Source organism: Spea bombifrons, chromosome 1 (genome assembly GCF_027358695.1).
Source record: "Spea bombifrons isolate aSpeBom1 chromosome 1, aSpeBom1.2.pri, whole genome shotgun sequence".
Lineage (NCBI taxonomy): Eukaryota > Metazoa > Chordata > Amphibia > Anura > Pelobatidae > Spea > Spea bombifrons.
The window spans coordinates 20,290,779-20,362,162 of NC_071087.1; the positions used below are offsets into that span (position 1 = coordinate 20,290,779).

General features: G+C 40.7%; 6 protein-coding genes across 7 annotated transcripts; 2 read left to right on the top strand and 4 right to left on the bottom strand.

Annotated features, from left to right (window-relative positions):
- The first annotated feature begins 2,103 nt into the window (after nucleotides 1–2,103).
- Nucleotides 2,104–18,366, top strand: KLB (klotho beta). The gene is made up of 5 exons (XM_053458368.1): nucleotides 2,104–3,053; nucleotides 10,899–11,409; nucleotides 12,122–12,390; nucleotides 14,031–15,174; nucleotides 17,490–18,366. Exons 1-5 carry the CDS (start codon nucleotides 2,325–2,327, stop codon nucleotides 17,894–17,896), a joined length of 3,060 nt encoding a protein of 1,019 aa, XP_053314343.1. The 5' UTR covers nucleotides 2,104–2,324; the 3' UTR covers nucleotides 17,897–18,366.
- An 8,096-nt stretch (nucleotides 18,367–26,462) lies between these two features.
- RPL9 (ribosomal protein L9) lies at nucleotides 26,463–31,340 on the bottom strand. 2 transcript variants are annotated; one of them, XM_053458377.1, is made up of 7 exons: nucleotides 30,371–30,417; nucleotides 30,175–30,290; nucleotides 29,631–29,726; nucleotides 28,909–29,041; nucleotides 27,351–27,431; nucleotides 26,910–27,019; nucleotides 26,463–26,522 (listed from the first exon to the last, which is right to left on the bottom strand). In XM_053458377.1, the coding sequence occupies exons 1-6, from the start codon at nucleotides 30,414–30,416 to the stop codon at nucleotides 26,913–26,915; spliced, it is 579 nt and encodes a 192-aa protein (XP_053314352.1). In that variant the 5' UTR covers nucleotide 30,417; the 3' UTR covers nucleotides 26,463–26,522; nucleotides 26,910–26,912. The 2 variants fall into 2 exon arrangements, with proteins under 2 accessions (XP_053314352.1, XP_053314353.1); XM_053458378.1 differs by lacking the exon at nucleotides 26,463–26,522 and adding an exon at nucleotides 31,317–31,340 and having other exon boundaries at nucleotides 26,911–27,019.
- A 1,588-nt stretch (nucleotides 31,341–32,928) lies between these two features.
- Nucleotides 32,929–40,324, top strand: LIAS (lipoic acid synthetase). The gene is made up of 11 exons (XM_053458374.1): nucleotides 32,929–33,050; nucleotides 33,836–34,002; nucleotides 34,744–34,837; nucleotides 35,581–35,661; nucleotides 37,009–37,165; nucleotides 37,596–37,653; nucleotides 38,407–38,535; nucleotides 38,756–38,901; nucleotides 39,023–39,093; nucleotides 39,467–39,578; nucleotides 40,193–40,324. Exons 1-11 carry the CDS (start codon nucleotides 33,000–33,002, stop codon nucleotides 40,243–40,245), a joined length of 1,119 nt encoding a protein of 372 aa, XP_053314349.1. The 5' UTR covers nucleotides 32,929–32,999; the 3' UTR covers nucleotides 40,246–40,324.
- Nucleotides 40,325–41,933: 1,609 nt separating this feature from the next.
- On the bottom strand, nucleotides 41,934–51,441 carry UGDH (UDP-glucose 6-dehydrogenase). Its single transcript, XM_053458373.1, has 12 exons — nucleotides 51,263–51,441; nucleotides 48,763–48,930; nucleotides 47,280–47,381; nucleotides 46,990–47,190; nucleotides 46,419–46,616; nucleotides 45,763–45,910; nucleotides 45,358–45,452; nucleotides 45,131–45,261; nucleotides 44,534–44,667; nucleotides 43,648–43,739; nucleotides 43,297–43,407; nucleotides 41,934–42,449 (listed from the first exon to the last, which is right to left on the bottom strand). Exons 2-12 carry the CDS (start codon nucleotides 48,922–48,924, stop codon nucleotides 42,339–42,341), a joined length of 1,485 nt encoding a protein of 494 aa, XP_053314348.1. The 5' UTR covers nucleotides 48,925–48,930; nucleotides 51,263–51,441; the 3' UTR covers nucleotides 41,934–42,338.
- Nucleotides 51,442–52,814: 1,373 nt separating this feature from the next.
- Nucleotides 52,815–53,617, bottom strand: LOC128477890 (cyclin-dependent kinase 5 activator 1-like). The gene has a single exon (XM_053458107.1). It carries the CDS (start codon nucleotides 53,615–53,617, stop codon nucleotides 52,844–52,846), a length of 774 nt encoding a protein of 257 aa, XP_053314082.1. The 3' UTR covers nucleotides 52,815–52,843.
- Nucleotides 53,618–57,350: 3,733 nt separating this feature from the next.
- On the bottom strand, nucleotides 57,351–70,303 carry SMIM14 (small integral membrane protein 14). Its single transcript, XM_053458379.1, has 5 exons — nucleotides 70,176–70,303; nucleotides 63,626–63,723; nucleotides 62,274–62,322; nucleotides 59,481–59,629; nucleotides 57,351–58,443 (listed from the first exon to the last, which is right to left on the bottom strand). The coding sequence occupies exons 2-5, from the start codon at nucleotides 63,698–63,700 to the stop codon at nucleotides 58,405–58,407; spliced, it is 312 nt and encodes a 103-aa protein (XP_053314354.1). The 5' UTR covers nucleotides 63,701–63,723; nucleotides 70,176–70,303; the 3' UTR covers nucleotides 57,351–58,404.
- Nucleotides 70,304–71,384: the final 1,081 nt, after the last annotated feature.

Sequence of the window (71,384 nt, forward strand, 5' to 3'; positions counted from 1 at the left end):
TCTGCTGATTGGACGGTTTCCAGACTGCATTTCACGTCCACATTTATACGTAATCCACTTGTGCTTTATATACATTTGTTTTGGTTTCTTTTTGTATTCTCATACAAATCCCATACATGTTTACATTTTCTTCCTGGTGTAAAGACTCAAACCTCAATATTCCCTCACTGTATCTACCACTTCTGCTGGGAGGCTCTCCCACTTATCCACCAGTACTGACAATAAAGTAAAAAAAATATAAAATACATAAAGATGAGTAGAACAAATATATGCCCTATTTATTGTTTACAAACAACTAAACGACAATGAACTTTATTTTATTGTTTTAAACAAAAGGTTATCGATTAATAGATATATAATAAATGATTGTATAGAACAGAGGTTCATTTAGTCAATCACATTTTACTGGGATAGATAAATCCTTTCAACTCCAAAAGTTAATACCTTTTTTTCTGTCCTTCCCATCCACTCTTTAATTGTGAAGTATGGATATTATTATTATTTTTATTATTATTATTTTGGTACAAAACAATGAGGGGTTAATGATACATCATGTGGGGTGGAAGAATGTGTGACGAAGTTAAACTTGGGAGCTCTGGCTGGTATGGCAGGGCTGTTTCCAGTTTTTTAAGGTATGAGTTCATGCCTGTAGATTGTAAGCTTGCGAGGCGAGCCCTCTTAACTGACCAGTTCGGTCAGCACCCAGATTGCATCCACAGGATTTGCCCCAGCACCCAGATTACATCCACAGGATTTGCCCCAGCACCCAAATTACATCCACAGGATTTGCCCCAGCACCCAGATTACATCCACAGGATTTGCCCCAGCACCCAGATTACATCCACAGGATTTGCCCCAGCACCCAGACTGCACACATAAATTGCGCCGTGATTGCGATCCTCTCAGTTGTTGGGAGCTGCTTTGCGCCCCCAGGACGAGGCAGCTGCCCCTTTTGCCCCCCATTAAAGATGATCCTGCCCTTATATTGTAAGAAGCAGTGCATAAATCATAAGCGCTGTATAATAAATAATAATGATATCTTGAAGTGTAAGCTCATAAATGGGTGTATTTATAGTTATCGGTTTAATGATTTGATTATACTTAACCCCACTATAATAAATCTGCGGCTTTTCCACCAAACGAGACGCATTGTGTTGTTTTGTGTGTACGTGATAGTGTGTAACCCATGCATATGGATAATGAGATCTGGCTGGCTCCATACTCTACCTGCCCCTAATGTAAAGGGCCGTCCGCTCACCTTGATTACTGCATCTCCCCACCGCCTAGCTTTATAACAGGCCGGGCATTCGGTGCAAACGAAACGTTTGTATGCTTTCTGCTTTATCACTAATATGATAGTCTCCCTGGGGTGACTTTCTGTATCGTGTACCTTGTGTACTCACACTGATAAAGGTGCCATTTGTGTTATCACAGGTATGCACTGAATCCACATGTGTTGTGACAACCGCTGTGCTAATTTTAGTGATACCTTTAAAAAAAAAAAAGACAAAAGAAGCAAACAAACAATGTGCGCCCAAACATATACATATCTGGAATCTATTCTTTCAGGACTCCAGCTCCTATCATCCTCAGCACTGTAGTGATTGCAATATTAAGGGAACTTAAGTTAATGGAGATGTGTGTGATGTATTTTATTGTTAACCAGATATATCCATCAAAGTAAAGCAGATCCTATGGATTGCCATAATAATTGACCCCTTGTGTGCCTGAAGGGTTAATACATAGGATGTAATTCTGTATCGTACATGTTGCCAGCGATCTGTATTTCTATGGAATGATGGTGTATCTGTTTTGACGATCAGAAACGCTGCCAGCTCTGGTCTTAGAATTGAAAGGGTTAACGAGGAATGCCAAAGGCACGTCCTCTGATTGATACATTACTGGGGTTCTTTAACCCTATAGGTGACAAAGTGTGCGGGTGTATGGAGGCAGCTCAGACTCGCCACCGCCGGCACAAGGACGCACCACCCCCTCCTCTCTCGGCGACCCTTCCTGGGCGCACAGTTCAGGCTAATCATTGACAGGACCTTTACAATCCAGTCGTGTAGAGGAGCTGCGATAAGACAGTCCAGCACCGGGAGCAGGAGACAGCACACCGGGAGCAGGAGACAGCACACCGGGACAGCTCAACAGCACACCGGGGTCAGATCAACAGCACACCGGGGTCAGCTCAACAGCACACCTGGAAAAGGAGACAGCACACCGGGGTCAGATCAACAGCCATTCTCTCTGCAGCCTCAGCCCACTCAATGGATCGGTGGCAGCCCCACACATAGCCGGGAGAGCAGAAGAAGTGGCTCACAATGGGTGGCATGTGGATCTTTGTGGCATTGCTTTTCATAAGACCGGTTGCCGGTAGCCCCGGAGAAGGCAGGATAGTGTGGGAAAGAAGCCGTCTGCTGGATCCTCTGAATGAAAGCCAGCTTTTCACCCACGGGACATTCCCGCAAGACTTTCTGTGGGGTGTGGGAAGTTCATCACTTCAGGCAGAAGATGACAACTCCAATAGAGGACCTTCTATATGGGACCGGTTTATGAGAACTCACCAGACCTGGCTGACAAACAGCAGTCACTACGAGAATCATCCTGGAGACATCTCTACCAGCTTCTCACACAATGATCTACCAGCCCTGGAGTTCCTGGGGGTTCATTTTTACCATTTCTCAATTTCCTGGTCAAGGCTTTTCCCCCACGGAAATCACATCGTCAATGAACACGGGGTTCTCTATTACAACACTCTGATCGACTTATTGCTGAGCAGAAGAGTGCGACCTGTAGTCACCCTCTACCACTGGGACCTGCCGCTGTCCATCCAGGAGAAGTACGGCGGGTGGGCAAACGAGAGCATCTCCTATCTCTTCAATGACTACGCCAAGCTGTGCTTCCAGAGATTCGGTGATCGGGTGAAGTACTGGATCACCATGCACAACCCGTACCTAATAGCCCTGCACGGCTACGGCACCGCGATGCATGCACCGTGGCAGAGAGGGAGCGAGGCGCAGGTCTCTGCAGCAGCACACAACCTCATCAAGGTAAGCAGGATTCACACCGATCTCCCCCTGAGAGATGTTCCCAGTGCGGGGATATAAAAATGCGATGCAATGACAGGCGCCCTCTGGCAATCCATTCTCATGATGGGAGTTGTAGTCCACAGACAAGGTTTGTCTATGCCTGCTCTATCCTAGTAAATACCAGGTTTATTTATGTACCATTTTCCAAAATACTGTATGTGACGCGTTTACAGCCACCGGCTGGTTTTATATGGTGAGAAACATTCCACCTATGGAGACGTATAGAGTAATATGTAACATATTTATACTGCTTTATGGAACATTGTATGAATTCCTGCACTCTGACTGTGCATTCTTACACCTTGGCTGAGTACCATGCCCATCAGGCCAAATTCTATGGAAAAGTTTTCATTTATATATATAATGTACATGTACACATATATATTATTTATACACATAGTAATCAACTTTTGTTTCTGTAAGTCAAAAGTGTTATGTGATGCACTAACAGTTACGTCCTTTTTATCCATTGTGCAGCAATTTATTATTTTTTTGCTCTAAAAAATAATACATTATATATAGAGAGAGAGAGAGAGAGAGATTGGGCAGCTGTATGCAAACATTGGCAAACATGATCTTATCAATGTATCACTATCAGTGGGCGAAAGCTTTAGCCTTGACCTTCGCCCCTTGAATAACACTCTATTAGGGACTTGTTTGTTTCCTGGCTGGTTCTGGCCAGTACTATACAAAATGGTTGGGAAAAGAGAGTGTGGCAAGAGGGGCAATTGCCCCTTGGGCCACTGATTTACAAAGATTTTGGTCCACTATCACAAATTTATTTTTCTCTTTTATTTGCTGAGGGTTGGGGAATCCAGAATAAGAACTTTAAGAAGCATTTAAACCTAGATTGGATCCTTTATGTGCCTCTTTTTTCACAGTCTCAAGACTAGTTAATGTGACTGATGCATTCTCATTTTGTGCGGCTAGATAATTGGGCCATTTAACTGGGCCGGTCCAGCAGACTGAGGGTTGCCCGTCCTCCACTGATAAATGATATAGGGTCTTGAGCATTGGTGAATACTAAGATGCCCATCAGTGGGTCCACGACACCAGAAATGAGATCCAAACAGGGAGTATTTATTATTGATCCCAAAACTGAAATATTGCACATGTATATTTCTGCTAAACAGGGGAGGAAAACCACTGCAAAATCATTTAACAGATTAACAGATTTTCCTGGGAACAAGTTATTGTTAAAAAGAAAATAATTTGTTTACTAAGCTTACATTATGGCTCTAATAATACTATTGAAAGAATATATTTTCGATCCCTCCATACATAGATACATAGAGACTTACATACAGTGAATTACATAGTGTTATATGGTGGCTGTGGTGGCTTATATGGCTGCTCTGATTTGAACATTATGGGCCACTGAGAGAAGGCTTTATGTAGTCCAACCCAAGAATGTCTAGGTTACCAAGGATTTTATGCAGCATTCATATCACGTCTGGATTATATCGTCGCTATAGCCCTTTTTGGTGACTGTATTGGGTCACTTTGTTGGATGTCCCCCTGGCTGGATGATGACCCCTACCCTGTACTGCACACAGAGGGTCTCTCTGGGTCATTGAGACCGAGCCATTCTTTTGTTGAGCACAGGCAGTATGATAAGGAGTGTTTTTCTAGTAGATTGCTCTAAGATAACAGAATGTGGTACCCGTGAGTAACATACTGCTTTCTCAAATCATAATAGCTTTAAAAACTTTTAAACATAAGTGTGACGGGAGCGACCTGCACCCCGACTGGGTACACCCCCCAGACAATGCTTCCTTCTGCCCATGGCCACCAGGAATACAGAACGTCCATCATCAGGTGGAAATAGCGTGAAGCACTGAGACTTACCCCAATAACAAGACAGAACGAGTATTAAGGTAAAACAGGAACTGACTTTACTGAAGAAACAATCAACACCAGCCTCAGAGAACCTTACAGTAGGCTTGCGCTGACTCACAACGCTTAAAAACACAATATGCAAACAAAATGCAAAACACAATATGCAGAATACATTCAAATTAGAATACAACATAAGTGAGCTCTGGCTCTCTCGCTGTATGTTAAACATAAGTGCAGGTGGAGGAACCAGATCTTGCACTGGGAATATGTTATCCGTGACAATAAGATTTTTTGAAAACTCATTTTTTCATGTCACGCTAATGAAACTTTCTTTTTGGAATTTCCCTTAAAATAATAGTCACAGGTATTAGGAAACCAGTTTGGATTGCAAGCTCCCACTTCTCTTGCGGCACCATCCTGTCCTAATGTGTGTTCATGCTGGGAACTTGTATATCGCAAATGTTAATGTTTGATTCATTTCCACCATTCCCCAGTAATAGATCTACGGAGCCTGTTGGTTCTCTGTAAATACATTTAATATAATTAAGTGCAACCACTTAGCCTTAATTACTGCTTCAGGTATCTACCAGCGCTAATGTCTCATCTGCGTCACTCTCCTTTTCACATACACTCTGACTACCTCCGAACCACTACCTGTATACGTCATTCACAATGTAAGATCACAAGCTTAAAGTCAATCATTCTTTGGTAGGAATTATATGGCAGAGTGCCACAAGGCTAGATTGTAAGCTCTACAGGCAGAGTCTTACACTCCGGAGGCACTATTAGAGGCCTTTGTGTTTTATTGCAAACCAAGTTCTCTAAATGTGGAAGTTTATGCATGAGTTTTGATGTGGCAGCCTTGTACACAAACACATATATGACGTGTCTAACGTCTCGTCAGGCGTGTGTCAGGTTTACTACAAGGGATGGCTTTGGAGATCTGTGATTTTGTGGACACAAGTGGAGGCCAAATGTATCCTAGGGTAAAGAGTCATAATTTGTGCCCATTTGTTCTGCCCGGTTTCTAATCATTTTTGGCTCACATGCGGCCCATTTGACACCTATACCCTGTCTGGAAAGCCCTTGTATACTAAATGGGTTGGGACGCCAGTACTGCTATTACGCTGAGATCCCAAATGAAATAGTGCTGTAAAATTAGGACAGTTGGGTAAGTACAGCAAAACTGTTTTAAACAGATATTGATATAAGGTTAGTCATTTACCAGCTTTATCTAAAATCTAATACAAAGGCTGATAAAAGAGAAATATTGCATCACAACTATTACATCACTACCACTGCATTGACACCTCCAGAGGCACAGACTGCTGTTCAAGCCTTGGAAAGTGAGCAAAGCATGGAAATATAGCTATGATACATTTTAGCTTAAACTTGCATTAACCTAAAATTATATATATATATATATATTTATTTATTTTTTAAGTTAATGATAACAAAAATGAAAGGAATTATGACGTTCCATGTTGCTATTGTTACTATGAGTTATAATTCTATTAGTGGTTAATCTTGTTACCAGCTGATGGCTGTGATAGACAGATGATGGGTCTTGACTTCAGGTGCTCCTTCCAGGCAGGGAGTGTGAAAGGCTGTATTGTAGCAGCATGCTGTGCCAGGTTCAACATATGTAAATTGGCCATTTGCCCAGGGGTACAAACCACGTAGGGGGTAGTTCCCCTGAAGACCCTGTGTTTGAAGGTCAGATTGTAGATTCACTTTGATAAAACGCCTCTGTGCGTAGGCATTACTTCACTTTCACTCCACCCCCTGTTTCTAACGAGGGGGGCATTGCGCAATAATTGGACTGCCAGCATTCTGGGAATTCCAGAAATGCGGAAGGAGAAAAACCTTCAATTCTGTTACTAGAGTTTATTTTACTCTCATTTTACTAGCATATTTTCTTTTGCAAGGCTTAGCAATACTCTGAGTATTCCCAAAGCATGCCCCAGTGTTGTCATGTTTTAGCACCTTGGTTCGCAAAGCAATGCTACACCCGGTGTATTGAGATGACTATGACGTCTGTCTACGAAAACTAGGTTCACATAGGTGATACAAAGATTGTTTTTAAGGGGTGGGCCAATAATGTCCTTCATTTTCTTTCTGCATGGAAACCTGCAGTTTTCTTTTGGTGACATCATAGAAGTCTTTGCTTCAGATATTGAAGGATTAGGTTTTGGTAAGAGTGGGTTTATTCTGTAACTTTTCATTTTTACATTCTAATTAGTTCTTTATATATGCATTTTATGTTTTAATTCCTCTTATGCAGTTTTCTGCAGTGTTGCACTTATGGTGGTTACTGTCCTAGGCCTAGGCCAGCCACGTATTGTCTCATCCTCCCTTCATGCATCCTCTGTGATGAAAGCCAGGATATGACATCATATCTCTGCGCCTGACCTCAGAAGGATGTGGCAGGAGAGATATTATGCCGACACATACATGTAATGTAAATGGGCAAGTCGCAAAGCAGATTGGATCTTGGCAACCAGCTCATTGAGCAGGGGTGTACCTAGAGTAATTGGCACCCTTTTGGGGAAGTGAACCAGGAGGCCTGGTTCAGAAGAAAGAAGACATGGAGAGAAGTGGAAGTAGACAGAAGAACAAGAGAAGGCAAGAGAAGAAGCGTGAGATTTGGGGTGTGGCACCCCTCAGATGAGTAGCACCCAGGCATGCACCCCGCCAAACAAATGCGCCACTGCCATTGAGTAATGGTGTGTTGGCTGCAGCCTTGGCAACCTAGACCAGAGCACACGCTGATTCTGAAATATTATAATGATGCCACAAACAACAGTGGACACCCAATGTTGATAAGTCACCGAACAGCAGCAAACCGTCCCTGCATTTTATTTATTTAAAGTACAAGTTGCCAGATATGTTTTATGTGGAACTGGCTGGACACGCACTCACGAGGACGCACAATTGTCTTTCTTCTCAAATCATGTAGATCTGAAGACAGACGCTGTCCTCTTTCAACAGTTTTCTTTGGTCTTTGTCTGTCCTTGCGTGTCTTCTGATAAGTGGCAGGTCTCTCTGTTTATCCGGGGTTAGATATAAAACAATTGTCAAAAGCTGTTTACAAGACTCTTAGATATAAAGTGTTTGCCGTCCTTGTTTGCTGGGCGGCCCTCACACCTATGAGACCCCCCTCTGTGCGCTTTAGATACTTGCCAGCGAGATAGCGGCTATCACTGGACCTTGGGAGAGCACCTGCTGGACTAGTAGGGTTCTCAAGGCTCGAGCACACATTAACAGACTCAGGCAAGCTCTCTATTAGTACAGTTATTGGATGAAATCTGTACATTTATCCGGCTTCCGTTCATTTTTCATGATAGCTGGTTTTATTTTAATTTGATAAAAATTAAAGATGTTGTTTTTGCTCTTTGGAGCATATTAACTATATATTTAAAAAGTAATTAATCAGTAATATGGATGTGATGATTTTTTTTGTAAGCATAGAAATCATTGAGGGGCCATGTATAAAAAGTTACTTGGTTACTGGTTTAAAAGGCTGATCTTATCGCCATAGCAACAACCGTACTGGTCCAGTTAAGGCCACGTTTTATCTCTGCACTAAAACCCTCATATTTTGTTTTCCCCTCCTTCGGTTTTTCCATGGCAGAGAAGACAGAGAGAAGAGATTATAGAAAGGAGAAATGATAGCATAAGAGGCCATAATCAGAGACTTAGATGTAATGTAATGAGGTTTTACTTTATTGAGAGGATGGGAAATAAGTGGAGCAGCCTCCCAGTAGAAGTGGTAGCGGTCAATATGTGCATTGGATAGGTATAAAGCCATCCAGATGAAAGCTATGCCTAAAGATTATTTTTACAGGATCACACATTTAGGTAATCCTGCTAATAATCACACATAGTGTACCCACTAATAACAAACATATAAGGTTTCATTTAATCTTTTTTTTTCACAGAATAAATCAGGTCTTACTAAGGTAAGGTAAGGTCAGCTCAGTTTTCCGTTGTATGGGGGTATTTCGATTTAAATGTTACATAAGCAGCTGTGACACAGTATTCACTACTCCCATTTAGAGAACTAAGTTAAAGGGGTACTTTGAGATCGGTAGCAGCCTGTGGCATGACCAGCATCAGCTCATCATTTGCCCGTTCTCTCCGGTCTCATCGTTCCCCTTATATATACAGGAAAGAAAATCCCCGCTAGATAGCAGTAGGTAATATGTAGGGCTGGAAATCAGGCGACTGCTTTATTAAACAAATGACGCAAACCGTTCATCCCCATCCTCAAACACACGAGATGAAACGAAGTGTGAATCACGAAAGCGGTGGCTACAGGTTAATGGAGTCTTTGGATTAGAATAAATATTCAAATTACCTACAAAGTACTTTAATATGCATTCTTTGTTGGTGGGTCTAGGATAACCAAGACAAGCGACGCATCCAGTGACACATAGATGTATCCAGTAACACAGGCACTAGTACACACAAAGATACACAACAACGAATCTAACTTCCAGAATGAACCTTTATCATTTTTAGGCTAATGAATGAATTCATCTTTACAGTGTACTTGGTGGAAAATGGCAGCTGTGCTGACCGTGTCACATGCTAAAATCACAATGCATTTTATTGATTCCGAATGTCTTCTTTTGTATAAAGTAAACACTTCGCATTGATAAAGAAGAAGTCATTATGTTGTCTAACATTTACTTAACCTTATTAAAGTTTCATTCACTCACACACCCAAATTAAGTTTATTACCTTCCATCTGCCGCGTCGTTATAAATGCATTTTATACTCTATATAACAAATAATGGTAACGCGGAGTGACTAACGGACCAGAAACAGACTTTGAACACCATTAAGTGTATACACTACATGATCTTATTAATGTGTAGATGTTAATCTTATTTTGCATTATTAATAATATATATATTTACATATTTTCTGTTTTAAGTCTAAAAAGGAAATGGTACAATTTTATAATTGGTACAAATTTAAATTAAAGTTTATATGTGTAAATCATTAACCCTATTAACCGTTAAGTCTATGCAATGCATTGTACATCTTAACCATTCTTGGAGAGAGATACAAGCCCAGGGGTTACTGTAAAAGGGCTAAAAGTAGAACAAGGGACATTTTATTGATTGCACCACTTTAACCACTTTGCACAACTCTTAGTAAATAATCACCTTCTTGCTATCTTTATTAACTTATATATAAAATTAGGTTATTTGTGCATTCTGTATTGTAAAGCTTGAATCCATCCCTTACAAGAAGAAAAAATATACATAAATATTCCGCTTTTGATGCCGTTAATCCTTACTATCATTTTAAAACAAATGTACAAAATGTGCATATATATATATATATATATATATATATATATATATATATATATATAATGGATAACCGCATAAAATAATAATCAGAGGCGCTACATCGTCCATTATATCTGGCAAGTGCTGGAGGGTCTTGTGTACTCTACATAATAAAGACAAATTGGTGTTAATATTAATGACATAACGCTGATCAGATAAATGATATAGTGTATATTTAATAGAAGAAAAAAATAACTGAGTCAGTTAATTGAAGGTTTTATGCTTATTACTGAAGCACAGCAGTATCCCTCTAAGCCTTTTCTAATTGGAAGCAGCGATGGAAATGTGGCTTATTAGGCACAAATTAAATATTTTTTTTTCTAAAAGGGAAAGTCCCATGGAAATACACTGCTAGATCTATCTTTCATTTTATGGGCGTTAAATAAAGTACATTTTAGTGAATTCTAAATAGGGTTTGGTGTGTGCGGGTGTGAAAATGTATTTTGGGGAGAACATGCTTCCTGGACAGATTTGGCGCTTGGGTTTAAATGTTCTGGTCTGTGGTTGGTTCATCATTAATGTCAAAATCTCAATCGGGGTAAAACACTAATAATAATAATAAAAAAAAGACCAATAAATTCATATGTTCTTGGTTTTGCAGGCTCACGCTATGGTTTGGCACACATACGACACCCACTTCCGCCAATTCCAAAAGGGCTACCTGTCAGTGACACTGGGCTCCCACTGGATAGAACCAGAGAAGGGAAACATTAACCCTTTAACCGTCAAGATATGCCAGGAATCCATGGAAACCGTACTTGGCCGATTTGCAAAACCAATTTATGGCGATGGAGATTATCCCGAAATCCTAAAGCATAAATACAGCTCCATTTTACCCAATTTTACAGAAGCAGAAAAGACTTACGTAAAAGGCACGGCAGACTTCTTTGCGTTTTCCTTCGGACCCAATAACTTCAAGCGCCCAAACGATGCGGCGAAATTGGGTCGGGTTTTAATTCATTTAAGAGGGGCATTAAACTGGATTAAGATGGAATACGACAACCCCAGAATCTTAATTACAGAAAACGGCTGGTTCTCAAACAGCAACATCAGAACCGAAGACACCACAACAGTATACATCATGAAGAAGTTCATCAACGATGTTCTTCAAGGTGAGCAGAGTTCTGGGGCAAATACCACATTTTTAGTATTAGCGACAAACCTACAGTACATATCGGCAACGGACAGAAAAGGGTATGGCTGCGGGCAGAGATTTACCGGTTTATCATTGACTTCTAGTTATATGTAATCAGGTACTTAAACCTAAACAGTCCTAAAGCATTGTATTTACGCAAATACATCTCTGTACTCATTCACTGCAGTTTAAACACCGTTTATTACAGGTATTACTGCCGTAGACCTCTCTGGTATAACAAAGATAATGGTACTTGACATCCATTCTCCTTTTTGGGGGGGTCGATGCTGCAAACAGCTATTGACAGATAAGGGAGATTGCGTCTTATATAATATAAAGCGAGGTTAGGGGATATTTAACTTCAGCCCCTGTGATTTACTTAAATATGGGACCACCTTAAACAACTTTAATTTTATTCTCCCTTGTAGTACATCATCCACTTCCTTGTCCAAGTGAGATAATATATATATATATATATATATATATATATATATACACTATATAAATACACAAACACTATATATATACTATATATATAGATATATATATATATATATATATATACACACACACACAGAGTGCACCCTTTCCACAAATCAATCGATGCATACATTAAGCGAAACAAAGTATCAACCAATAAATATATGTATATATATAATTCTTTTTATCAATTTGTTTTTTTTTTGCAGCTATTAAATACGACAATATTCAGGTGTTTGGTTATACTGCGTGGTCCCTGGTAGACGGCTTTGAATGGCAAGATGGCTACAAAATAAGACGAGGATTGTTTTATTCTGATTTCAACAGCAAGGATAAAAAGATAATGCCCAAGTCGTCTGCATTTTATTATAAGCAAATTATACGTGATAATGGCTTCCCTCGAACGGAGGCGACGGCTGCAGTAAATGGGCAGTTCCCGTGTAGCTTCTCCTGGGGAGTAACGGATTCCGTGTTAAAGGTAAGACATGTTTTATTTGGTGTGACTACAAGCCGGTTACTGTGTCATTGCCAGCCTCCAAGAATATTTCGTACTATTGCTTAACACAATATGGGGTGAAATGAGCTCATTTGGTAAAGGTGATACCTGGCTAACTGAGGTGCATTAGACTGCAAGCTTTTCAGACAGGTATGTCTTCTTTAGACATATTACACAGTTGAAATCTAATACAATTTTGTTAGCCGCATCACCCGATTAGCTTATTTCCTTTCCATTGAGTTCTCCACAGAGTCAGCTATGCATCATTCAGGGCCAACTCTTAAGGGATAACTCCTGGGGGTTTCTCTTCGTATCTGAATTTCACTTCAATTAAAGCACGATTTACAGTTTAGTAAATGAGCTTCCTTGTGGAGGCCATCAAGAACCCTTCTTTGGTATGGTTTGAGCACCCATTACGCAGACAGCTAGAAAAAAGTTGGATCATATGTGTTTTAGCTGAAAAAAAAGACAACTTGTTGATAATTCTTTCCATGTATTGTTTGGAAGGTTGCAGTTTAGTTTTAGATAAGTAATAACATCCCGTGCCCCTGCCCATGGGGCTTTCTATTGTCATTCTCGTGTCAGACTAACAAGGATGTGGTCACTGGCCCAAGATCAAAAGAAATTGGCTCCAGGAGTAGATGTTTGTTAAGAACGTTTGGAGACCGTATCTTACAAGAGAGCTAATCTTTTACTATGTGTTCATTTCCTTAAAGGTTTCCAAAGAAACAACCCTGCAGAACGGTTACCTAGAGCAAATCGAGCCAAATTAAAATGAATATATGTTGGGGGGTTTTTTTGTCCAGGGTTGTTTTTTTCTTTTCATGCAGAATTAAACTTTTTTTCAGCTAAATGTTTACTTTAACCTTGTATACATTTCAGCATTGACAGGGGCTCAATAAAGATAAGGTGTATACTGGAGACAATACGAAATAAGGATTATGGCCATCAGTTCACTGTTGCAGCTATATTTAAATGCAAGGGCCAATAAAAAATATTTTGATCTATTATAATTAAATTCTGTGTAGCACAAACTACACATTTTAAATGAACGTCACCGGGTTAAAGGGGAAATGTGGTCATCCAAACTTTTTACATTAAATTGGAGTAGAAAAACTATACAGTTCCTTTGCATTTCACATTTCCATTGATATTACCTTTAATGAGAGGCATATGGAAAATGTATAATTCATACAGCTTCATGTACACACATATATATATATATATATATGAAGAACTTTTCTATGATGCTATTAAAGTCTCAAGTAAATCATCAGGGTCATAGAGTCTAGAGCACCATCATAATCGCACTGTGCTGTTTTTCTTACTCGTCTAACCAAGTTGAATTCCATTAAATACAGATAAAGTTACGTTAGAACATGTCTCCTTGACCACAGCCTTTAAAACAATTTAATTACCTAAATCGGCAAGACACTATAATATATGTATATTAGTGGACCCTGAGAGTTTTTCTAGGTATAGCCTTGTAGGACTCTTGCGGACTGTTATTTTCATCAATTACAGTATTCTACAGAAATATCACAATAGAGAAAAAAAGTACAAGCAGGTATATAAATTGTAAAATAATTGAGTTTTTTTCCTTTTTTTCTTGTTTTCCACAGCCCGAACTAATGCCTTCATCCCCCCAGTTTGTTGACCAGCGGCTGTACAAGTGGAATATTACTGGGAATGGGTTTCTGCATCCGGTTGAAGGTGTGATACTCAAGACACGGCCTGCTCAATGCACTGATTTCATCACCGTTAAGAAACAGCTATCCCTGTTGACAAGAATGAAAGTCACCGACTATAGATTTGCCCTGAACTGGTCCTTGATTTTACCCAAAGGAGACTTGTCTGTCATCAACAGGGAGGTCCTCAGATATTATCGATGCATGATCGAGGAAGCATCTAATAATGGAATCAAGGCCATGGTGACACTCTACTACCCAACACATGCATCTTTGAGCCTTCCAGGACCCTTGGCGGAACATGGTGGATGGTTAAACAGAAGTATTATCCAGGCCTTCAGTGACTACGCCGATATGTGCTTCAGGGAACTGGGTGACTTGGTAAAGCAATGGATAACCATCAATGAACCAAATCGGCTGAGCCAATATTACAATAATAGTAGTAATATCACCTATCAGCCAGTGCACAATGTACTCATAGCTCACTCCAAGGCCTGGCATTTGTATGACAAGAAATACAGACCCACTCAACATGGCCAGGTATCCTTAGCTCTACATACAGACTGGGCTGAGCCCGCTAACCCATTCTTAAAATCTCACGCAGAAGCCGCGGAAAGATTCTTGCAGTTTGATATCGCATGGCTCGCCGAACCAATTTTTGGTTCCGGTGAATATCCAACCCAAATGAGGCATTACATTCAAGCAAAGAACAAAAAAGGCCTGTCCAATTCCTACTTGCCACATTTTACTGAAGAAGAGAAAAGGCTAGTTAGAGGCTCAGCTGATTTCTTTGCCCTGAACCATTTTACCACCAGACTGGTTATACATGAGACCAAGAACGGTAGTAGACACGACTATGACCGCGACATCCATTTTCTCTCTGATGCCACGTGTCTCACTTCAGGGAGCGGGTTAGCCGTTGTCCCATCAGGGATACGCAAAATCTTAAACTGGATAAAAGCGAAGTATGGAGATATTCCCATTTATATAACAGCGAATGGGATTGATGACAAGTCATCCAGCAATGATGACCTGAGAATATATTACTTAAAACAATACAGCCAACAGATCTTACTAGGTAAGTCAATCAATCAATCTGGTCCTATCTGTCAGCTGGATATTTGCTTCTGGGATCGTAGAATATTTTAAAGGTACCCTATAGTCATACATTGAGGTAAAATGGCCTTGTTGCATGGGTTCTGGTACTTTTCACTGCATGCAAATACATGCGTGTTTTCATCTTTTTATTCGAGTTGAAAAATTAGACTCCTGTTTTGTCTTCTTCTTTCTGGTCTGCCTATACCGAACCATTTAGCAAACTTAAGTACATTTCTCTATACACGTGCAGTAGCGTATGGGAGTTCCTCTAACGTACCTGCAAGTTGCGCTTGCTTTGAAATCATTGGGAGTGCGCTGAAATCAGGGCGTCCATCTTGGGGCCCAGTGCATGCGTAACCCCCAAGCTTCTCCTACATAAACACAGTAACACTTATACACACACACATTAACATATTTCCACACTATCATACTAACACACAGTAACATACTTACACATACTAACACACGGTAACATACCTACACATACTAACACACACACAGTAAAATACTTACACACACAGTAACATTTTCACACCATCATACTAACACACAGTAACATACTAACACATTCTAACACACACAGTAAAATACTGACATACATAAACACACACTAATATACCTACACAAATAGCTTCATGATTAATGGCTAAGTTAATACAGTGAGTTGAAATTCTCCAACTTACTACAACTATTTAGTAAATAAACCCTAATATCTGAAATCTTCTAAATTTGGGTTCTGGCAAGTTTCCACTTGGATTTTAAATACTATAATTTTGTTACCACTTCTTTCTAGTTTATATAACAATGAAAAACCAATGCCTGCAAGTTTGTGAATGAATGCTACAAAAAGCTTGCAGCAAACATGGAATGACACCGGACGATGTGCTAAATTATATTAAAATAGATAAACTCAGGGCCCGTTTGTATACATCCTCGGGGCATTGGCAGAGGAATAGCTAGACCGTTGCTTTTCATTTTCCAGGGTCTTCTCTGGTCTGGCATCATGTCATAGGATTGGAAGCGATACCCATATTGAAGATGAGCTCAAAACATCAGACACGTAATTACAGACGTGTGAGCTTAACATCTGCGATGGGGAAATAGTTTGAACGCTTGTTAAGGGGTAATAGCCGGGAATTTGTCCAATAACATTATTAGTAAGAGCCAACAATGTTTCATGAAGGACAGATCGTGTCGGACATTCTGTGAAGAGGAGAGATATACTGTAAATGTATTTTGGTGAATGCGATTTATTAAGGTTTTGCTAAGGAATTTGATAGTTCTACATCAAAGTTTACCCAACTTGGTGTAGCTTTCGGGAACTCAGCAGTATCTTCTATCTGAAGAGGAGACCACTGAGGTCCCAACAGCTTATGTAATTTTACATCTTTTTTTCCTTTATGTTGGCCCAGTAAAAGTTTGTCCCTCTTCACAAACATATGTGGAGCGGAATCTAAAACGTTAATCTTTATTTGTATTTTCTATCTCTAATTTTTCATGTACTCCCCTGCTTTTGACTTTAGGCATAGGGGTCCCTTGGGTTTAGGAAGTGATTTGCTAAAATTGCAATCCGCAGATCACACGGCGTAGTAGTCAACCAATAATGTATGTGCCTGGAAGAGATCTGTAACAATAATTAGCTTCTTCTAAGGCTTAGCCAGGTTCCATATCAGAGAACAAAGGCATAATAGAGAGACAAAGCAGGAGCTCCGTATCATGCAGGTGGGGGGGGGGCTGGCACCTTCTGGCTCAGGGGGCAATAAAGCCAACTGCCCCTCGTAACTAACACATACACTCCTCTTGTCTGGAGCAAATCTTGTTCTGGGTTGGCCCTTTCTGAGGAATTAGGGCCAGTGGCTCTGATCTATTAGAACATTTTTATATTTGCTTTTTTGTTTTATTTTCTGAAACCAGGAAAACTTTAATTACTTTGTCTAAAATATCTTACCGTTTACACTGTTTTTAATACAAATCAAGATTAAAAATGCATTGTTTGCATTACATTTTACTTAAAGGCTGTTACCAGATTCTGCAGCACTATCACTGTTAGAGGGGGGAGTGAAAATTCTAACAATACCTGATAATAATATACTCATCTGACAACATAGAATTAGATATTTACATTAACTCATTCAAAAAAAATAATTAGGGAGAAGAGGGCCATACTCTCAGAAGTTTGCAAAAGTGTTGGGGGGGGTAAAATTTAGTGTTCTTAAATTCCAGAGGGTTATAATTCTTGATTTAAATTGTACATTTATTTATTTTAAAAATCTACTTTTTTATTATTCCTTCCAGCCTATCTGCAGGATAAAATCAATGTGAAAGGATACTATGCCTTCAAACTGACCGATAAAACAAGACCCCAATATGGCTTCTACAACTCTGCCCTTTATAACATGAAAGCCAAAGCTTCGGTGGACGTCTACAACGCATTGGTCAACGCCAACGGCTTTCCATTTGATCAGCCACACAACATGTGCAAAACGGACCCTGAAGACAAGCAATGTTCCTTCTGCACGTTTGTACAACAGAAGAAACCCTTAATATTCTTCAGCTTCTGTCTTTTTACAACTTCAGTTCTTTTACTCACGGTTACCCTCGTTCGTAAATACAAAAAAAAGCGGAGAAAACTGCGCCCGACGAAAAACGAACAGACTGTATGTTTCCTGTTTAAAAAGAAAGATGGCTTCAGCCATTGCTGAGCTACTCTGGGCACAAGTGACGACGACTTTAATCTCTGTGAATTCACTCCATTAGTTCTTAAAATATCAAGAACCGATAAACGTCTCTGCTCCCAACTGACAACCCTCCGGGTGCCTTTAGCTAACGCAAGTACCCAAAACCCATAAAATAATTAGTTTTATACTTCATGAATCGTAGCCTAGGGCGCCGTGCCTTATTAAAAAATATGACTTCTCATTTACAGGACTATTTTAAGGATATATCCATGAAAAAGCCCCTAAATAAATCAGACTCCTAAATAGGTCTACCTAGACCTGAGTGTTTCTGTACACATACAGTCTACAAACAACTGGGCCACTTGAATTAGGCCCAAGGTTTGTAGACTGCACGTCTATGATGTCGATGAGGCATGGCTATTATAAGGCTAATACCCTCACACGCAACAGGGGCATTGCTATGGGGCAGCTTAAAGTTGGGGTTGCCCTGAGGTAGAGAGGATTGTTTACAATGTAAAAGGTGCTTGGGGTTTGTACGTTTGAGTAAAATGTCACTGAAGGAAATGCGGGTTCAAGCTCCGTGGCCTGTATGAGCCTAGCAATGCCCCTGCCAATTTACGTTCCACGCTAGCCTTACGTGTATCGGTCACATAATGTTACCACATCAAATGTCCAAATTGTTGATCTTGTAAACATATCTTGTGTAGTTTAATTTATATATACAAAAAGAATCTATTCTATTGTATTATATTATTTAAAAGAGAAAATCTACTTTGTGACAGGCAATCTTGTAAATTGCCTAAATTGTAAATACCTATGTTAATTGTTATTATGTGTTTTGTCTGATATGGATACCAGGGCATGAACTATTGATAGTAACAAACGTAATAGAGATGATTCAGGTCTCTGTTCTAAGCTGTGTGACAACGAGGCAGAATGTTTAACTTCAGAAGATGACTTTTGCCAAGGGGTGAACGGGTTGTCCTCCTGTCCATTTTTCAGGTAGCACCACGTGTAGACGTGGCAGTGTTTGTGAAAATGTACCGGTCACCTTGGTATTAAAGTCTTAATTAAACGTGTGGTATGTCTGTCATTACATCAAGTGAGTGACAACATGTTTTTAACACTTACTTTCCCTTTCGCCGAGCTCTGGTTATTTTCTGTAATCCTTTAAGCCATTGAGAAGAACAATTAAGACCTCCTAGGGTTATGTAGAGTTTCCAGGTGTGGTATGAGAACAAGGACCGACTCTCCATATAGGAGACCTAAGCATTTGCCCAGGGCACTGAGCTGGAGGGTTGAAACACAAGGTCCTCTCCTACATACATCTTTTCCCACTGGGAGCGATTAAACTGATGTCTTTCCTCTCTCTGGGTTTAATAATTTCCTCCATAATTTCATCCTTCCTGTCCCTGTATTTTCATGTTTGGTACCAAGTGTTCCTCTTCCCTTATGGAGGCATTCAATTTATGTGTGGGAACACAAAGTTTTTCACTACTTCTCTGGGTTTTCAATCCAATTCCAATACAAGTGTCCACATCGTCTGAAGATGTCTACAGTCGGTGGTAGCCGAGATGCCACCTTAAATACAAGTAACTCAAAAGACTAGGGATCTGACTGAGTAAACTTCTTAAAATAGTGACATTGAGGAATTTCTACCTTAAATAATGCTTAATAAGAGACAATTGCATCCTATTGCCCTTTGTGTGGATGCATAATCCAAAGAATTTGTGCTTGTTACAATTTTATTTAGAGATTAAATGTAATGAAATCTGACTTTGCTTACAAAATTTCTATTAAACTATTAAAGAGTTCTAATATATATATGGGGGGGGCAGCACAGGAGACCTAGCCTCATTCTGTGTGGCATGATCTCTTGGCAATATATGGACCACCTAAATACCAGCATGACCCCTCTATCACTTTATTTTAACCCCACAACCATTTAACTGACAAAAAATATGTATTTTCCATAAAAGATGCAAAGTACGCAATAAACATTCATGCTGAGAAAGTATGAAGGCCTATTAAGCATCTATGACAGAACCAAAGGACAGCTGCCGGCTTATTTGATAAACTAGACTAGGGCTTCGTAGCTTAAAACAATATCACATATAATTCAGGTTACTGAATTTAAAAAAGGAGGATGGTACAATATATAAGCAGATTCTATAGATAAATCTGATGTATCATCCATGAGAGAGAAGAACTTTGCAGTGGGTCAACAATAGGAGGCCTGGCATAAACTCATGAGAAGTCATAGACACTGCACACTTGGAAATAATAGTGGAGAACCTTTATATAGATCTTTCATCCTGAAAAACAAGAGAATTATTAATGGCCCAAAATATTATGGCAAATAATATCAAATCTTTTACATAACTGGAAGAAGAATGTCACTTACCAAAAAAGGAAATATGTAGCTATTTCAGAATTAAACATTTTTGACAACATCCAAATATAAATAGGAGCTAGAATGGTTGAAAATGTATTCTAATCTTTTTAATTTTGATTTAATCTAATCTATTGTTAATAACATGTATCTGAATTAAATAACAAACACATCAGGTTTATTAGACTAATGCTTTACTTGGGAAGTAGAAAAAGTAATTTGCTTCATCAAGGCCCTAAGGATCAAAGTGACAAGTCACTGTATTCGGCAGAGGTTGTGGTGGAAATAAGAAAGGGCAGCTCATTTGGAGGCAATTCTTCATGATTCGCAGTATGTAAACCTGGAACCTCTAGGGACCAAAATGCACAAATTTAATTTTACAGTTTCCTGGATGAACATTAATCTTACTAATTACATGTATAGGTTATTTTTACCATTGATGTTGCACACTAATCAGGTCTCAGCAGAAAAAAACTAATCTCCTTATTCTTTTGCAAAATTGAGCTATATAAATATAAGAATTTGTTTAATGGCAAATCATGAGGAAGAAATAACAGCATTATAAAATGTCCAAGAATATCAGTGAATTCTCATAGCTTGGAAGTTACATTATAATGTTATTTATATTAGGTGCCTCAAGTAACAATCCTGATTTTCAGGTACTGTCCCACTTTTGCGTGCAGTGGCAGTCAAGAGCCAACTGGGGAGATTTTTTGATTCCCCTGCCCAGCCCAGCAAACTGTAAAATCCAGAGGTCTGTGCTCCCATCGCAGCTCCCATGTGGCCACCTTGACACACTTTACAAGGAGTGTCATCAGCGCACCTGGAAACTTTTGAGCTACGGCTGCCTTGCCGGACGTGGCCAGGACTGCCGACTGACGTCAGGGGCAGTCCCGCTGATGTGAGTGGCCATTCCCGCTGACATCGTGGGAAACACCCCCATTTAAAGGGGAAATGTCCAGGGAGAGGGGCGTGTCATGACCCCGCTCCCTCGACCTGGAGGATTCGGGTGTTGACCCAGGAAACTGGAGGAGCAGTGCTTCACCCGGAGTTCTCCAGGTCAAACCCGGAGAGTTCCCAGGTATAACCATCAGATGGCTTTTTGGGTACGGCGAGCGGTTGGTCCAGCCTTGACTGTGCCCTCTTCCTGGGTTTGTCACACACCTTCCTGGGTCTTGCTGTTCTCTTCCTCATCTCTGGCCATTCCATCCAACACAGGCGTACCAGGCTGGACAGTCAAAATGGTGGTGGTATGTAAATTCTATGGAAGAACTGCTTTTAAGCAGGGTCTCTTCATCTTCAAAGTCGAACTCTACAAAGGAATATGTGAGCCCTTATTCCTTCTCTAAGCCAAAGGCCTGCAGGAGGGCTGGATTTTCTTGGCCCCTCTCTGAAAACTAGGACCATTGCAGTAATTTAGGGAAGGGGCTCCCTGCACGCCTACCCCACAAAAAAAAAAAGTATTCAGGGGATCAAGCCCCACTGTGGCGATTTTCATTGTACAAAAAAAATCGATGTTTTTGAAATAAACATTTTAGATAAAAAAAATGTTTATAGGTTCAGGTGCACATTGCAAAACACAAGATGCAATAAAAGAAATAGGGTGCTATTTAAGGCCCCCCCGCAAACAAAGTTCCTACACCACCTACGTGATCTTTTCCATGATATATATTATAAACCACACAAAATCAAATAAAAAAAACTAAAACCATAAGAACAGTGCAAGAAAAACTTATTGTGCTAAAAACTTTATACAAAGTGTGCTCCATATAGAAGCCATTTAGGCTGGAGTGATACATCCATAATGGGATAAAAAGTGCATGGATGGGTCTGGGATGCACCTACCAGCACTGCTCCACATTAAAGGTTGCGTGCTACACTCACACTCTTAATTTGTGAACGCGAGCCCTGGCTGGACCAAGCACAGGGGGCTCTAAGCGAACCTCGGGGCTCCATGGTATCCCAACCTTTGGCCAGAGGACCAAGCGTTCCCTCTTTCACAGATCTTATACTACAGATGTCTTCAGTGCCTAGCAAAAGTAGTGGCTTTGATTAGGACGACATAAGAAAGGATGAAGAAAGTCACCTATGGCCCAATGCAAACTGTAGGCATGTTTGGTTTGGTCTCAGTTTATGGAAAACGTTGGGAGGGAATTTGTGTTTGTACCAATTTTCACCGTTGTTGTTACTTCTTAACAAGTTCTTCGATCCACATTAATACCTTCCAAGTATACTTAAAAGGACAAAAAGTCCCAAAAACGTTAATGGGAAGCCATTCCCCCCCAGGAACACCTTTAACCACATGCCCGAACACAAAAAACTGAATTGCCAAATGTACAATTACATCTCATGTAATGTTAGGTTTGTATTTGTGTCTCTTCCACCAGTGGCATTTTGGGATATGGCACAATTAGCTTTGCCTCGGTTGGCAAAAATCCTTACGCTGCCCACAGCACCGGTGGAAAAATGGTACTCTAGACAACCGTCTAGCAAACGTATCACAGCCTGCGGCACGGTAATCAAGAAAACTATAAAACTAGTAGAAAATAAAGTAGAGAAAATTATCAGCCTATCTTCCTTTGACTCGCAAAACCAGATTGTGTACATTAATGAAAAAATGTATTAGATGCCAAATTGTCACTTCATAGATTATGTATATATGTAGGTCTTTTGGACATGTTATTGATTGTTTTTTTTTTAAGATTATGGTTTTTAAGGTTTTGTTCCATTGGGAATATACGTTTATTTGGGAACTCTTTGAGTTTCTGTCACTACGGGGAAACTCCCGGTCGCGGGATAAGCAACAATGACTTGTGTTCTGCAACATCAGCAGGACCCCCTACCCACATCCCGTAAGCGGGGTCCAGCTAGCCAGAGCCATAAAGTCCCCAAACAGGAATATATGCATTTACTCGCTCACTTTGTAGAGGCTGATGGTATGTCAGTCCCTCCGCCAGGCAGCATTGGAATAGACGCCGGGGAGCTCTCGTGCTCCTATGTCATGTTTCTTACAATTTCTAAAACTGTTAGTAAATGCTGCTTAACTCTGAGTTCTGGGAAATGAGAGGGAAATGTATGGGAAAACACTGTTAGAACACCCAAAATGAATTAAGCTTGGACACCTGGACCAGGACCATGGTAAACAACTTCTTAAGTCGTTTTTGTGTGCTTATAAAAATCAATTTAATCAATCCTTAATCTCTCCCCACATAACACTAATCTGCACCGGGAACACTGAGTCTGCCTGAGGCATGTTGCTACAAGTACAGATCAATAGTACGTAATGTTCACTCTCCCGGTATTACTTTATCCCAAACATATTTTAGTTGTTTATATTTAGATATATCCAGCATTAGACCCTGTCCTTCCACATCACCTGTTTGCAAGTTTAAGCCATTCGTTTGAATTGGTCTTTCAGATCATGGCGCTCCATGTAGAGAAATAAGATCCCTCATGATCCCATCTCACGTTAAAACATCTTAGATAGTCTATTCACACCAACACACATAGCTGAGAACTTCTGAGCTCCGTCTACCTTGCGGGACACGGCCCGGACTGCACACTGACGTCAGGGGGAAACCCCCCATTTAAAGGGAAAATGGGCGGGGGGCGGGGCGTGTCAAGACCCCGCTCCCGCGACCCAGAGGATTTGGGTCTTGACCCGGAGAGTTCCCCAGTATGCTAACACACCCAGACACACACAGAGACACTAAGATACCCTAACACATGCCCTACTACTGCCGAGTCCCACCTCCCAGTTGATTAATCGATCATCAGCAAGTCTGACCACTCTACGAAATCCAAAGTTTTAGCAGGTTGCTGGTCTGGAGCATTCAGGTGTGTTACCACAATACCAAAGAGGAAAGACATCAGCAACGATCTTAGAGAAGCAATTGTTGCTGCCCATCTATCTGGGAAGGGTTATAAGGCCATTTCCAAACAATAAATCCATCATTCTACAGTGAGGAAGATTATTCAAAAGAGGAAAACATTCAAGTTGCCAATCTTACCAGGAGTGGACATCCCAGCAAATTCACCCCAAATTGCAAAATACCCAGGAGTTACAACTCTAGGTCCATAAAGACTCTACAGTCCATAAAGTGGTGGAGGCATTTCAGCGACACCGCTTGTGATTGTCTAACTTCTTTTAAAGCAGGCGGCCGACGCCATATTGGATATGGTGGATGTTGGCACTCCGGGGAACGATCAAACGGGACCCCTGCTGCAGCTTTCAGTTTTGCGAGAAGAAAGCAATCTGGCACGTCAGTTGTCATCAACGGGTTAATCTATCACCAATACATACCACCCAACATTTCAAAATGTGAAAGAGGGATACTTTTTTTTTTTAAAATCTCTCTTGCAGAACGCACTGATACAAGTGATTTACACTTTACAATGTCGCACTTGCATCGCCACTTAAAACACGCTTCATTTTTGTCAGCACAGTCAGGCATATTAAAAATAACCAAACATTGAATTGAATTCCCATGAGGCTCAGCCAGGCATATTAATTCCATGATGTTGGCTGAGCATCATGAGAAGTGCAGTTAACAGTTTATAAAGCTGCAGATGTTAGCTGTGAATTACAATTCTCATGATGCTCAGCCAGCCAGGTCTCCACCATGACTAGGCATCGTTAGAGTTGTAATTCACAACTAACACCTGTCGCATCATCTGCTGTTAACTACAGTTCACATGAGGCTCAGCCAGACATACTGCTTCCATGATGCTGGCTGAGCATAATGGGAAGTGCAGTCAACAGTAAAGCTGCAGATGCTAGTTGTGAATTACAATTCCCATGATTCTCAGCCAATGTAACCCTTACACACACCTGTCCATAAACACAAGTACACAGCCCTTACACACACACTTTCTTTCCTCTTCCTCCAACCAGCTGTGGAAGCGAGGTCTGTCACCTCGCTTTACCGCTGCCTCTTCACTACAGGGGTACGACATCATATCCCCGCGCTTGGCATTATTTGCCGGTGCATAGCGATTAGGGAGCAGTAAGGCGAAGTCTGAAGCAACAGACCCCACGCGCCTAACGTTGAGCCGACTAGCGGGAGATTGTGGTCTTCTAACTAGTCCTGCAGGCTGCAGCCAGACAGAGGTAGGTACAGGTGGTCCAAAGTCCCAAAATCAGTACTGTCCCACCCAAATCGGGACAGTGGGGGGGCATGCCAATAGCTTAGAAATCCCTTCTGTCAAAACACAATATTTTTGTTTAACAGTTGGATGGCAGGTGAAAACGCTCTTCACATTCCCTGAGATTTATGCAGCAGCACTTCTTGGGGGGAGAAACTAACTTGGTCCCATAACTCAGAGAGAAAAGGTTTGAGTATCTTTCTACATCTATGGTTTGTTCTGTTCCATTTCAGTGGGAACTTGGTGAAAACCAAAACCAAAGTGTGAGAACCAGCACCACCTGGTGTCTGGAGTTAAACAGGCATCTTAACCCCTTCAGTATGTCGGTTCAGTGATAATTATTAATTCCCGTTAGTAGTGTACCCATGTAAACTATAGTTTTTTCAATGAAAGATAGCTCTTCTGATACCATAGTTAATTAGCTGAAAATTTACCAAAAACTTAGGTTATCCCCTGCAGGGTCTATGTCAGATGACCTTCCACGTGACATCAGCCCCGGGCATTTAAAAATGTACGTTCCCCAGCGTTCATGTCGGAAGCTGTTACATGAGATCAGGAGGAGCCCAGGCTGTCAAACGAAAGCCTGATCTGTCTAGCAGCAGGAATGCATCCCTGAAAGGTCAGAATGTACCGGTACGTCCATATGTGTTTCTTGAGATGAGTTTTATGGACATACTGGTATGTCTATACGGGAGGTAAAGTGCAGCATAAACACAAATAGTCTTGTAACAAGCTGCCTCGGTGGTGGTATTCCTTATCGGTTAAAACACAGAAGTGAGTTGTGGTGGAGAAAAGGCAATAGAAACCCCACCACTTAAAATCAAGAGGTTAGCAGGCAGAGGTATTAAACACTCATCCGCATGGGACATCCCCCCCAAAGTAGAAAGTGAAGAAGTACATTAACAGCTTTGACCCTTAATGAGCTGATCCAGTCCAGCAAAGAGCTACACATTTAAAAATAAAACGTTACAGCAATATAAAGAGGCCCTTGGCTCGATGTGAAAGCAATGCACAGATCCAGCAAAATAAATAAATAAAAAACCAGCCAGCAACTTTAGATAAAGACATTTTATTGATGGAAGCAGCACTGGAGTCAAACCTCTGTAAGATGACCTGGAAAGACAAAGCATAAGTATCAGCACCCGTTCCAAGTGTCCACGTATTTATAAACTAAACTAGAAACTTTTGCACAGATGACTTGGCGTGCCTCGGATGTAACACTGCAACTCTAGTTAGACAATAACTGGCGCCCAGTCGCACATATACTTCACTTTGTGGCATGTTTTGCGTAATTTTATTAAGACCTGATTTTCTATATGTTGCCAGCAAGAGAAATTCACTATAGACATGTCACAAATCCTGCATTGCACATAATGTTTTGCTTTTGCTGTATTAATATGAAGTTGAGATATTCTAGTACGATCAGAATTATACAACCACAGGGTTTGTATAACAATTCCCACTGGCCTTATGTTTGGTCTATATTAACCTATTACGGACCTTTTATTCTTCTTGCTGCTGGACTGTGCCCTTCTCGGAGACGTAGATACCATCCAAGAACTTTCGGATATCCTTGTTTTTTACTGTGGTGGCTTGCTGGATCAAAGCAGCTGTAAGATAAGCCATAAAAATTCACTTTTACTGCTTAACCCTTCAGTTAAAACATTGTATACTATGCTCAAAGTTTCGAACAGTGCTCAATTAACTGCTAGACGTAGAACTACTTTTTTTCTTTAATAATATTTTGGTATGTTTTCTAGATATGTTTTTACACACCAGCACAGGGCCTGTAAAGAGCTTCATGAAAATATAGAACACATCATGGGAACCACGTGCTTTTAAGTTTTTTAAATCACATTTTATAACAATATATGCTTGGTCATGGTCAACCTGCAGCCACAAATTAAGAAGTCTTTTATGAACTGAAAGGGCAACTCATACCTGAATTGGACACAAGCTCAATGTCATTGCCTTCAAGAATCAGTTCATCCTTCAGAGCTTGGGACACCGCGCAGGAGACACCTAAACCACAAAGACACTTGTTTAATAGAATCATGAAAGTTACAATAACTGTTCATCTAAAGCATAAATTGAGTTGACAATCTGCAGCTTAGGGAGCACAGGAAGTTTTAGCCCCCCGCCCAACACCAAAAGGAAGATAAAAGTACTTTTGTGTATTGATAGAACTTTTAGCACAGTGCGCAGCCACTCAGTGCCAGGAAAGTTATACCATTAAAAAGCAATGGTAATACTTTCCACACATGCACATGTCTCATTAAAGCCTACCCAAAGTGTTCACTAAGCCAGCACTAGTGCCGACTAGCATTAAGTATGTAACGTGTTAAGCTGAAGACATCGCCTGCACAGAAAGCGAGCAGATATGCATACAGAAAGATACTGACATGTGTGGAAAGCTCTCCCCATTGCTTTCAAGCAGCCAATCCATTATACGAGTCAGACCAGAATAGTGCAGTTACTACCTCAGATAAGTCAATTTTTATATTTGAAGCATGTACTCCAAGTCCTTTAACATGTACTCAGTGGTGGGGGGATTGTGAGACCATGAACTGCCCTGCATATGATGGTAGGAGTGTCCTTTAAAGTGGAGCCATCACTGCAGAGGTGTCGATCTGGTCCACCAGAAAGTGTCTATGTAGCATGGATGTGCCTATGCTGGATATTTCAAATAGCATATTTGTGAAGCGATCACCAACAGCCTAACTGGAGCCAACCATGGCATTTAAAATTCTATTTCTCAGCTACATGCTGTGTTAAAGCTGGTCTATCAGACATGACAAAGATTGCAGATTATGCCATTAGTCAAAAGATACATATAAAGAGGCCTCATCTTAAAAATGTCACCAAATCTTGGAATATAGAAATATGCGAACATCTTGTAAACAAAAATCCAAGGGATGGAGATGGTTTCTAATCCAACAACCAGGTCAATCAGTATGATTGAATGACAGGGTGAGTGTCCACCTGAATGGTGCTGGTTTATGGGTATATACAGTATGGCTGCCTGGGTGATGCGCATTCAGCCAGCCTCCTCTTCAACTCAGAATGTTGTACACATGATTGTGCCACACAGCATTCTGATATGAGGGCTGTGAAGCGTATGCACACCTTCCACCATGCAGCCACATTTGTAGGCTTTACAAAAAACTAAATAGGTGAACATTTAACTTGACCCATACATGTGCTAGACAACTTGCTGGCACAATGTATAGGTGAAACGTTACCCCGTACAATATGGAACGTGTCATTTGTCATACGCCGTTTAAGATCTGTGCATGCGAGAGCCCAAGTGTTGTGCTTTAACAACCTCGCTGAAAGAGCAAGTTAACACTATGAAGATGCGCACAGTATCATAACTTGTGCAATGTACATCATAAAGGCAATAGAGTAAGTTCTAAGAGGTCCATTTTCTGTACCAGTAAAATGAAACTCCAGTTTTAAAAAATAACATACTAAATTGTTAGTATCAGGAGCAACTCACCATCTCTCATGCGAACCCTACGGATGTATTTTTCACCCAAGAAGTTTCTGATTTCCACCAATGAGCCGCTCTCTTGAATAACTACGTTGATGGGGAAGTGAGCGTACACCGACCTCATTTTGTATCGGAAGCCCTTTTGAGGAAAAAAATGGTTGGGACTTCATGCTATATCAATAGGAGTCAGGTAAGCAGCATTGACTACTCTACTACCCAGTGCTGCTGATCTTGGGCCATTTGCACTCAATAGCAGTACATATTTGACCAATATCACAGCTCGGTACAGCTAAGCAACCACGCTTAAAATAGAGCTGCGTGCTCAGGTTATTAGATACAAACATTGTGTGCATCTTTACGAACATTGTAGTTGCAGTCATTTACAGTGCCCGGGCTCTGCTGATTTTGCATTGTCAGAACGAGGAATTCAGTACTCGAAAGGACCATGAAGCAAGTTTTCATCTCAAAAAGAAATTAGGTTGTGATGCTGGACAATAACAGGTAGAAAACACTGTTTTTAAAGACTAGAGGAAACATCTTAGACTCTTGATTGAATTAATGCACACTGTTCACAAGGTTATAAATGCTTCTACCCGTGGGGGTAACAAAAGTATTGTATTCCTATAGTGTGGAAAGCTCCAGAGCAGTCCTTTTGAGCGCACGCTTTTCTTGCAAACCCCGGTTAAGTTACAGTTCACAGAATTATAAAAACGGGAAAGTTAACTTACCAGTGTGACACCCTTGACCATATTTTGCACATGGCTGCAGATCGTGCGCACTGTGGCCAGCTCCTTTCTGTTACCCCACCATTTGTCAACCCGGAGCTGAAAAACAAATGACACATCAACATGAGTCTGGAAATGCTTTAAATATTCTGTTTCAAGGTATTACAAATAACTTACTGTATGTTATGCATGGGGAACAGCTGGCAAACAGGTGAAATTTAAACATCCCTCAACTTTTCCCCAATCATGCTAAAAATTAATATAAGAGTGATCTTAACTTTAGCAGACTCAAGTTACTTTCTTCCTTTTAACAATACAGACATTACACATTGAAGCAGTATTTACTGCTCATTAGTATACTTAATAAAACACCTCCAGATAAATGGCATGTACAATAAACCACGACAATGTTAGAAAAAGACAGGAGGCAGACTCAGATTAACGTAATTTGGTAAATAAAACGGATGTTAATTTCCAGTAGCAAGTTACATGGAGGAACTGAGCCCACATCTGAAGACACTGGAAAATAAAAATAATAAGTACTAACCCTCTTTTTCTTTTTGCCCAATAAGCTCAGTTCCACATTGATGTGGTTGAAGTTCTTCCGTAGGACTCCTCTGGGCCCCTTCACAGTTACTGTGCGGCCCTTGAGGGAGATCTCAACTGCGAACAAGAGAACAGCAAGTCAGCAACAAATGTTTTTACATTTCCTAATGCCAGCAGTACTTTAGTGGGATACTCACCCTTGTCGGGGATGTCAACAATCTGGTTGCTGAGAATGGTCTTCATTCTGCAATAAAAAAAATAGCATTAGAGAAAAACTGATGACTTCCCATAAAAGGTACAGTGCTATACACTTAAGACAAGTTCTCACAAGAGCCCACATGAAGCAGCTCACTTTAGTGAAAGCACTCGCTGGTCAGGAGCTGTAACTTCACCAAGCTGTGCCAGGTAAATGGCAACTCATCACCATCCACTCAGACACAGAAAGGGTTAAACACATCGCCTGATTAGAATTAACAGAGGAGACGAGTAGAGTCGATCACGTTAATCACTGAATTGATTTAGAATGCAAGCTTTGCAGACCTCTCAAGTCTCTTCCTTGGGCATGCTATACCGAAGGTATTAATGTTACTATGAATGGTAAAACTGTAGTGTGCAGCTGCCGGCTCACAGTAAAGAGACGGGCCATTCGCGGCCCCTTCATTCAGCGATAAAAGATATGAGACTCTGGAGTCAGATATACACCAGAGCACAACACTGAACAGGCAGAAGCAGACTTAGAACTCCATTAGCCGGTAAGACCTAGGCGCGGGCCTTCACATGACATAAGGAACACTACCAGAGAAACACTGCGGGACCGGGAACACTACCAACCACCACAGGCGGGACGCAACTACGGAAGGGCAGTAACAGACCAACATTCATTTACAGCAAACATGTGAATGAGGCCTCCTAGTTAGAAGGCCCCTGCTAGCGGTACCCCGGGTCGGTAATCCAGTCAGCAGAACGGAGGCCTAGTGCCGGTTATCCATGCCCACCGCTCACGTACAGGAATCATACATTGACCAACATTAAGAAGACACGCAGATGATTCCTCCGTGGAGCGCACGGTAGATGGAAATCGTTCTCAATTCCAGGATGGGGACAGATTACACAGCTTCTACCCGCAGCCCTCCATATCCTTACCTCGCTGCTGACAGAGGAAAGGGAGGCGGCGTGTCGTCATCACGCTTTTATACAGTCGTCCGCGTAAAGCACACCGCCACCTACAGGCAAAAAGAGAGGACGCAAGGAACGCAGCCCCTGCCAGTCGATAACCGAAACCAGACAGTTTTATTGAAAGCCGCACTCCCTAAAGAACGAATGATAGACCGCTAACGTAAATCTAAACCTTCGTTAGTATGTGGTAGTGCGTACAACACACAAAATGTATGTCAACTCCCTGCGGTGGCTGAAAGGCACATGACGTCACACTGAAGTCACAACATAAAAGGAAAGCCTGCCATTGGTGTAGGAATATGACGTCAGACATAGAAAACATAGCTTCAAACAAAATCAATGATATAATAACGCATCGTAACACCATTTGTAGGTGGCTTTCAGTGCTGGATTAATGGTGAGAGCCCCCCCACTTGAAGGGAAATACAATCATAATAAATGCCACTTCTCATACGTTTATTTGGGGTGAGAGTAACAACCTAGTTATTCAGTATCTTTGAACAACGGGTGTATATATATATATATATATGTATATGTATATATATATATATATATATATATAACCCCTACGGGAAACTAAGATTGTTAACAGGCAGCATTATGGTGGACGGCTGTTACACAAAAAAAACAAAGACAAGGCGGGAGATGGAATTGAAGTTGGAAGAAGGTTTAATGTAATAATACTTTTTGTTGCACTGCTGTGTGCCACACAGTAAGTAGAGGACAGTGCAATCATATGCACGTTAATGCCTATGATAGCTGATGTTAATACCTTTACATTTACTAGGTGTGCCCCTTGCAAATACATGGAGTGATTCTGCGGATAATTCTATGTGCAGGAGATGCGTTCGGCCGAACACTATTCCTTATATACGACATACTTACTGCCTGGTAACTGAAGCACTAGCGCAACAAACGCAGCGGACTTTCCTGCCACTGATTGCCTCCTTCCACCAGCCAGTCAGTAGTGAGGAATGTGTGGGAAGCTGCAGCTCTGCAGATTCTCCCTAATTGAGTACCCTTTTTAACCAATTTGAACAATACATATTAAATACCTACAAAGTACTTGCATAGAAATTGTTTATTAGAGGGCATCCTGGGGCTCTGGAGTGTCTTTAATGGTCAAAAACAAAGCTGTATTATCAGTTGCATTTCCCTATTGTGTTTTTGTGTTATTTTAGGAGTGGGCTTACAAGGCGGGCCACATCCTGGACCTCTGCCAGATGTTTGCCATCAGCTGGCTTTAATTCAAATATAACAAATAGCTGAAAGGTTATCTAGAGTGAATTTAGAATGTATACACACCCGAATGGATCAATTATATGCTCCTTTTATGGGGTTCTATGATTAAGCCCATCATGATCTGAAATTTGCCAGATCTCCTCTGCCATTATCAGCTTTCCCTGAGTCTATCCCCACTCATCCCACCTTTTTGCTTAAAGCTAGTATGATTCGGTGTCATTATTCCATCCAGTAATATATTCAGATATATATACGATTTTGAAGCCCTCTGCGCTCCATTACTACTGCCTAGATACGGAAGCCTTTTGGAACTGTTGCTAAGAAAATCCTTAGACCATACGAATCGCTCGTCGAACTCGGGCGACCTGGTGTCCTGTTGCCCGTGATAAGACAAGTCAACCGGACACTATGCGGCTGAACGGCTTGAGAAAGGGGGCAGAGTTACTGCGGATTCTGGGGGTAAGAGTATTAATACCATTAATACCACGATACAAGTCCTGTCACTCCCTCTCCCCTGACCCCGCAGCCCTCCGCCACTGACATTAACCCTTCGTATTACAGCCACGGGGGCATTTAGACAGTTTATTAAACGAAAACTCTAGTAACTCTTTTGTATGTTTTTGATCATTTCTTATCCCTTGCCCTAATTACTTGTAAGTCATAAATTAATCACTAAATAGAAGATAAACCGTGAACCTGTCAAAAATCAGTATTATCTCTATAAATAGATTTTCACTAATAATAGTGAAGTAATACATTAAACGATAGCTATTATTTTAAACTATTCCTTATAAAGAAATGTAGTTATTATTACTATTTTATGGTGATGAGTATTAGACAACAGATGGATTTTTATGAAAAGTAGAAAGCAATGTCTGCATAAGATATTCAGTTTAAATATTTTAAATCTTCAGTAACCCCCAAAAGAATCTAGATCCATAACTTGGTGCATCTTCATCTATCTATCTATCTATCTATCTATCTATCTATCTATCTATCTATCTATCGCATCTTTAAGAAAGTAAAAGAGCACATTAAGGATTTATAATGGAAAGGAGACAATTTATTCAATCTCAAATTTCTATTGTGATAATAAATATATATATATATGCACTATGATGCAAAAATAAAATGTTACCAAACCTTGCATAAAGTACACGTTCGGGTAGAAGCCTGGATGTTTTTCGTTCTCCTTCTTGCGTTAGTCATGTGCACTGAATCTAATGAGTGATATTTTTTTTTAGGTATCGGAATGCCACCCGTCTTACAGAACGTTAAGCAGTTTGCCAGATGAAAAGAAAGCACTCCTTCAAAATGGCCCAGACTTTAAGGATTTCTTATCGGGAGACTTGGATGACAAAGATTTGTGGGCTGAGTACAAAGGCAACCTAAAGAGACAGAAAGGCGAGAGGTAAGATGTATTACAATGCACAAAAGCATCAGTACTGCAGGCAGACCAACGTCTTCAGAAACGTCTCTATTATTTTAAATTATTCACTACCGTTTAAAAGTTTGGGGTCACTTAACTGTTTTCATGGGCAATAAGGACATTTTTAGCAGTAAAACAATTGCAAAAAGTTTTTTTTAATGATTATTTAGCCTCTTATACTTAAACTTGGATTAACGAACACAACGTGTCATTATTCACAGGGGTGATTAAGAACCTCTGTACGCCTATGAAGATATTCCATTAAAAATCAGCAGTTTCCAGCTACAATAGTCACTTACACCGTTAACAACGTCTACGTATTTCTCATCCATTTCGTGGTATTTTAATGGACAAAATGTGCTTTTCTTTTTAAAACCAGGAACATTCATAAGTGACCCCAAACTTTAGATCTATGGTGTATATATATATTTTAGAAACCACAATAAAATCCTAAAATACTTAATACTCTGTTTGTGAGTTTCTAAATTTTGAGATTCCCTTAAAACGCACCAGCAGACTTGAATTTTCATGATAATCTCCCTTGAATATCCAAGCGTTTTATAATACATCGCACCATAGTAGGATGAGAGCTTGCTGGTTTTTTCTAGCATACTGGCAGCTATGTACACAAATAAAACACCATATAAAATCAGTGCAAAAAATGTTAAAATCATTATTATTTACTGGCAGGCCTCCATATATAAATCATCTTTTTCTCCACAGGTTAAGGCTCCCTCCTTGGGCAAAAACTCAAATTCCGATGGGTAAAAACTATAATAAATTAAAAAACACTTTGCGGAATCTAAACCTTCATACTGTAAGTACTCTAAAGTCCTTTATGTAATACGTACCTATGTATAATGTCTTCTTAAAGGGGAAAAATACACATGGTTGTATAGCTTATAATTGCTTAATATAAAAATACACAGAGTTTTGATTTACCAATTTGGTTAAAAATTGTGGACTAGGAGAATAACAAAAGCTGCCTACAGGCACAATGTTCTTATTCCCAACCAGTAATAGGTTTGTAAGTCAGCGATTTATATATTCATTTTTCCTGACATTTCTGAGTTTAGGTACAGTCTTCTAAGAAACCGTATTTCAAAAAAAAAAAGTTTATTAAAAATAAATTAAATAAATAAAAAAAACTAGAGTTTTGATCGGATATAAACTACTTTCTTCACCATGTTTTTCTTTCTTTAAATAAAGAACAGTAACTGTAGATTCCTTATTCCAAAAATAACAATTACTTTTTGGTTTTGTGCTCGGATTCTAGTGTTTTTATGTCATTCTCTTTGACATGCACTGCACTGGATTTTCCATGAAAACAGCTAAATGACCGCAAAATTATATCTGAATACATACTAATAATTTAAAAAAAAATGCTCGGCGATATATTGATTGCGATCCACTAAAACATTGGGTATAACCTTAATGCTGGTGGAAAGATTGTGAACTATTTGAAACAGAATGTTAAATGTGTCTGTTGACCGATCGCGTTCCACGTATTGATGCAACGTGTGAGACTAATACATTGTATTTTGTTTGTATTATATTGAGGTGTGTGAGGAAGCCCGGTGTCCAAACATCGGAGAATGCTGGGGAGGAGGCGAGTACGGCACGGCTACCGCAACTATAATGGTGAGAGAATTCATGCCTTCCAAGCGAAAATCATCTAGAACCACAGCTAGCACACTTAAGGGTTAAGTACGTTTTGTCCTTACATGAGTCCTTTTAATCATCAGTCTAAAGGTACATTAAGATCTTAAAGATTATACCTCTGTGTGATGCTAAAATGATTTAAAATGATATTTAATGTATGATTGTAGCCATCTGCTTAATGAAAAGGGACCAGTGTCCCAGAGAGCCCCCTTCACAGTGAATATAAGTACTTTTATGTGCAGCCATTTAAACTTCAAAAACAAAAGAAAAATCTTCCTCTGAATACCCCCGGAGGTGGTCTGACATTTTATGCCACTGACTAGCCACACATGCGCACATAACGCTTGCTTAGCAGGTGTGAGAGGTGACTGTCGGTATAAGTCTATCGCGTCAGCAGATGTGTTTGGCTGAATAGCTGGGGCAGCAAATGCTTAAAGGGTGATTAAGCAGAATCTCCCATGCATTTTCAAGGCGGGCACCATTAAAATGTAATGGGGTGCATGATGGCCGGAGTGTCCCTTTAACGAAAATAAATGTCTGCTTTCTATCTTCTTCTTCTTTCTCCTTCTTCCCCCAGTACCGAATGAGCCTCTGGGCTGTTACCAGCGTACTCTTGTACTGTTTACTCAGAGATACAAAGGGCACAGCTAGTTATTAACAAATATTAACAAGCATTTTAAAGCCATTATGCCTAACCTGACGGGCTTGGTCTGCTTTCTCTGTGAATGTGGTGTATAGGGACAATGAGAAAGAAGTGTAATGTCCCTCCATGTGCAGTCTAATTTACTCCCTGTTTACGACCACTTTGTTTCCAGGTATCTCATTAAAAGGGACATTGGATGCTCTGAAGATGTAAACACAGTTATAAACGCCAGCTACTATGAGCATTAGATAAATCTGCTGGAGGTTTATGGCGTTTTAGTAAGGCAGTGGTCTAGTGCGGTCATCTTTTAGTGTCCGGTGATGTCAGTTACCCCTCTCTACGCCTAATCACCTTTTTGCCCCCATTTTTCTTCTGGTTACTGCTGCAGCTATTTTTTCTTTATCTTTAATTATCCCTTGAAATTATGGTATTTATTAATTGTTTCTTACCTTTAGAAATGGCTTACTGTTAACAAAACTTCAACATATAATAATAATAATAATAATAATAATAATAGGTCATGTGTGCTTTCTTAGTAAGGCAACACTACAAGCCCCTTATATCACTATGCATAATGCACTGTGGATGGCCCTGCATAAAGCATAGCGATAGCCTGGAGCTGAAATGGTCAATTCCCCAGCAAAATTGTGTTTTATTTCTCGTTATTTCTCGTTTTTTCTCAGCTAATGGGTGACACGTGCACCAGAGGTTGCCGTTTCTGCTCTGTAAAGACCGCAAAAAAGCCGCCTGCTTTGGACCCAAACGAACCGTACAACACCGCTAAAGCCATCGCAGAATGGGGTCTGGATTACGTGGTGCTCACGTCGGTGGACAGAGACGGTTGGTATGCACTACACATCACGAGTGTTTTGGAAGTGACTTTTTCTTCGACTTTTCTAGACCTACTAGAATTGCAATTCTGGTCACATCACCTGTTCAGCGGGAATTCGAAAACAAGATGCCATAAAACGATGATCAAATTCCTTGTCCTTTCTTATTAAGCTAGCATTATTCCTAATATTTTTGGTTCCTAAGTATTTGTATGGAACAAGTAGTATCACTTTCTGATGTGTTTTTCCCCTGTTGTTTTACTACAGCTAGATCCCTAATATGTTTCACACAATCAAGACATTGTTACTGTTGATAAACTCAACCTGCTAACATCTCTGTGGTCCTGGCTGAGTTTAACCCTTTAATGCTTTCAGACAAAGATTATGTGCTTCCTTTGATATTGTACATGCGATGCCTACGCTTTTTTGTATCTCTTTAGATGTGCCGGATGGGGGAGCTGCACACATAGCACAAACTGTGACGCTTTTGAAGGAAAGGTACTGTTTCTTATGGTTAGAAGTCTTTCGTAGAAGTTGATATCTTTTATGGGGCCCACAAAGATCAGAAGTTACATGTGCTTTCTGATCCTGAGAGGTTTCTTCCTTGGGGCATTTTGAAACAAAAAGTAAGGTGAACTTCTGGGGTGATTTGTTGAGTATCGCTGGGGAAATAACTGCTTATTCCAAAGAGTCATATTTATGATTTTGTGCAACCTTGCCCTAGTTTCAGATAACACATTATGCTACATTTGATAACAAGTAACTCTATTAGTTAGATATGGGTATATAGTGTTCCACAACCACGAGTCTGAAACTGTGCTATATTATGTGTATAACAGTATATATGTGTATATATATGTGTGTGTGTGTGTATATATATATATGTGTACACAACACTGAAACATTTTTCTCGCCTTTTGGATCACTTGTTTATTGATCCAATACAATGAGGATCAGGTATTGGGTTTGTATATCGCTCCTTGTTTTTGCAATGGCTGATTGATACACATTCAGAATTTCAGATGTTGTGTACACCCTCCTGATCAAGATCACTTTGATCCTTTTTCTCGTTTACGATTTCTGCCGACCGATTCTTCCACTTATCTACCACCCTCTCGGTAAAACAAAACTTCCTTGCGTTACATCGAAGCCTCCGACCCTCTAGTTTGAAACTATTTTTCTAACGTTTCTCCTCGTTTGAATTCCATTCTATACTCTTATGTTCTATTCACCAGATCTTCTGTTCCACAGGAACAATAAAATTCTTGTTGAATGTCTAACGCCAGATTTCCGGGGGGATATGAAAGCCGTGGAGACGGTTGCTGTGTCGGGGCTCGATGTTTATGCCCATAATGTGGAAACTGTACCGGAATTACAAAGGTATGTACACTTCGGTGCGCGTTTCACACTCTCATGGGTTACTAGGTAAGTAGTTGGACATATATTATTGGAATTTTACATTTTATTATTATTTTCTTTATACAGAAATATACTGTCACCCTAGGGATGTTAATTGAATTGCCGGGTGAAAGAGTCACAAGATGTGGGGTAAAAAAGGTTGCAGGGAAAATGTTGTTTTTGTGGGTTTTTTGTTGTTTAGGTACGTCCGTGACCCGCGGGCTAACTTTGAACAGTCTGTCGGTGTTCTCAAACATGCCAAGAGCGTGCGCCCTGATATCATCTCCAAAACGTCCATCATGCTTGGCTTAGGGGAGACAGATGAGCAAGTGTATAACACAATGGCCGGTAAGGGCGATAATATTCCAGTATTCCATCCAAATACTTAAGTACAAAATCCCTTTCCGGCCCCCGGAGTAAGAGTTTTTTCACAACACATTTTTATATTTTATTATTATTATTATACCAGCATTACGAAAAGCGGACGTGGACTGTCTGACCCTCGGTCAATACATGCAGCCAACAAAACGCCATCTTAAGGTAACTGTCTTAAAAAAAGATAATTATTTGCTAATCCACATTCCATTTGCCATCGATTTACTAGTACTGTTCAGAACATCGATACCCAGAACATGGATTTCCTCAGCAGATAATATCCAGCTAGAAATATAGTCAGCCCTCTATCTATGGGTAGCTTTGATTACTAATTGTATTTCCTAAAGTACACCCCTCTCGTGGCCATATTCAGCAGCTCAATGCTATCTGTTAGCAGATCTGTTAGGAATTGATAAATATGGTTTGGCATCTTTTTTTCCTAGACGTTTTTTCATGTGAATCACTGTGATTCAATCAGTTGCGCCCGTTAATCACTCTGTAAACCCAGTAAATATATTAACACGCTTCCATCTTGCAGGTTGAAGAGTACGTCACTCCGGAAAAGTTTAAGCACTGGGAGAAAGTGGGAGCTGAACTGGGATTCCTTTACACGGCCAGCGGTCCACTAGTTCGCTCCTCCTATAAAGCTGGTATACAACCTTTTTAAGATTTTCCTTATCCTGTTAGTTTAGTTGATTGCTTTTTATTAAGTTCTGTGGTTCTAAGAGCTTAATGGCAGACACATGGACAGTGCCTTTTCCAGTTTAATGTCCCATTTCACAAATCATCTAGGGCATCTTTTCAGATGTGATGACTGAAGTAGATAGAAAATGTATTAATGTATATTGCTCCACCAGCCTCCCCAACAGCAAAGAAAACTAGCCATAGCCCTTGTCACTGAGCCCACGTTATATGCGGATGGCCCACTAGCATTTACTGTGCAGTGCGGGGGCTCTTCTAAGACTGTACAGACTTCACCATAGACAGAGGACAGATAAAATATTAAATAGCCAGCCTCTTGTGACGCGGTTGCCATTCCCAGCGAAGGAGGGTCCCAATGGTTTATCCATGGTCTAGTGTCCTTAAACTAATTGGCCTTCTGATACGTTTTACTAAATGAGGATTTGTTATAAAACCCCAAATATCTACACAAGGCAGACCGTCTGACAAGATAATTATTTAACTCTCATGTGTACAGATATTTTTATTCAGATGGATAAATGTGAATAAATTGATTATTGAAGTTGTGAATTTCTTTCTCTAGGTGAATTCTTTTTGAAAAATCTAGTGGAGAAAAGGAAAACAAGAACTGTTTAGAAGGAAACTTTTTTTGAACCGAACTGAGTGATGCAGCTCCACGAGACGACCATATGAAACAAGAATAAAATTTAACTAAAAATTCTTAAGGTTTGATTCATCACATTGCTGCAGACCAAGCGCTGGAATAGAGGTTTGATCGCGCAGGTGCAGAGGAGATCAGCATGACAAATGTCATGTTGGATTCAATATTATGACGACACTTATGATTGAACAGGCACATGTCCTCTCATAAGACGAGAATGTTTTTTCACAATAGTATATATTTTAGCCCCCCCCCCAAAAAAACAAAAAAAAATAGCTACCCTTGTGGATTTGCAAGATTTTAAGAACAAACTGTGTGTGTACCACCCCCCACCCCATCTCTTCGATGCAGTATGCCATTCATTAAGTTTACTGCTCGTTACCAACATAGTCTGCAAACCAGATTGGAAAGACGTTTAAAGCAATATTAAATGCCTGTGGTTGACCCAAAACCCCAACAGCTTTACAGTGACGTAGCACTTAGACGCTTGACATCCCCTAAAACACCAAACAAAAATCAAGTTACTGTAAATAGTTTATTAGCAAAAAGCATAATAAAAAAATATCATTTGATCGATATACGTTGGTTACAGTACAATCTCCTGCATGAATGAACAAGCCGCTCACTGACAGAATACCGAGCTGCGCCTGCACATTTCAAAACATTCGTTTCACACAGTATAAGATGTTGGAGAGCACAAGGCACTGGTGGGATTTGGAAGCCAGTATTTAGGTTGAAAATAAAAAGTACCTGGTAAATAAACTTTCCTTAGTTTGCGCTTTGGCCATTAGTACAATAATTTCTAGGGCTCAGGAATCCCCTTTTATCTTCTGAATATACTTTATCCTATCATTGAGATTTGCTTCTGTGTTCACCGAGAGACACTTGTCAAAATATCCATCAAGTGCCCGGCCCAATTTCAGATACAATGACCACTTTCAGAAAACAAAATGCTTTGGGCAAGCTGGGGTTATCAGTAATGAGCTGGATTCCATACTGTTTGTACCTCCTTAGCTAAAGAATAGTGCTACAAAAATGAACAGATCTACAGCGATGAATATCAGAGACCCAACTCAGCTGGGAACAGGGAAAACCCCGATTGATAAGTGCTTTTTTGGTTAATATCCGACCCCGATCCTTTGCAGCCATTTAAAAACAGACACAGACTATCATGAGAGTTATAGAAGATATGGCCAATGTTCCATACCACCAAACCGTGAATATTTCAGTCTAAAAAAATGGTACATAACCGATAATCTGAACCAACATTTTCAATGAACCAAAAAACATTGTTTTGGCTTCCAGAGTTAGCTTCGGTTTTTTAATACTATTTTACTCCCTAATAATACTAATAATAATAATAATAATAACGCCTGTTGAATAGTGCTGGGTAATGCAACGGTCAAGGCAAAAAGAAATTATTTAGTTACAGATCACACAGAATGTGAGCTAGTGAAATCAGAATTATTTGGTTTAGGTAATAGACAGTGCCTTGGGTTTATCAGCATGGGCGCTCCCACATAGGTTCCCTGTTTTGATAAGATATTCATACATAGGACTATTTAAATCTAAAGTGCCCAGAAATTTTTCCTTAGTGGTTCCAGGCAAAATAGGACTGTAATTCGACTTCTTATAAATGGTACTAGAACACTACAACATTATAGTTCAATTTGACCAATAACCATTTTTATAAAAAAAAATTACAAAAGCTTAAAAAATAGATCCGATTATAGATGTTCCCACTCATTATCAAATACAAAACCCATGAACTAGGCCACAGACACGAAAAGTCAAACATCCAACCATTTTGTATGGGAGTTTTTTTTTTTTCTTTAAACATTCCAGAATTCCATTAGTTTTTTCCTCGTGTTAAATAACGACCTAGAACATTGATGTGTAGATACAAAGATTATTCACAATTAAATAACTTTCATGGTGCTGCAACAAGTGCTGCTCTTGGGGTAGTCCTGACCAGACAATGCAGATTGTATATTGCAGATATATTGCAGATGTTCCCAGCCTTGATAAATATAGAATTTGCCTTTAGGTCAGGATTGATACTGAGAATTTACACTCTGGCCTTCTTGTGGGGAAGATCCTGTAGACTGAATTTGGGAATTTCTGCTGTAGGTGTGAAAGGAATCCTTTTCGTAGCCACCTTTTTCCCGATCGTTTCAACCTATTAAACACAAAAAAATAAAAATCCATTCCATTATCCCTCTGTGAATGTTGCATTCAAATCCCTCCCCGAAGTGGGAAGTTGTTAATACTTATTGTAGATGAGCCTTTAACATAATTTGTAACAATGCAATTCATCTACAAGACTCTTATCACAATCCTCAAGGTGATGTTTACAGGTTTGTTTAAATCTGCTTTGACTGCATCCATGTACAACAAAATAAAATTAATTTATAATATCACTACATGCGTAAAAATAAGGGATAATCTGCTAGGTTTTAATGTCTATTATAAAAGAGATGGAAGAAGTGACCAGTCTTAGGGCAGTAAGAGAACAGATGATCATCGTGATGTAAAACAGAACATTTAACCAAGACCTTTAGCGAGACTTATGACCTCATTACATAATGTCTGACTCCACACCCTCCGGTTTCCTGGAGAACAGCATGAATTCCTCAACTTTCCAGTAAAGTTTGTCTCAGCAGAGATCACTGCTTTAAAATGTTGTGTCATCCCTTCAGGGAAATGAGCATGAAGTTGGAACATTTGTATGAATAGAAAGTTTCATGATTATCATGCAGGGGTCTGCAGCATTGTGCTTGATATATTAATCAAGGCATTGAATGTTGTTGGATTACCATTTTACCAAAATGTTCAAAGAGGAAATAGAGTGTCTGTAGCATAGTCAGTGAAAACTTTGAGGCACCTGTGCTTACTTTCCAGAATGCGGACCATCTCAGGCCGTCACCACGAAGCATGTAGACTTTTGTTCATAGACTATGATGTATTATATTGGATACACAATATGCACATTCCTGGATGCGTTTAGTGCCGGATCTGTAACGTACCTGAAAGCCGATGTTCTGCAGCTCCCCATGAAGGTCATCTAGAACCCTCCTTCCATCAAATATAAAGGCTGGTTTGAGCATCATTCTGTGGATACGGTTGAAATCCAGTTCCTACAGAGGCAGGAGATAAAAACACATAAATACAAATTTACATACAACATGTACACAATATAGTATGGCAACACTATTTATGAGCCTTTGGCTGTCAGTAGAAAACACTAGATATTGTTCCTGACCTAGAGGGCTGAACATAACAGCTCTTCAGGAGAAGATCAGCGACACACACACTCCATTACAACCCAATGGGGGTCACTGACATAAGCTCTCTAGATGCAGCCATAACAAGGGTACCTTAAACATGTCCCACTCGGTGCAGATAACCATAGCATGAGCGCCTTCACACGCTTCATAGGGGTCTGTAGATATATGGACGAGATCAGCAACTAAACGGAAAGAAGATAAAGTTATAGAAGATTTGTCTCAATTTTGTCAAAAGGGTGCACCGATTTCCATTTCTAAAAAAGTAGACAGTAATGTTACTTATATTCGATCTACAAATACGATTGTTGGGGCTTCACCCTCAATGGGTGGTTTAAAATTGTTTTGGAGACCATATGTAAAATTTTCACATTTTAACTGCAGAAAAAGGGACAATTTAAAATGTTTATACAGAATCGTAAAGAGTTCCGCTGATGTGTAAGTAATTAAATTAAATTAATTTTACATTTAGTCAACAGCAGATTTTGCCACCCTGGTAGTATACAGAGCGTTAACAGACGGAGTTTGAAAGTTCTATTGAGCTTTAAACTTTAAGCAGTGAATAAATAGTTGGGTGTTTAATTGCCAACAAATGTCCAAAATGTTACAGTTTTTACAAGAACCACATGCTTATGAGATGCTCAATTAAACAGACAACTTGTACAGAAAAGATTGTCGATTGTTAAAGGGACACTCCAGCCATCATACGCACGTTCATGTCCCCAGCTAGCGATCGACTGCTTTAAGGAGTGAAGTTGTGTGTGGCACTAGATTGTCCCTAGATAAAGTTATCTAGCTCCATAGAAGTCAAAGATAATTTTTAAACGTCAGAACACAGTGAATAACTATTACAAAAAGCCAGGAGAGCCATCCAGCCAGCCGTAAGTAATCTTGTGCTCAAACAATGACTCCTAATAAGTAGGTATTTGTATTTGTATAACAATGGCCAGAATGCACGTGATTTTTACAGATCCCCTACCTCTGTCATCTTCAGACACCCCAGGCTGGGACAAATCCATTATAATCTGCTTCTTTGGTACCTTGGGGTCATAGATGTGTAGTTTTGCTCCTTCATCCATCAAGTATTTGCTTATGTAGATACTAGAAGACTCTCTGTAGAAAGAAGACACATTGAGGATAGAGCCAGTCTGGACTGAAACATTTTATACCTAGAAATAGCGAGATTGTCGGCCAAGTAAGAAAACGTCTTATTTTGACACATATGACTAAAAGTATATTAAGGAGACTGCATGCACAATGCTCTATAGCAAATTCTCCCCACCCTGAGACCATAGAAATGGACAAACATTTTGTTTAATCTTTCCAAGAAGGTGCCCTTAAACCTATACTAATGCATACTCATACTTTTCAGTAACACAATTTGTTTTTTTATCATTCTTGCACCAGACTGTTACAATGGCCTTGAAGAAATACACAATACAGGTGTACATGCAAACTAGCAGGCTGTACTAATATGATACATACAGGACACCGGACATAAAATGGATTAACATTGCATTAATACTCCAGCTGATGAGTATTTCTACTACGGCGACTCAAGCGGTTTGGTTATTACCGGGTGTCTCCAGTGTCTTTCTTAAACGCAAATCCAAGCAGGGCGATTTTCTTGTCTGCTACGGTATTGAAAAGGCAATCGATAATACGAGATGTAAACCTTCTTCTCTGATAGTCATTCATATCAATAACCTAAAATAATAAGAAATGTGTATGAACAAACAATACAATAAAGATCAAAGCTCCGTCCATAATAATAAGAAGAATAAGAATAAAGACAGCGTTTACCTGTTGCCAGTATCTTGCCACTTCATGCAAGTTTAAAACTTCACACAAATAAACCAGGTTCAAGACATCTTTCTGAAAGCAGCTTCCACCAAAACCTGAAAAACAAAAGCAGATTCCCTTTATATGGGGCACCTACATGATTAAATCGGGTAGAAGATCCCATCCATGGTAAGGTAGTAATAGCTACAGAAACACAAGGACACGCATGCTCAGAATTCTTTTTTTTTTTTATGTGTCATTGAAGCCAAGGAATTCTGCCGCCTCATCTTATAAAACCTATGCATCTGCTATGTAATCAGCGAGGTACACGGTTTTCATGCTTTTGTCGCAGATAAGATTCATTCTTTATGACAGATCAGTATGATCTGACAGTCCAATGTACAGAGTAACTGTGAACACATTTACCAACGCTGGCTTTTAGGAACTTGTTTCCAATCCTCTGGTCCATTCCAATAGCTCGGGCAACCTCCTCTACGTCGGCTCCAGTTGCTTCACACAGGGCACTGATAGAGTTAATACTGCTGATTCTCTGGGCAAGGAAAGCATTTGCTGCCTAAAAGTGCAACACAGCCACCGGAAATATCACTAATCATTTCTTAAGACACAGGACAAGTCTTAAAACACAGGGCAATTACACATTTTATGGGGGGAAAATAAATCACTACTTTGGATAAAAAATTTTGCTGGTATCAGATACACTTAGTTTGGAAGATGAAAGAGAGGGGTGGGGATATGATTGAAACATTATATGACGGGAATGAACAATACAAGATGAATGTGCATTTCAAAGGAGGGCAAACAGTAGTCTTAAACTAGGGTCTGAAGGCTTAAATGTAATGCAAGAAGTTTTACTTTACTATGAGGATGGTAGATATGTGGAACAGCCGCCCAGCAGAAATGGTAGCTGTCAATACAGTATGGGCATTTAAACATGCATCATGTAAGCGTATAGCTAAAGAAGGTCTTTACCCACTGTTCAATTCTATTTTTCCGTGAACTGCTCCAGTTAAGATTGCACATGTCATACATGGTGTACACCGCAGAGAGGGACAGGGACTTACCAGTTTTGAGAGCTCAGAAGACCAGGTGTTGGTTGTTATGATTTTTTCTGTGGGCACCCAGTGCTCATATACAGCACAGAGAGCCTTAACCGCTCTTTGACCTTCAGGGGTCTCGTCTCCGCCAATTAACACCCGGTCAGGATTTTTAAGATCCTTGATGGCCGTTCCCTCTGCCAGGAATTCTGGGTTAGAGAGCACCTAACAGAAGTAAAAATGACAAATTACATGAAGCACAAAACCCACAGGTAAATAATAGAAAATAACTGGAATTATGGTGGGGTCATTGTGTATATGAACACCGTATACAGTTTGCTTCACTGACTGTGAGGTGAAAAAAGGGCATAATTGTCCTTGAAAGGGACACTCCACCTATCATCTACATGTTAATGCACAAGATAGCTGCAACATCCCTTTACATTTTGCATTTTTGAAGAGTGCATATTAAAAGTAATCGCATTGTACTTTAAAATGTATTTTTCTATGGTCGGGGTGTCAGATCTTTGGCTTAATTAAAAATCACACAGAAGTCCCACAGAAAAAGCCAGGTGTCAATAAAGGCTGTAAATACTACCTGGAGGTTTAGGTCAGGTTTGGTGTTGGCATCAAATATCCGCCGGATGCTCTCTGCGGCTCGCACCGGCACCGTACTCTTTTCAGTCACGATTTTGTATCCGTTTGAATTCTGGACTATACGTCTGGCACAAGCTTCAATGTACTTCAGATCGGCGGCTCTGCCTTTCCCCATTCCATAAGTTTTTGTCGGCGTGTTAACCTGGAGGGGAGGGCAGAAAACAATTAGGAAAATAACGCTAGTTACATTATTAATGCTAGTTATATCCCCCTCCTAGGTTTAGGACTCACAGAAATAAAGACCAGGTCAGCTTCTTGGATCGCGCCATCAATGTCTGTGGAATAGAACAAGTTTTTTCCACGGCAAGACTCCACAACTTCTTTCAAACCCGGCTGGCAGAAAAGAATTATATATATTTAATATATTACACATACATATTTATATAAACATGAGCCTCTGGGAAATTATAACTCAATGTACAAGTATTTTGTATGCCTTATACATATTCCAGACATCTACATGCTTTTCATTATTATATAATGTGCACAACTATATACGATAGTCTGTTACAAAGGAGACAGTCTTAATAAAAGCACACCCCATCACCACTTTCAACAATCTTTTTTGTACAGGAAGTACAACATTAACCGTGCAGCTGCCACCTCATCACAGGAAGTGCCATAGAAGTGAACACTCGCCGCCTAGTGGCCATCTATGAAATGACAACATTTAAATCCCCAGACAAAGAGGTGCATTCAGAGAGTGTATAAAAATATGCACAATATATACACAAAATGCAATGGAAGAAATAATAAATATAATATTATTATTAATACGTCTTGGACTCAGGAGTGGTGTAAGAGGAAGAGTCTAGCAAAGTTTATTTCTCTCCCAACAAGTGCCCCCAACGCTAGCATGCAGGGTAAATGGCTGAATTTGTAGCTAATTAAACACTTTAATATAAAACTAGCCCTCAGTAAAAGCAGGGAGGGAAAAAATAAATAAAAGGTTGAAAGCTCAAGGTTCAGAATGTAGAGGCAAAGAGCAGTCACGGGGTGACCCTACGTACACACATCACAGAGCGGGCACCCGACTGCTTTTACGCAAGCGCTCTGTGTACACATGTCTCGTAAGATCAGAATAACGCTTTAAGTGTTTTTCTAAGCAACACATCTTTAACGGCCAAGCAACATTCCTGAAACGCTTAAGTGTTGCGAGCCACTAACAAGCATACCTGGGATACCATAAATAAGGCTACCATTTGGTGCTTTTGCTTGCAGTTATTATGGTTGATATCCCTGCTTGAATGTAGGTGACCGAATTAAGTGTATCTTTAAATAATGGCAAAGTCAAGGTCCCCACGAGGAATAGTATTAGAGCCATTTGGGCAACACATTTGGTAAGTACGGTACTACATAGAATCTCCAGAAAGGGCTAGTAAAGTTATAATATTTCGAGAGTCACCAGGTATGGTGATAAGTGATCGTGTAAAGCGGCCACGTCACTGGTTACAGTTTGTTTGGGATTAAAAATATACATTCATACAGTTAAGCAATATCCAGGATCTATACTCTCCTCAGTGGTCCTGATCCCACTGCCACGTATGCAAATTAAGGCTCCTAAACACCTCTCTCTCTCCTACTTTTAAGGGGTTACTTGGGCAAGTCTCCGACACACACACACTTTTTTTTTTTTCTTCTTCTTACGCGTGTAAAAGTCAAAGAGATTTAAAAAGCCAAGAATACCCCACCTAACACTGTCCCTGATCATTACCTCATATATAGGGAGTGTGTCCGAATTCCACGCGTTGATCCTCGCTTCATTTACATCGACCACGGTCACCTTGATGTCGGGGCACATGTGGGCGATCACACTGCACGTGGGACCCCCGACATAACCAGCGCCAATGCAGCAGATCTTCTTTATCTGGAACATGGTGAACTGCAGGACGGGGGATACACACGGTTACATCTAACAAGCCATTTGTTCAATGAATGCATAATATTACAAGATAGATAGAGATATATATTATACACACGCACACATTTTCCCAGACGTCAGAGAGCCTGTTCTTAGTAACTCCCATCACTCAGCCAGAGTGTAATAGCAGTTACAGCTAACAAGACCAATAATGTAATCCATTAACAGCACTGGGCTGCAGCTCGACACAGACGAGCAAGAGACGGTTCACAGAGACCTCAGCTGTACTTTGATCAAAATGCGTATATAAAATGGTTCTAGAAGATGCCTGATGCACCTGGAATAGAATTAGCTGAAATTACTCTCACAAAATCGTTTAGACGTAAAGTTTATAAGATAAGGCTTTCCTCCCAATCAGCCCCAAGAAAACCCTTTCAGGGAGATTTTAAGAAGCGGAGGATCAGTTGAGGCTGTTGAAAGAGATTACAAACGGTTCTCTCATACTGGATTTTTAGGAAAAGTAACAAATAAAGGCGACAGGCACATTAATCAAAGCACTTACTGTCAGACAGCTCTGGTACCGACTCGTGCAAGAGTTCCAGGGGGTCTAAAGAAAGCCCTGCATGCATGCGAGGGTGGCAGATATTTGGAACAGCCTCTCAGCAGAAGAAGCAGGGTATAGATAGATAGATAGATAGATAGATAGATATGCATGGGACAGGCATAATACTATCCCGAGTCCAGGATGAGACCATGGACTGCTTTATATCAGCAAAAATGGGCCAAACGGTTGTTATCTGGCACCAAATAATTTCTATGTGCTTAAAATGTATTTACGCCTTTCCTAATGGGGGTGCTGCTACAGAACACCATGATACACCCATACCCTGCAAACATTCTGAGCTACAAAGAAAGAGGGACCTCGCGGGAGGAAAGAGGGACCTCGCGGGAGGAAAGAGGGACCTCGCGGGAGGAAAGAGGGACCTCGCGGGAGGAAAGAGGGACCTCGCGGGAGGAAAGAGGGACCTCGCGGGAGGAAAGAGGGACCTCGCGGGAGGAAAGAGGGACCTCGCGGGAGGAAAGAGGGACCTCGCGGGAAGCAGTATCTTTCTTAAAAGTGGATAATTGGGAGTTATGGGATGCTTATAGAAAACCACAACATTCAATGTAGCCATGATTTCAAAGAAGTTCCTTACTGGAGATTTGTATTAACAAACTTGTGACAGGCATTCATGGAATCTGTAATCGCGCCAGTTTTAGAAAGGAGCATTAATTAAGATAGAGGTTTTATTCACAAATCACAGATACATGATAAACTTAATCTTAGCACAATATCTTTTCATTTTGGGAAAAAAGGCCACGTTGGCACTTCAAAAAGTCTGTCTCAGTGAGACGAGATTCACCATATCACTGCAGCGCACTGTTTAGTGAATTACTCCCTCTCAGAAGAGCTCTGGTTCTCGCAAAAAAAAAAAAAAAGACATCTTGTCTCCAAATAGCCTACCCAGAGAACACTGGGGTCCCAGGTAACACAAGGAGTCTTTGATTCACTTACTGCCAAGTTCTCAGAGGGAGTTTAGGACAGAAACCGCATATCGACACATTTCCTGCATTTTCTGAGAGCGAGCGGGGTAGGAGCTGGAGTCCCCAAACCTCGGCATGCCTGCGTGATATCACGCTCTGCGATGTGTTATGCCAAGCGCTTATCTGCGTTTCCCCCGCATGACGTCCAGAAACCTTGTGCGTTGGCCGGAGTCCCTGAAAATAAGCCACGGCCACAAAAACGCAGAACCGGCTCATACATCAGTGCTATACATCACCTATACTCACCGAGTAGACACGGCGCTATAACACGCACACTGTATAATATATATACACATACTATAATACCAGCGTGTATAATAGATATTTATACAGCCTTTTGTACAGACATTTGTGGCTATTGTATGTATGCCCTGCTACTGTTTCTTCTTTTAGAGACACAAATATTCAGTTATACAACAAACTTAAAACACAACTCCCCCCCCCCCATGTCGGATCACAGAGATTCAGGAGACCCCCACACTCTCCATCACTAAGACCCCTTTTCCTGGAACTCACATAAGTCATTAAGCAATAAAGTATGGAATCAATTAGAGAGGGGGAGGGGTGGAGATACAGGCAATGAATACCAAAATGCCCAGAGTGGGTTATTACACACAAAATAAAGGGCGAAAGTAAAGGGCGATCTGCCATGTAGCGATAGCTTAGATATTGCCCTATCTGTACCCCACAAGCACTATACCGACAGAACATCAGGATCCATGTCTGCAGAGAGCATCCACGATTCGAACCAGCGGGGAAATCCACTTACCCCCCGTGATTACCTCTTCAGCGCGCCTCACCAAGCAGCAAGCCCCACTCTGTGCTGCAAAGCCATATACCCGTTAGCACAGCCCCGAAACACCCACGGGGGAGGGGACACTGGGGATTGGCAGTGACACGAGTGGGTGTGCGTGCGAGGAAGCCGGTAAAAGGGGGAGAGTGAGTAAGAAGCGTGACGGGGTATACAGGGGCCCCTCGGTGCGGATGAATGAGAAGCGATCGGATGAGGTATATCCTCTTAATCCGGATGTAGACGGTGTCCGTGTTATCCCTCCCACTCATAACGTGAAGGGTGGGAGAGAGGACCGGGAGAGCAGGAAGTCTGGTTCTCTTGTGTGAGTGTGTGAGTGTGTGAGTGTGTGAGTGTGTGAGTGTGTGAGTGTGTGGATATGGGCTTTTAGTATGTGTGATGATGGGACTTTCCACGCGTGTCATCGGTGGGACCGAACTCATCAACACCGGTGCAGAGGTTTAAATCGGTCTAGAGTGTCACTGAAGTGTGTGCAGCCTCTTTTTTTGGCGGTCACTCCCTTGTTGCTCTCTCTAGACGCACAGGGTGTTAGTTTGTATCAGGGGACTTCACAGTAACTTATTAACATGATGTATTCTCTGTACTAATTACCCCCCTTTATCTTCTAAATCACTTGCTATAATACATGATGCCCCTCTTTAGTAGGGTGACGAGAAGCCCCCTTTTCAGGGTACAGTCCCTGGTTTAAGTCATGGGTCCCTAGTTAGTGTTTCCTGAAACCCTCCTAAATCTATATCTGTGTTCATGGGACAGTCGTGATTTTCGGGCATCATGGACCAGTTGGGAAGATCGTCTGATCTCTGACAGGTAGTCTTCTTCTGATGTATCGACCGGGACCGGATTGGGCCCATTGAGCATTGCCGCATCGTTAGTAAATGTTTCCATGGGCTCTGTATCGCTGGGCCTCTGGTTTGGGTATTTGGCCGGTGCCAGATGGCCGGTCCAGGGGTGGCGAGGGACCTTCGTGATTTGTCTGTGCTTTTACTATGCCTGATGAAAGGCCAGCTCAGCTCTTGTTGCAAAAGAAGCTCGCTGGGGTTGGCCCTTCATAAAACCCAGTGAATCTGGAGAGATGAAAGTCACTGATGTGGCTGATAACTGACACCTTCCATTGATAATTATGTGACAGTAATGGCTGTGTATACACTGACAGCATATGATAAGATATAAACGGGCGGCACTGAGCCCTGCGACTGCGTGACATATACATGAAATAGTCTCAATCATTCAAATCACAGATTAACCTTAAAATAAAACGTAATATGGGATGGCGCTGGAAGGTAAAACACACAGGTCAATGCGTTCAATCACTGATGGAAATTTACGTCTGAAGAAAAGACCTCAGAGGTTCTGGAAGCTTATGTCTCTCAACATCTAGGTAGTACACTTAATAAAAATACCGTCTTCAACCAAAGATTCCATGTTCCCTTCTTTAAGCTATTAATAGAAATTACTCTTTATTTTTTTAACGTATTTATTAATCTATAAGTAATTAGGAAGTAAGGGATGAGATATTTAGGAATCAGTCCTGGTGTGTGTTCAGCTCCTTTCCCAGTCGCCATCAGCCTTCAGATGTCCATAGGTCTGAGCATAATACGCTGGGTCGGTGTTGATGCGCAGCATCTTTGCACTCATAAGTCCAGCAATAGCCAGGGTTTTGCTCCAAAATTCCTCCTTTGGACTGTCTCCAAGGAAGGGCATGACGGGGTATGATATCTCCGCGCCCGCGTAGGAGTACGACACGTACAGACAGGTCATCAGAGCTGCCTGTAACTCCCGCTTGCTGACCAGGTTAGAGGAGATGACCTCTCTGCACACCAAGTAAAGGAAGATGACATTTGCTGGTGTCACGAATCGCTCCGTCTGCCATCGTACGAGGTAGAGGGCTCTATCCACATTAAGGATCCAGCGCACAGGGTCCTTGGGAGCAAGAGATGGAATCATGGGACACCTGCCGCAGATAAACCTACCAAACCAGGTGAGCAATTTGGTGGTAGCGGCCTGCTCCAGAACCCATTGAGATGGTAACTTGTTGGGATCAGGTGAGTTCTTCTGGCCGCTGCTGGTTGGTTCGCCTCCTCCTGGCTGCTTATTCAAGAACGGAGCCACAGACCGCTTCAAGGGCAGGTCTGATGTAACTGAAGAGCGCCTCTTCAGCGGTTTCCCCGTCTTCTTGATGTGAGAAGCCATATAGTATTTGACAGCAAGGAAAGTCTTCACCGTTATACGCTGAGATGCTGTGTCTGAGATGCACCAGTGAGCTTTGATAGTAACGGAGCCCTCTGAAGATTCTAAGCCATTGTTCTCCCTCATGATCATCTTTGTGATGTATGGAGACAAGACACCATGGGTACCTGTGACTGCAACTCCTATCACTCTTCTCAATCAATAAAGTTAACAAACAAAAAAGACAATGTAATGAAACCAAAAAATCTAAGCCACCCATGAATGCTTCTTCTGTAAACACCATAAAGCTGCTGTCCCACCTGCTCTGCTGACTTTAACACATTAATAACTAAATGCAGCATCAGAAACACAATTTCTAATCAAGCTGAATGCCCAAACCATTCCTTAAACAAGTAAAAGATTGCCTTGTTATATTTATTTTTTAGTATCCGCTATTCATCATCCCAATGTCAGAAGTCTCAGGATCGCACAATCATTTGAGATTTCCATTATGAATGAATATATCTCATCCTGAACTATAGTGATGCTCCATTTATGAAACCGAGTGCTGCTGATCGGTCAGGAACCAATCAGCAGCCTCAGCAAAGGGGAAAAAAAATAAAATAAATACATTTTAAAAAGTAAAAAAAAAAAAAAAAAAACTATCCAGCAGCAGCAATAACCCCCGTTAACCATCCCAGTGCCAGAAGTCTCACACGACTTGCTTTATGTTCTCAATGAGCATGATACTCCATTTGTGTAAAGAGTGCGCTTCTAATTGGTCAGAGATCAATCAGTTAAAAGATTGTCAGTTGATATATATATATATATATTAGTTAGCCGTCATGCAGAAGATTAGACCTTATGGTATAACCAAAGTCTCAGGATTTGGGTACAAAACCCCTCAGGTAACAAATGGGTTAACACAGAATTCAAAATCTTTAGGTATTTGGGAAGAATGTGGTTATTCTAAAAGCCGTGAAGCTGACAGATACACATTAAACATCTTTATTACATTCACAATCAATCAGGAATACGATTCACTTTTCCAATAAGGAGCAAATCTCATGCAGTTTACCCACCAGAGCCGAGAGAACTAGGTGGCTGTCCAAGGTGCCGTCACATTGGGAATGTCACATTATTTTTGATATATTACGTAATGTTCAGACCATGCCCCAAACCTGTCAGTTCATCAATACATCGGCTATTTCCGACAAGCTTGTAAGCCCTGTATTCAGCAATATACTCTTTGCTACAGAATCTCCGCCATGCATTTGCAAGGGGGGCACAATGAAAATGTAAAGGGACCTCTCAGCCATTATATACATTACACAGGAAGGCTTGAGTGACCATTTAACACGTCTGCTTATCTATAAAAAAATCATTCTATGTTCCAGGAAGTAGATGGCTTTTTATGTATTGAATAATTTTCACCATATAGTCAAAAAACAACAATAAACACATTGTATAAATATATATGAATGTTTATTGGATCAATAATAAAGAAACAAAACACCAATTTATAATGATTGTTTATTGAGTCAATAAAAAGTGCATAGTAGAAGCCCTTTACCCTTAATTCCTATATTGTAATCTGAATGGCACAATCAGAATTTGGCATGACCTAAGTCTTCAGTAACCCGTACAGTAACTGAAAACACAAAAAAGAACTAACACAATTTAGGCAACTATGCCCTAGCCAAGTAAACCATCTTGCAGGTGATTGCTAACCGAGCTCTAAGCAGTTTTTGCATCAGACCCCTTTTCTCTCAAATAAAATAGTCTTCAGTTGTAAACTTAAAGAATAAGTCTGGTTTCTACCATATTAATATATTCATTGTAAACTCTTGACTAGTCCTTCACTGTGCGTACACGCATTGATTAGATAAGCTAGTAAACAAAAAAAAAAGCCTTGATTGCAATTCCAAACAAATTTGATTGGAAAAAAATGATTGAATGTAAAAATTAAACTTTATTACTAAATGTTTCTAAAGGTACATTAATACCGACATGATGGTATTTTATAACTTGCACCCCTTGTACTTATTCTTCGTGACCCAAGCGGTCCTCCTTACAGGGCTGACAATGCGCAGCTTTTGTAATGAGCCGTTCCACGCTATGTGAAAAGGAAGTAACAGAAACTCACATCTGCCCTTTACTATTCCGTTATCACATAGGTCACGGATAACTTCCATACTTTTAAATATTGACAGTCAAGCTGGCCCTACTGTGGGCCACTGAGCCCGATCCGTTGGCCAGGCTGGTTCTGTGCGGTGATTGAACACAATGGGTGTCTTTTGTTGCTTTAAAAGAACACAAGAAAAAGATAAGGATTTAGAACGTCTTTGGTTGACACGTTAAGAATGGTTGCTCTCTGAAAGAGGAAAGTGTATGACATTTAAGGGAAGAGGGGGCCATCAATGCAGCAGACGGATATAGTGAGGATCTCTAGGAGGAACATGGAAGAAATTGACATTTTAGGTATCGTACAGGGAAAAAAAACATAAGTCCTATTCAGGTCTGGAATGGCTTTGAGCCCCACAGAGTACTTGAAGCAGAGAATACAATCCTGTAAAGGCTTGAGTCATACATTCAAAGGGAGTGTGTTTCACCTCCTTGACTTCACCAAACATTATGAAACCCCAACCCCAGTGTCCTTCTGCTGCAAGAAGGGCTTGGCTAGCCCTGTGTAATGTACAGTAATAATATAGTATCATGTATCACCCTGTGACGTATGCATCATACAGGGCCAACTCAGACCTTCTTATTAGAGAAGCCAGCAAGTGTTAGCCTTCACAATGAATTGGAAAGCGGGAGTAAACACCACAATTCTCCATTTAGCGAATAAACCCTATTATCGCTGCACTTCAAAATAGTCAAAAGGTAACAGAAAGTTGGTATACAGGAGCACATATGATTAAAGACTTTTTTGTTTTCTTGGGGGCAGTAGTGGCGTTGCATGTTTGTACAGACATTTAAACATCAACTGGATGAATACTTGCAAAAACATAATATTCAGGGATATAATTGTATGGGGAATAATTATTATTAATAAATAATTATGGGGAAACAGCTTCTTGATCAAAAGAGAGATCTGACTGCCATTCTGGGGTCAAGAAGGATTTTTTTCCCCCCTAGTTTGTGGAAAATTGGAAGGAGCCACAACTGGGGTTTTGCCTTCTTTTGGATCAACGGCAATTAACAGATATGGGAAAGGCTGAACTTGATGGACGCATGTCTTTTTTCAGCCTATGTAACTATGTAACCACAATCACAGTTTTCTAATGCTGTAATTCAGGGCACATGCATTGTAGGATCACAGTCCACAGTCCACGTAGAAGCTGGGAATATCAACAAAATGCATGCTTTTTTATCAAAATATTTGCCAACATTTATTGATATTAGAGATATAGATTATATATATATATCTATATCTATCTATATATCTATATATAGATATATATATATCTATATATCTATATATATATATATATATAGATTAGTTGTAACAGTTGGCCAGGCACCTGTTTCTTGTTCTGTTAGAGAACCTGTCTGCAGTTTTTTTTCTCCACATGTAAGTAAATATTGCAAAACCACTGAAGTGGGATTATTATCAATAGTTACACCAAATTGTTTAAAGGGACAGTTGCACCCACGTCATCTCTCCTGTTCTCAAGTAGACGGGCAACGGTGGTGGATGCGCACCAACCTACAACGCCAGTGCATTCCCAAACTCCCCGTATGTATTCTCCAATGGACCGAGCGGGACCCTACACATACTATCTGCCCTGTAGCTTGTGAAACAGTCTGCGGTACCGGCAGCACCAAAGAAACAGAGTTTCTCACAGCAGTACAATGCTGTGATTTACAACACATAATATGCAAGTTAACAAAAGGAATGTATTAGCCCAATAGAAAAGTAATGTTAGCCTCTTATTCTTCCACATATCTTCTCAAACGTGTTTACCCTGCAAGTCAAATCAGTAACGATGCTAAGATTAATCTTTTTTTATCCAAAACTAAACATTAGGCCATGTAAATGTGTTGTTCTTCTAAACGCAGTTTGTGGTGAAGATTGTCTTTGATTCCAAATACCGGTAGGTAACAGGCAACATAACATCCAGTCCCTTAAACATTCTGTGGGTTACAATTATAAAAAGAACAAAAAAGGGGCACAGTCCATAGAGTTAAAACGTATGAAATATTAACAATAAAATATACATCACCAACATCAAAAGAATATGAAGCTCCCACGAACCTGGACACCTTAAATTAGTCTTGGTGACTCTCATCACTTCTTTCTGGCTAGCTTTGTGAGCTTAATAGCCCATTATGTTGTGATTTTTTTTTTTTTATTTAAAATTTTCCTGTGTCCAATTACTTTACTCACTATTCGGTATTTGTATTTTGCAATCTGAAAATCCTCTACGTTTTCCTAACGTATCGGTGCAGGCGCTTCGGGTATCCAACAATTAAAGTCTACTCCTGTTTCGAAAGCACTTATCACCTGCCTTCAGTTGCCCTCCTGCTGTTACTCGGCACTCCTTCAGTATAACTGGAATGTATGCTTCTACATGAAACAAATTTAACTTTAAACTTCGGAATTCATAACCTATTATAGTACATCTTCACAATATCTGAACGGTATATTCAGTAATTGTTTGTAAGACCGGACAGTATCAAAGGAAAAATGGCAGAAAAAAAATAAAATCAGCAAATCACTGTTATGGAGATTCACATAAAGATAAAACGCGTTACAAAGACAGTAGGGAAGAACCGACTACACTGCTCCATCAAGAAAACCTCAGTATCTGGAAGCCTTCTCAATTCCACGACTGCATTGATGTAGGAGAGAAAATAGATTGATCGATCTGAGAGTAGTCTGGCCGTTTTGGTCGTGCAAATGTATAGCTGTCCGGGGAGGCTGCCGGTTGCTAGTCTACAGGAGGGGCTGGAGGCTCAGGACCTTCATTCTGACAAAGAGATGAGATAAATTCCTTAGATTATTAGTTGTTGCTGTTTAACACAAAGAGTTATTCTAGCACAGGTTGAGTATCTCTTATCCGAAATTGTCCAAATGTATTTTTCCAGATAAAGGAAATTCAGATGAGGGACACATGACTAGGAGGGAGAGGAAAGAGGTGTCTGACCTCTCCTGTAGTCAGTAGATCTTTTTTCTGCCTCCTTTTTGGCTTCTCCCTGCTGTCCATCCTTTTGTTCAGGTTTCTCCTTGCTGTTCCAGAGCGCTTCCAGTCCGCTGTTCAGGCTTCCCCCAAGCACTCGCTTTTGCGGAGCGGAAGTGATCTGGGGAAGCCTGAACAACGGACAGCAAGCGTTAGGTCCGCAGGAGAAACCTGAACAACGGAGCGGACACAGGTGAGAAGACAGATCCGTTATAAGAAATAATACCTTATCCGGTCCCAAGCACGTCGGACATTGTCATTCTGCAGAGTTCATGTGGCATAAAAATAAAACATGAGACCATCCACCTTCCCATACTTTAAAGGATTCACCTTTGTAACTGATCTTAGCTGAGGTAATTCACTACTACATAGAATGTGACCTCTCTCTTCCAGAATATTAGCTCATTCAGTAATCAAAAAACTGTGACATGAACTAGACTAACAAGTCAGCAGACCAAATTAGTTTTTATACTGTACAGATTATTTTGGTGAGAAGTTCTTTATTAGTATTTTTTGTACTATTACAAACAGCCAGATGTAATGGTGTGTGGTTAGTACAGGCTCCTTCTTTCACTGTGACATGAAAGGGCAGGAACACTAATGTTATTGGGGGTTAAGTTCTAAATTCAGAAGATGGCCTAGCACTTTTGTTAACAGCAACATTCAACCTAGCACCCTGCAGAAAGGGCAGATTCTACCCAAAGTGCCCCAGAAGACTCGCAGGGCAACATGCGGACGACATTCCTATTGGACCTAAAGTTTCCGCCCCTGGGGAAATCCACAAACTTAGGGCTCCGTATCATGAGTAACAGACAAATGAAACTTACATTATGTGGGCTGGTGGGTTTTCCAGCGGTCCTGGGTCTCCTGAGACTTCTGGGTCTTAACAAATATAAAGTGAACCCAATTACAAGCCATGCCATCACTATCATAGCAACGCTAATTCCTCCATCACTGGCAGAGTTTGGTCCTGGCACTGAAAAACAAACCAAAAAGCAAAACATTAACTCCAGGAAATAAAACGATCACACAAGAGCCACAGCTCAACAAGCATCCCAGACAGCTTAGAAAACATTCAGACGCCGCAGTCTGGGTCCCTATACATTTATTGAGTGTCTGGCTGGACAAAACACAATTTGAAAGTGGGATTTAATCTAATAAAAATAATCACATCTGGTGTGAACTCCCCTTTAAATGCAGGAAGAAAGAGACAAACAATGCCTTTACTTAAATATTTTACAGCACAATTATAAAGAAAAAAAACTTTTGGGGGCCGTGTTTATTATTTATCTAATCTAGTGTGGTACGTAAGAGTATACAAGATCTTCACTTGTTTTGTACACACATTTCACGTAGAAGCTTTGAGTACAAAAGAGGTAAGAGAACCAATTACAGACTTACCGGTAATAACGGTCTGTTAGCCCTCTCATGGGGCATATTTACTAAACCAGTGTTTGGAGGGGGTCAATACATTTATTGTATATATGTAGAGGCAACTTGTCCTTTCTCCACTGTGGGTCTTTCATAATGCAGCGGCGACATTCAAGAAATCGTTTTACCTATGCATTATGCAGGGCCAACTGTACCCTTACTGCAAAAGAATTTCACTGGGGGTGGCCCTTCATAAAAAGTAACTAAATTCAAAAAAAATTAAGCAATTGTTACCGCATTATAGAGCCTGCAAGTTTAGTATCAAATCAGTCTGTTATGCTCCTTGTTGGTTAGGCCATGAGGAAGGAATCCCTGGCTTTCCCTCTCCATGTAAGATATTTTATAACATGCTTCAAGGGGTTCCACACGTCACTTTGAAACATGAGGAGTTAATAGTCCTATGCCCTTGAAATATGTTTAATTGTGGTTAAGGGGTCTGTAAAGAACACACCGGTCACAGAGAACAATTTTAGAACATGTTCTCAGTAATAAATGTCCAATACACACGGTTTCTTGTTTTTGTTGCATTTGCTGCAAGGCTACACTACAATTAACCCAATAATGAGTATAAGAGTATAGTCCTGGCAGGACAATCTGAATCTAAGAAAGGCATTTCATACAAAGAGACAGAGCGATAGCCAGACCGACGGCACGGGATGTGGAGTCCTGCCACACAGTTACTCTTTTAACTTTCGAGCAGGACAGTAACCCCTTGTCTTTTTGACTTTGGATGACAGTAACTCCATATATCAAAGTGGCTTAATGAAGACACTATACAGCAAAACTTCCCTCTGGGCGAACAAAGACCACTGACATAAGGGGCTTCTATAGGCTTTTCTGGACTGGACAGTGCTGATTTATTCACCCCCAGTTTGTTACTTTGATTAAATTCCCAAATCACTCTGTGGGGCTAGTTGGCTAGTACCTACAGTCAATGTGAACTTCAGTGACATTTCACACCCTCAGAAAGCAATGTACCACAATCCTAACATACAAAGCCTTTTAGTGACGTGAGGAAGATGACTAAACTTTGACTTGTGAGGGTTGCCTCCAAGAGCCCTCTCAGAGTTACTAACTTTATTACTATAGCAAACGTCAAAAGAGCATAATATTCCACTCCCCGTGAGGACGTCACCACTGCCACAGCTGTCATTTAGGAAGTCTTCACCAAGTGACAAGGAGTAGAAACCAGTACTGCTTGTCTGGTTCTCTTGGTGGGGGAGACATTCCAGAACACACCTTGGCCGTACAGGTGTCTAAAAACCATGAGTAATGAAATAGTTTATACAGAAGACTTCAGCGAGGTGTTAACCTGTAACGGGAGGGCAAAAGCTGACGAGTACACAGGAGAACACATCAAACTAGAGAGGATAGATAAACATACCGTGTCACCTTACGTGGTTAAGCAGCTACACCTTGACTGCGCCTATGCAGCCTACCAATGAATAATGCACGTACTTTCTAAGTATGAATAATGCACATTCATGTACTTTCTAAGTATGAATAATGCACATTCACGTACTTTCTAAGTATGAATAATGCATATTCACGTACTAAGTATGAATAATGCACATTCACGTACTAAGTCCCTTAATATGCATTGGTTTAATGGTCTCACAATTTATCGTTGACTTCATTATACATTATGAAGTGAGAACACCATTTCCTTATTATATAGTTGATCTGCTGAGAGGCACTTGACTTTGATCTCACTTACTTGGCTATACACCATGCAGGGAAGTATGTGAGATGTCACTTGGACTGATTTGGTGACATTTTCTCCAAAGAATTGAAGTGTTATCTAATGATGGTTTTCATTAACTAGCTTGGTCCAAAGTTTAGACAAACAGCACAGTAACGGTATGGCTGGGACACGGGTGCATTTGCTCTGGTCATAAGACTGTTTCATACACTTGGCATATGAAAAATGATGGAACCGTTGATTAAACATTAACTCTCTCGGTGCTGGACAGAATGCAGGTTGAATACATTTTTTTAAAAAATGAGGTAGAGAGCTAGGGGCTTAAAGATTGGAAAATAGAAACCAAAGCATTTGGGCAAATACATTTTTAGTTAAAACAGGAAAAAAAGCCAGGGAAATTAACCTATAGAAAACAAGTACACATTCATCGAAGGAGCCATGTTTAGAACGCACGCGCACGCATCATGTTACACGTGGGTATACTTACACTCTTGTAAGCATTCCGTGTCTGTGCAGTAGGACTGAGACTGTCTTAGCTGAAATAAAAACAATGGTTGTATTAAATACAAGGTCAAATCGGATGTTAGAGAACTATTTAATGAGAGAAAATAATATGCCAGGTAATTGCTGGAAGTAGCAGCAGCTGGCTATATTTGCATTGTTATAGCTATGTTTTTTAGAGTTTCATTTTTATTTTTTAGTTGGGTAGCGAAACATAAATCTAGACATTTCATAAATTATTAGAAAAAAAATGTATAGAAAGGCAGACCCTGTATAGTTGCAGACCCTTGCCCCATGCATTTGCGCTCTTTATCAGCTACTGGGCTTGCTGGAGGGGCATTCAGCAGAACACCGCTCCGGCATGTGTGCCAGCCATCTCTGACACAAACGCACTCATAGGAGATCTCCAAGAGTCTCAATAATCTCCTGAGTGCACGTGCACAAAGCGCACCTATTCATTTCAACAGAACGTAGATAGTGGAAGGGGCAGCGCACAAAATACTTTAATATGTGTTCTACATTGGTGGGGTGGTAATGGATATCGGAGAGTTCCTTGGTTCACAATTGACAGTAGAGGAACTCAAGAGTTTTACAGTTAATCACTGCACAGTTGATCTAACATTGACAATCATTACATTTCATTTCTAGGGTGCCAGCAGATTCGGTAGAACTATCACTACATTAAAAATACATGAGACATACCGGGGCAGAAGGAGAACAGAACTCTGATCTTACACTTATTAAGGGTCTCCAGAGGAATGAGACAGAAGGTCAGGCAAGGACACTCAGTCTGCTCAACACAAGTCTCCCAGCAATCATAACATGCAAGCCATCCTACATTTTCATTGAAGGGAGAGGTCTTCAGTGGTGGTCCGGTAGGGGAAGCTGTGCTTTGTGCTACATCAACCCTACACACGTCTCCTACAGAGATTCTCTGCCTGGCTAACCGACATGACAAGAAATCATACTGTAGGTATACATACGCTTCTATATGTAAATCCAGCACTGACCACAAGGCGAGAATTGACAGAATAAGACAGACAGATACATTAGGTGGAGGAGCCCGGCTCACAAGCTTCAGGGAATGGGGTGACAAACATAAGGCACAGAGAAAGGGTGAGAGGTAGTGTGCTGGTTGTATCAATGACAAGGAAGTTCTAGCAGCTAAGATGGTGCGGCTTCTCTGAAGAAGTGAGTTTTGAGATGTTTCTTGAATGTTGGGAGGGTGAATGCTGAAGGTTCGGTGGAAGTAGATTCCAGAGCCCGAGTGAAATCTTGTAGACGGGAAAAGGAAGAGGTGATTCATGGAATATTAGCACGTTATTGTGGTCTCCTTACCAGGTTGATCAGTCTTCGCATTGCATGCTCATGGGAGCAGATGCATTCGCAAGGATCAAAGTTACCTTGTTCCATCTCTACAGTTCATTTACCGCAACCTGCAAAACAGAGCGACAATGAGTGCTTCTCTATCCAGATTATGTATCTATACACATAGCACTGTACTACTAGAAAGAAAAGCCTGTAGCGGCCCAGGACAAACTGGTATTGCAGAGGTTGTGGGTAAGAATTGAATCCATCTCCAATAAAACTTGTACAGCGAGTCCTCACATTTACATTGAAAAAAGCTGAAGTCTGAATTTTACATAAAAACAGTTGCTATAAATAGGGTTGATAACTTTGCTTTAGAGGTCAGCGTCACAGGCTGTTTGCTGCACTCTCTCATAAGGATATAAAACGCGCTGGGAGGTTTTTGTTTTGTTTTACTTGGTAGATAATAAAATATTGCAAATTATTGCAGATTTTAACACCTAGCTAGAGAGTTTTATTTTTTCCTTTGTCGATTACTATACGGGATAAGGAAAATGCAGTTCTCTAAAGGCATTTGCTGCTTATGGTCTACGCACTAAAAATAATTTAAACAAAATTCAAGGTGTTAGCACCCGCTGGATACCGATCTGCTTCCAGAGCACCACCAGTATCACCGCTGCCTGTGTGCCCTCTAGTGGCTAAAGTGTGCAATGCTTATAACAGGACCCGTTAATGACCAAACCACTCTGTTCTGGGAAAGTTGCCACAGGAAGTATTATTATTTGTTTTATATAGCACCATCACATTCCGGAGCGCTGTACAACAGGTGCCCTGCTCAAACAAGCTTACAATCTAGAGGTAGTCACATTTTATAATAGCTATTGTATTGTGTTCATTATCAAGACACATTCACTTTTTTGAGTTACTGACAGTTTTATAATTATTAATATTATTATTACAGGATAACATACCGTACTTTACTTATAAAGTGCAGACATCACTGGATGACAAATGTATACATTGCAGAAAACAGCAGAGTCTGCTATATCACACATTCCCAATTCTAAAATGTGAAAGAAGTCTAACATCCCGCTATTTGCTGATTTTTCATTTCCAACAGCAATTATCTCAAGTAAGATACCATTCTCAGAAAAGAACATATTTGATTAATCAAAAACATCCTCGGAAAAATAAAGAAAATAATGGGTCCTCCATGTATAAAATTGGTCAACTAAAAGAAATCAAGCGGGTAGCAATCAATATGATCTGATCAGTTCCACTTATTCTGCCTGCTGGTGATTCTCGGAGGCATTTAGTATAGTACGTAGCTACGTATCAGCAGAGGGAAAGTGTCCGTGATGACTGCAGAATGCTGCGTACACACACATTCCACTGCAGGTAAGCCAGTCTCCTCCAATGAGCAAGGGACACATTGACGGCAACACCCAGGGCTGAAGCAAACACAAAGTAAAGGACAAAGCTAATTTTAAAAAGGTACGTGGCACGCGCATTCAGTTCTATGTGAAAAACAGACCTGTGAGGTCCTGAAAGCTTTTGTAACGCTACACCTTTTTTATGGTGGCCCAATGGAAGGTATCAAGTTCTACTAAGGACCACAAAAGGGAACACAAAACGAGCCAGGACGTACCAGACAAGGTGATGGTTCTACACAACCCAGGCAAAAACCCTACTAAAAGTGTAAATTGGGTCACATATTGTGCATTTTGGGAAATATTCATTCCCGAACGTTAATGTGAAGCCCAGCAGGATCCTTCCATCAGGAATCTAATTTAGTAGCAGGATAGAGCCCTGTGCGGGATAAAGAGCTTAAACCACCCAAGGCATCGCAAGCCATCTGCTTCCTGTGATATGTCTATTACATCGCACATTATATAACTTTATTAATAGATGGGGGGGGCATTTAAAAGGAAATATGAAACACATGGCAAGTCAGACAGGAAGTGGGGATTTTTAAATTCCAGCAAAATAACAAAAACTCAGAGTGTTTCTTTATGTAAATGTTACCACAGGGCAGCGTAAGAATTAGAGGTTCAAACTGATCTGCGTATTCTCTAGGTTATAGATTTTGAATCCGAGGTACCTGTGCCCCATGGGCTACTTCTGCAGGGGGTTACATTTCAGCAGCTAGTTATGAATCAAACGACGTTACAAGTAACATGAAAGTGCTGTTCCAGCCTAAATCATGTCCTATGTCAATCTCTCCCACGGTATAGCTGAAATCAAAGCTTTATAATACTATATATATATTGCCACTTTATTAGGTACACCTGTTCAATTGCTTGTTAACACAAATAGCTAATCAGCCAATCACGTGGCAGCAACCCATTGCATTTAGGCATGTAGACGTGGTCAGGACAACTTGCTGAATTTCAAACCGAGCATCAGAATGGGGAAGAAAGGGGATTTTAGTGACTTTGAACGTGTCATGGTGGTTGTTGGTGCCAGACGGGCTGATCTGAATATTTCAGAAACTGCTGATCTACTGGGATTTCCACGCACAACCCTCTCTAGGGTTTACTGAGAATGGTCCGAAAAAGAGAGAATATCCAGTGAGCGGCAGTTGTGTCGACGAAGATGCCTTGTTGATGTCAGAGGAGAATGGGCAGACTGGTTCGAGATGACAAAGGCAACAGTAACTCAAATAACCACTCGTTACAACCAAGGTATGCAGAATATCATCTCTGAACACACAACACATCGAACCTTGAAGCAGATGGGCTAAAGCAGCAGAAGACCACACCGGGTGCCACTCCTGTCAGCTGAGAACAGGAAACTGAGGCTACAATTCTGTTTCCAGCACCTTATAGAAAGTATGCCAGGAAAAATGAAGGCAAATGGGGGTCCAACCCGGTACTAGGAAGGTGTACCTAATAAAGTGGCCAGTGAGTGTATGTATATATATATATATATATATATATATATATATATATATAAATAAAACAGCATTCATACATCACTGGAAGCTGAACTGGTGTACCATCCAGCTAGGTTTTAAAACTATAATAATAATAAAAAAAGATAATGCAAGTTATAGATTTTTAATAAAAAAGCCATGTTTACTAAGAAAAACCGGAGTAATTCTGGGGCTCAACGAAGAACCGCAGCGATAAACACTATTTTGTAACTTTTACTAGCAGGTTGCTTTGCATGCCACAACCAAGTGGGAGTTAGTTTCCCGGTGAAAGTTTATTTTTATTATATTACCCCCCCTTATGTTTAAAGCCCCATAGCTGCGAGGCAAAGATGCGTAACAGACATCTGCACAGACAGTTTATGTTAAAATTTAATAATAGAAGTTACCTGTCATATTGTGGTTGCATTACAAAAAAAAATACATACATGAGGCCGAGGTGCTTCACACATTAAACGCGAAGAATAACATAACTCTTCTCTATCTAGAACGGAGTTTACTTATATATTCCAGCTTCATGTATTGACTGTTAAAGAGCAAGAGAATTTTAGTGTTTGGTCCTCATGAGCTAAATAATGTATTTGATTTCCACGGGAGCTCTAATTCTTGGAGAACTAACTGTAGTTCTTCTGTGGATTTAGGCAGACTCGATCTTTCTTCATGTAACCTCAGACCTCCACCATGCTTCCCTTTTGTCTGCAAACACTTATTCTTGTGCTGCTTTCCAGCCCTTCGGCCAACAAACTGCCTGCTGCTAGAGCCAAATATTTAGCATTTTGACTCCTTAGCCCAGAGCACCTGCTTCCAGTATTTTCATGAATAGTTGCGTTGCTTGGCCTTGTTTTCACGTTGGCTTTTTGGCCGCAAAGTCTTCCATAAAGACCACTTCTGACCAGACTTTTTCCAATGGGTGTATCAGGGTCCCACTGTTTTCTGCCAACGTTGAGTTGATGGCACGGCCGGACATCTTCCTATTGTGAAGGGAAGTAATCATGATGTGTCTTTCACAAAGTTTCCTTGGTCAACCACTGTCTATGGTCCTCAACATTGCATGTTTCTTTGTGCTTCTTCAGAGGAGCTTGGACAGAATATCTGGAAATTTCACTTTGCGTTTTGTTTAATAATAAAAATAAACTATTAAAATGTTTATTTTTTTTTAACTGTCAGTTTTTGCAACATTATTTAGCCCATGAGGATATAGATACATATATATACACACATATACATACATACAAACACAACCAGTTACAAGATTTGGTAATCAGGTCATGTTGATCTTGGCAAATTTACAAGGAATTAAAGGCTGGTGACGGTTGTTCTGCCAGATTTCTGCAGTACTTTACAGCCCAGTTGAAATAACCACCTGGAGACAATTGAGTTACAAAAAGATATGATCAATCTTGTGCGGCAACAACAATGGAATATAATTTAATGTGAAAGGATGATTTAATCTGCTCATTCACTTTAAATCATAAACTTTACTTAAAGTGACACTATCAGTGTACCGAAAAGAACCATCAGGTGCAAGAGACCAAGTGCAGCAAGTGGCCACCACGTAGGTCAACCAAGTGCTAGGATCTAATTATATATTATATTATATTATATATATATATATATATATATATATATATATATATATATATATCTTACAGAGCAGGGTGGAAAAACCAGAACGGCTGAATGTTACCAATAGGTTTGTTTGCAGAACAGAGCGAGCAGAGCTGAAGGCTGATGTAAGATGGGTGATATCATGCTGTCATACAAGATCTGATTCCATAGCCTGCAAGTTATAATTCATTTATCTGCATTGTCCCAGCGTCTTCCTTTGTTTGTAGTTGCATGGGTGGGAATGCTCCATGCCAATGCAATCCAGACACGTAGGACCCAGTAAATCATGGCTCCTGCTGAGCAGAAACATTCCAACTCTCGTTTCTAATATGCATTATACGGGGCCGTTCCTTGTAGGGCTAAGCTGACTGTACATACATTTACTTTGCCAAGAATGAGAAATTCTGCTCCCCCAAAGACGTGTCCAACTTTAGGTTAACTAATCGATTTTATCTACATTTCTACTTATAAAAAGCAAATTCTGTTAAAAAACAGAAATAAAATCCTTAGGGATGACACATATACAGCCAGTGACCATATCAGGACAGGGTTCCTGCCCAGTTTTATGGAAGATTTAGAACATACAAGGAAGAACACGTAAACACTACACCGCGCCAGGAAAAAAAAACAGCTGCTCATCCCGAAACAAATCAAATAACAGCTGCTGAACCCTTATTATATGTTTTACAAGAGCTCAAACCCCCCAAAGATCTCTTACATACCTACGTATCAACGACTCCTTACAACTCACAGGGGGCTTCGCTTAAAATGTGCCCAACAATAAAACCCCTCGTGCGGCAACTACAAGGGGTCACCTCTCACACAAGGTGCAGTGGGCAAGGGATGATTAATTAAAGGGGCACTCCCACTGTTTTATTCTTCTCTGCCGGGGGGGGGGGCAGATTTGTTTTATCAGTAGGGTTGTTGTAAGCAGAAGAGCTTACATATGGTTCTGGGTGGGTTCCTCAGCATCTCCAAACAAGAGGCTTACAGGGAGTGCTAGCCTGAGCCCACGTCAGAAGTGCCGTATGTCAAGCCATAGTATTGCTGAAATAAACACACATTTTGCTATTTTTTGCTCCATACGTGGCTTGCATAAGGACGTTTCACACCACGTGGGGCAAAAACATAATTACCCCAGACACTAGATCAAATGCTGTGATCTCCAAGAGGCTTCCTGGCCAGGAGAAAAATATTCTATCAAACAGCGGAGGATGAAATGTAGGTGAGAATCATAAAAACGACTATTTCTGAAATATGACATATTCTTTGTAAGCGCAGGAGAATAACGAGAGAAATTGATGGAGGGAGGAAGGGAAAGAATGACATACAGAGCAGGGAGATCAGATGGCAGAATATAGAAATACAGCTGAACGAACCCATGTTTACACGCCGCCAGTCAGAAAACCTATAGGCGGACAATGATTGAAACATGGCTTCCGCGGTAAAGAGCGCTCATTGCATATTGACAGCGACAGAAAATACAATAATCAAGAGAACGGTGTATATCTCAGCCCCGCTTATACACAGACATGCTGCGGACACCACCTCCTGGGCTGCCCTGCCAGGCAGGTGACTAAACCTACTCCCCAGAGCAGCTGTAACGTCAGTAGTTGTGTGTAGGTTTGCGCTCATCTGAAGCACATCTGGCATTTTGTGTGATTACAGGAACACACACATTATACAGCGGGCACAAATAACGCGCTATTCTATAAAAACTAACGGCAAAGGGTGCCAGGGCATATAGTGTCTGTCTGTATGTACTGTGCATGCATGTGCCTGCCTGCCTGTCTGTATGTATGTACTGTGCATGCATGTGCCTGCCTGTCTGTATGTACGATGTATGCATGTGCCTGCCTGCCTGTCTGTATGTACGATGTATGCATGTGCCTGCCTGTCTGTATGTACGATGTATGCGTGTGCCTGCCTGTCTGTCTGTCTGTACTGTGCATGCATGTGCCTATCTGTTTGTATGCGCTATGTATGTATCCGTATGTACTGTGCATGTCTGTCTGTTCTTGTAACGGGCTGACCCCTCACCTGTGCAGCTCCGAGCCGGCCGGGTCTCTCTCTCTGCGGCTCTCGCACTGTTTTGATTCTATTGCACACGTCATACTCGTGCACGAGAACCCGGATCTCCCTCAGGGCTACCGCCCACTTCGGTCCAAAGAATCGCGGCCACGAGTCTGCTGGTAGGGGTGGAGTTGAGGTGTCCACGAGCAGCCAATCAAAAGACACGCATGGACGCAATCACGCGTCCTCCACTGAACCTTCGGCGTTCAGTGGACAAGGCGGGGCTAAAGCAGACGCTTGCGTTGACGTTATTTAAAGGCTGCCGTACGGCAGAGATGCGACTGTTTCCTCGTTTGGTGGATAGTGATAGTTTTCTGTGGTTTGTAGCGCCTCAATTGCTCCCGCATATCCCCCTAATCAGCGCTATGCGGGCGGAAAGCTCGGACTCGCCCAGTTTTGACCATGTAACGGACATTGTGCTTATGTCTTTGACTCGCCCATAGCGGGATTAGTGTTTTGTTGCGTGCTTAGCGCCCGGTACCCTCCGGTTTTGCGGAAAGTAGTTCTCGTATATCACGATACTGCAGTCATGCTTTTAAAATGATAAAAAAGAGGTGTCGGCGCAAACGGTTGCTAGAAATCTGCTGTTTTATTTGTACGCTTCCCGCCGCTCCTTAGAGACGTGTCCTTGTCCAGTAACTCTATTGTTGAGGCGCCTTGGAGTTTATTCATTTAAGGGAGAGTTGTGTTTTCTGTTCCCTTGCTTTATTATTAAGAGCTAGCACTGGTAGTTTTCCCAAGCAAGAACGGCTGAGCTGGCCCTGTATAATGTATAATTCAACAGGTGAAGAAATCTTACTGGTTTAGCTATACATCATGCAGAGATCGTCTTGCAACAACAGAAGCTGAAGGTGGCTGGTGCTTGAAAATAAATAGTGAAGCGAAGGAGCTGGAACACAACTCATCTGTCAATGTTCCATTTAGTGAATAAACCCCTTTTGTGTAAAGTACCAGTCCTGATGTGTTTGTGAATCGTACAAACTTGTTTTTCCCTGTTGTTTTTATTCCAATTGTATTTTCCCGAGCGGGTGGGTTCTTGGCAGTGCCTTTTCAGTATTCAGAGATCCACAACGGTGTAATGTGATGCAGCAAATGTGCAAGAAAAGGACGCAAGTTAAAATGAGAATACCAGCTGGCAGAATGAGATCCAGCAATGACAATTATGAAGTTTCAAGG

Coding starts and splice junctions, on each gene's coding strand:
- LIAS (XM_053458374.1), top strand. CDS start 33,000: ATGCGGCTGAACGGCTTGAGAAAGGGGGCAGAGTTACTGCGGATTCTG. Junction 38,536..38,755: donor ACTGTACCGGAATTACAAAG/GTATGTACACTT, acceptor TTTGTTGTTTAG/GTACGTCCGTGACCCGCGGG. Junction 39,094..39,466: donor CAACAAAACGCCATCTTAAG/GTAACTGTCTTA, acceptor TCCATCTTGCAG/GTTGAAGAGTACGTCACTCC.
- SMIM14 (XM_053458379.1), bottom strand. CDS start 63,700: ATGGAACAAGGTAACTTTGATCCTTGCGAATGCATCTGCTCCCATGAG. Junction 59,630..62,273: donor CACGGAATGCTTACAAGAGT/GTAAGTATACCC, acceptor TTTGTTTTTCAG/TGCCAGGACCAAACTCTGCC. Junction 58,444..59,480: donor AACCCACCAGCCCACATAAT/GTAAGTTTCATT, acceptor TCTCTTTGTCAG/AATGAAGGTCCTGAGCCTCC.
- LOC128477890 (XM_053458107.1), bottom strand. CDS start 53,617: ATGAGGGAGAACAATGGCTTAGAATCTTCAGAGGGCTCCGTTACTATC.
- KLB (XM_053458368.1), top strand. CDS start 2,325: ATGGGTGGCATGTGGATCTTTGTGGCATTGCTTTTCATAAGACCGGTT. Junction 12,391..14,030: donor TAACGGATTCCGTGTTAAAG/GTAAGACATGTT, acceptor TGTTTTCCACAG/CCCGAACTAATGCCTTCATC. Junction 15,175..17,489: donor CAGCCAACAGATCTTACTAG/GTAAGTCAATCA, acceptor TATTCCTTCCAG/CCTATCTGCAGGATAAAATC.
- RPL9 (XM_053458377.1), bottom strand. CDS start 30,416: ATGAAGACCATTCTCAGCAACCAGATTGTTGACATCCCCGACAAGG. Junction 30,291..30,370: donor TGTTGACATCCCCGACAAGG/GTGAGTATCCCA, acceptor TCTTGTTCGCAG/TTGAGATCTCCCTCAAGGGC. Junction 27,020..27,350: donor TGAGCTTGTGTCCAATTCAG/GTATGAGTTGCC, acceptor CTTATCTTACAG/CTGCTTTGATCCAGCAAGCC.
- UGDH (XM_053458373.1), bottom strand. CDS start 48,924: ATGTTCCAGATAAAGAAGATCTGCTGCATTGGCGCTGGTTATGTCGGG. Junction 46,617..46,989: donor AACCTGACCTAAACCTCCAG/GTAGTATTTACA, acceptor TACTTCTGTTAG/GTGCTCTCTAACCCAGAATT. Junction 43,408..43,647: donor CCGAGTGGGACATGTTTAAG/GTACCCTTGTTA, acceptor CTGCCTCTGTAG/GAACTGGATTTCAACCGTAT.